Raw genomic sequence first — 64,257 nt, forward strand, 5'->3', positions numbered from 1 at the left:
CAGCTGCTTTTATGGGCTTAATGAACACTATCTTCAGGCCATATTTGGACCAGTTTGTTGTGGTGTTCATTGATGATATTTTGGTGTACTCAAAGAATACAGAGGAATACGATAAGCACTTAAGGATAGTATTGCAGACTTTGAGGGAGAAGCAGTTGTATGCCAAACTGTCGAAATGTGAGTTTTGGCTAAAGGAGATTTCATTTTTGGGGCATATTGTATCTGCAGAGGGTATCCAAGTGGATCCTAGCAAAGTAGAAGCCATTCTTAATTGGAAGCCACCTAGAAATGTCACGGAAGTTCGGAGTTTCCTTGGTTTAGCTGGGTATTATCGAAGGTTTGTGAAGGGATTCTCCATACTAGCATCTCCACTGACCAAGCTACTTAGGAAGGATGTAAAATTTCAGTGGGTGATCGATGCAGAAAGTTTTGATGAGTTAAAGAGGCATTTAACTGAAGCTCCAGTCTAAACCTTGCCCACTTTGGGTAAGGAGTATACCATATACAGTGATGCTTCTCATAACGGATTAGGCTGTGTGTTGATGCAAGATAGAAACGTCATTACCTATGCTTCACGCCAGCTTAAACCGCATGAGAGGAATTATCCTACACATGACTTGGAGCTAGCAGCCATTGTCTTTACCTTGAAGATCTGGAGACATTACTTGTATGGGGAGAGATGTTATATATACACAGATCATAAAAGTTTGAAGTACTTGGGCACACAAAAGGAGTTAAATTTGAGGCAAAGGAGATGGTTAGAGCTGATAAAAGATTATGATTGTTTGATAGACTATCAGCCTGGAAAAGCTAATGTTGTAGCTGATGCTTTAAGTCGCAAGACTATGGCTGGTTTGAGGGTTTCTCCTTTGTCCATGGTGCATGAATTAAGGGCATTGCATGCTAATTTAGAGATTAATGAAGATGGGCAGATGGTAGCTACTTGGCAAGTGAAGCCAATGCTGGCAGAACAAATTAAAGCAGTTGCACAGAAGGATGATAAGTATGTGAAGTTGATGGAAGAGGCTCGGGATGGCAAGAAACCAGAATTATCAGTAAATGATGAGAGCTTGTTGTTATATAAGGGCAAATTGTGCATTCCTGAGAATGTTGAACTGAGACAGACTATTTTAAAGGAAGCACATGATTCACCTTTTGCAATGCACCCTGGTGGAACCAAAATGTATAGAAGTGTGAAAGAGCATTATTGGTGGAGAGGAATGAAGAAAGCCATTGCAGAATATGTTGTCAAATGCCTAACTTGTGAGCAAGTAAAGGCAGAACACCAAGTGCCTGCAGGGTTGCTACAGCCATTGCCAATTCCCGAATGGAAATGGGAAAGAATCACTATGGATTTCGTGACAGGACTTCCACGTACACAAAAGAATCATGATGCAGTTTGGGTTATTGTTGATAGATTGACCAAGTCTGCACACTTTTTGCCAGTGAGAATGGATTACAACCTGGAAAGATTGGCCAAACTATACGTTGACGAAGTGGTGAGGTTGCATGGAGTGCCAATGTCTATTGTGTCTGATAGAGATCCTAGGTTCACTTTTAGATTCTGGGGTAGTCTCCAAAAAGCCCTAGGGACTAGATTGAACTTTAGTACAGCATTCCATCCACAGACAGACGGCCAGTCTGAAAGGATCATTCAGATTTTGGAGGATATGCTTCGGGCTTGTGTGATTGAGTTTGAAGGGAGTTGGGACACACACTTGCCTTTAATTGAATTTGCCTACAACAACAATTATCAGTCAAGCATCGGAATGCCTCCATACGAAGCCCTTTTACGGCAGGAAGGGTAGAACTCCTTTGTGTTGGGATGAAGTAGGCGAGAGGAAGTTGATTGGTCCAGAATTAGTGCAGCAGACAGAAGAAAAGGTTAAGCTCATTAGAGACAGACTCAAAGTTGCAACGGATAGACAGAAGTCCTACATTGACCTAAAGAGAAGAGATATTCGGTATAGTGTGGGTGACAAGGTGTTCCTGAAAGTTTCCCCATGGAAGAGGATCATGAGGTTTGGTAGAAAGGGGAAACTAAGTCCTCGCTTCATTGGGCCGTATGAGGTTCTGGAAAGAGTGGGTCCATTGGCATATAGACTTGCATTGCCTCCGGAGTTAGAAAAGATTCACAATGTCTTCCATGTCTCCATGCTCTCACATTTCGCCAATAGAGGAGATTGAGGTGAATCTAGACTTGACATATGATGAAGAGCCCATAAAGATCTTGGCACACGAGGTGAAGCAGCTGAGGAACAAACATATACCTCTAGTCAAAGTGCTGTGGAACCATCATTCAGGCCAAGAGGCTACATGAGGAGACAGCACCCACAGCTATTCAGATATTGAGACCAGGTAAATTTCGAGGACGAAATTTATTTTTAAGGAGGGGAGAATTGTAACACCCCGAACCTCCGAGTTATGAATAGTACCATTTTTGGTCCGTGACTAATACTATTCGAAGACACCTTGAGGACCAAAAATAAATAGAAATTAATTGAGATAGACACAATAAAAATTCTAGTGAACAAAAAAAAAACTAAGGACTCATCGGGTATTATAAAAAGAAGGATTATGACCCGATGATGGGCATTTTGATCAATTCACCTCAAGAGTTGACTTTTGACCAAAATGTCAATTAAATTAAATAAAATTAATGAATTGAATTATGGGGTAAAAATTGAAGAAAAATTCAAGTAAAAATATGTAAGGGAAAATTTAAGAAATGAAAACTTAAACTTTCATTTCCATTATGACAAAATTAAAATGAAAGACTTATGGGCTTTTGATAGTTAAATTTAATTATTTAATTAAAAGGAAAAATTAAGTAAAAAAAAAGGGAATAAAAATTTAAGTTTAATTATCCTTATGGCACAATTAAAATTTATAATTTTAATAAGCTAATTTTTAGGATAAATATATATATATATATATATATATAAGAAGACAAATGTCTTCTTCATTTCTTTTTTTTTTTATAAGAGGCCACCACCCTCTCCTCTCTCTTCCTCTCTCTCTCTTTTTCTCTTCTTCTTCCACTTCTTCCCCTCATTGATTTTCCCTCCCAAGTTTTAATTCCCTTAAATTCCCTTCATAAATTCCATAGCTCACTAAAAGAAAACATCAAAGAGATCTTTGATTGAGAGATTAAAAGTAAGGAGAACAAGAATTGGAAGAAAAGTGAAGTTGGAAAGAAATCAACAAGATGTAATTTTCTTTTCATGTTAGATTAGTTGTATAAGCTTGGAATGAAGTTAATTTATGATGAAATTTCATAAGAAAATGAAAGAAAACATATATGGAACCTAAACTAGGGTTTTGAACATTAGGGTTTAGAGACCAAAAATGAAATTTTACAAGTCCAATTGGTATGAGACCAATTGGGACTAAAAATAGGCACTAAATGACACAATTTTCATTTTGGAAGCATGCCCAAAAAGTGATCAAAACCTAGTGAACAAACTGACCAAACTTGAAAAACTGCAGTATGAACAGTACATATGAATAGTAATCGTGTTTGGGTCATAACTCAAGCTAGGCAGGTCAAAATGACCTGAAATTTGACCAGTAGTTAGATGAGATATAGACCTAAAACTTTCATGAAGAACACAAACCCAAATTATGCCATTAACCCAATCAAATTATTGAGCAAAGTTGAGTTACTGAATCTGTAAAACTGCAGAATTGCCATATGAGCAGTAAAGTTTCAATGGCTATAACTCTCTCTAGAAAACTCCGATTTAGGTGATTCTTGAACCGATGGAAATCTAAGACATAGTAGAATATTTCATATGAAGAATTTTAGGCCAAATTATGAACTTAACTCAATCAAATTGAGAAACGAAGTCGGATCACCGAATCTGCCAGAATCTGGACACCTAAAATTGACCAATTGAATAGTAAACTTTGCAAGGCTATAACTCTCTCTAAAAAACTCCGATTTAGGCGATTCTTGAACCAATGGAAACCTAAGACATAGTAGAATATTTCATATGAAGAATGTTAGGCTAAATTATGAACTTAACTCAATCAAATTGTGAAACGAAGTCGGGTCACCGAATCTACTAGAATCTGGGCACCTATAATTGACCAAATGAACAGTAAACTTTGCAAGGCTATAACTCTCTCTAGAAAACTCTGATTTAGGCGATTCTTAAACCGATGGAAACCTAAGACATAGTAGAACATTTTATATGAAGAAAATTAGACCAAATTATGGACTTAACTTAGTCAAATTGCTGAACGAAGTTGGATCGATAAATCTACCAGAACAAAATCTGTAGCATGAATAGTGACATGAACAGTAATGGTGTTTTGGGCATAACTTGAGCTACACAACTTCGAATTAGGCGATTCAAAAAGAAAAATAAAGTTAAGACCTAAATGAACAATTTTCATGAAGAACATCTCATCAAATTATGATCGAAACTAGGTAAAAATTGGGTTCAAAGATTGGGGCACCAAGCTGTCCCAAAACCAAAATATTCTTAAATTTTCAAAGCTAACTTGGGATGCATTAGACATGCATATAATGAGTCCTTGGCAGCAATTGAGATTGTTATTGAGGTATTCTATTTGTGTATTTTCAGTAGAAAAAGAAGTTGGAACGGACAAGGAGAAGTAGGTAACAATAAAGGAGAGCATTGAAGGTTTGTGCACAACTAACATTTTTCTTTGTTTTAGCTTCGTAAATTGATTTGAATAAGTTTATTTGAATGAGTTTGATTTGAAATGAGTTTATTTTGAATGAGGCATGTTTTTCTCTTGTGTTTGAGGAATTTGTGTGTTGCCACCCCTTTTATGGATTTTATGATGATTTGAATATGCTATTGTTTTGCAAACGTGATTATTGATTTAGAAACTCTTGAAAGTTGTTTTGAAACCACAGTTAGCATGACAGTCCCTTTCTGAACTCCCGAGTAATGCGGCTACTTGGGGTTTTATAATTGATATTGATTATGTCTCCCATTAATAATGGTTAGTGGGGTAAGACTACATGAGTACTCATTAGCTAGCTAGCCCTTCCCTCATTAATAACGGTTAGTGAGGTTGAGATTGCTTTGTCGTGGTGTACAACACGGCACTGATCGTGAAATTTTGTGTCATGGCCTAAACTGTGTGTTGATGTTGGCAACACTAATGCTTTGTGAATTGTGATTTATGAAGTGTGATTTCTCATTTGAAATTTTATTCCAATGAATGGCTCTTATGAACTTAGAACTATTGTGAAGTTTTCATGCTTAAGAAAAATGTGATTTATTATGCTTTGACAAATTATGTTTTACTTTAATTTTTAAAGTTATTAGTTGTGCACCACTGAGTGATATACTCAGCGATAGCTTCTTTATGCTGTCGCAGGTAAGGGAAAGGAGAAGGCTGCCTAGTGAGAGACTTGGAAGCAGCATTTTGGTATTGTTTATGGGTATATATTGTAGTCATACCCCTGTAATTTCCTTTTGATGTATTTTGTACCTATATGCATGGATGTACAGACATTGAGCAGTTTGTATTTAAAAACATTGCATTGTTATCACATTTTGAGTTTGTAATTATTTTGTATTTTACTTTGAGACTTATGAAAATGTAACTTTTGCAATATTTAGTCTATCATTATTTCCAATGAATGTTTGCATGGAATTTTAACTATTCTCATACAGTTTTCCACAAAAGAATTCATAAGATAAAAAGCTATGGTTTGTTTTAAAATCCTTTGTAGCATATCTAATGGGTTATCGGTAGGTGGAGTTCGGTAATTCATTAGGCATGCTACAGGAACATGTCATGCCTTACAAGGGATAAGGTGTGACATGTTTTAGATCCCTTAGGCAAATCCCACATCGGCAAAGCACGGAGTTGGTCTTGGGTTCAAAAAGTAATGATATATAAAATAGGGGAACTAATCACTTGAGGCGCCTTTTGGTAGAATGGCCTGGAGAGTTGGAAGAACTCCAGGGTTAAGCGTGCTCGCTTGAGAGAAATCCTAGGATGGGTGACCTCCTGGGAAGTTCTCCATTCCACCTATGGGACAAAACCGTGAGGCTTACGACCAAAGCGGACAATTCCTCTAGTGGTTGATTCCCGATCATTACAGTGGTCCTTAGAACTATTGCGAACACAGTGGAAAAGAGAAAATCACAAAAAAGAATGGTTAAGCAAGTCAAATAATTAGGTTAGGAATCCACAAGAAATATTGAATTATTTGCAAACCAGATTGAACCAGCGAGGGACAATTTAGTCAATTGACCCCTAGAGCTGACTCCTGACCTTACTGTCAAATAAAATTAGAGAAAAGAAAATTTCAGGATCAAGAATTAAATTAAAGAACTAAAGAAAAATAAATGAAAAAAAAAAAGAAAAAGTTGATAAAGTTTATTACATCATGCATGACATCATGCATGATGCAATAAACCTAATATTTACAAAATTGGAATTGGGGGATAATTACTAAGTTAAAAAACAAAATAATTAAAAAAGAAAATTTATCTTCTTCTTCCCTCACCCAAGCCATCCACCTCTCTCTTCCCTCTCTCCCTCACTTCACCTCCATTAAAGCTTGTTTTGAGCTTGAAGAAACCACAAATTCAACCATAGAAGTGTAACCCCCTTAGTTAAACCTTGTTAACCTCACTTGAGAAGAAGATTGATCAAGAAAAAAAGGAAGAAAAGAAGAGGAAAATTAAAGATTGAACATCAAAGTGAGGTTAGTTCTTTTAATTGAAATTTTAGTTTAATACATGTGTTCTTAGTTTAAGTAACCTAGAAATTAACTTGCAATCAAAACAAAACAATTATTGGGGGACCAAAGGGAAATTCGGCCAGCCTATGTGGGGGTATGATTTGCATGAGTTTGATTGAATTAAAGGTGGACATGAGCTTGAATGAGTTGAGTGATTATGTTTATATGCTTTGGTTTAGTAAAATGTAACAATTTGTGAGTTAGGGTTTTGGACCTAGGGTTTAGGAGATAAAATTTTGAGAATTGGTCAAATGATGTGTTTAACCTTACCTAAGTTGAAAAATGGTCATGTATGACCAATTGTGATGTGTAGGAAGTGTTAGAACCAATTGAAATTCGGATTGCATATGGTCATTCTGCAGGCAGCATAACCAAGGTCCCTTTCAGGGACCAAAACTAAAAATTTACGAACCCGATTGGTGTGAGGAAAATTGGGAATGAAACTAGACACAAAATGGCACATTTTTCATTCAGGAATCATGCCCAGAAAGTGACCATAGCATAGTAAACAAATTGGCCAAATCCGGAATTGGGCACACTGCCCTGTACAAAAATGATCAAATGAACAGTATTTGTTCATTTGGCCATAACTTGGGCTAGGCAGGTCTAAATGACCTAAAATTTTACCAGTAGAAAGCTGAGACATAGCCCTACAACTTTCATGAAGAACACAAACCTAGATTATTCCCTTAACCAAGTCATTTAGCCACCCAAATTTAGTGACCCAAAACTGCCAGAACCAAATTAGTGCCCAAAAAATCTGGGTTAGACCAATCCGGCCAGCCATGTTCAAATGGCTATAACTTGACCTACAAAACTTCAAATGGAGCGATTCAAAAAGGGAAATAAAGTTAAGACAATAAGGAACAACTTTTGTGAAGAAAATTTAGTCAAATTCTAACAGCAATATGACCAATAAAATAGTGAAAATAGGACACTAAAACTGAAAATTTGAAATTTTACCTAAAAGATTTAAATTTTGAGAAAAGAACCAAAACCAACAAATTAGGTAACCAAAATGTGGTATGTGGGTAAAATTAGAATTCCCATACCTATTAACCATTAGAAGGTCAACAAATTGACTTGAATAGTATCATGAACAGTAATCCCGAAATATAAATTTTAAAGAACGTCAAGTTTAGTATATTAAAACTAGGTATAAGTAGATTTAAATTTATTTTTGGAGTTGTGATAAATTGTGATATTGAAACACTGTGAAACTGTGTGTTTCAGTGGAAAAGAATACCGAGAAAGAACTTGAGACATCGAGTCAAGGCCAAGAGGCGACTCGTATAAGGTTTATGCACAACTAACTATTTTGTTACTTTTCACTTCTAAATTAATTTGAACAAGTTTCTTTTATGACTTATGATTTTGTTGTGTTGAGAATTTTAACTTATTGAATGAAATTGTATAATTTAAATATAATTTTTCTTATGCATTTAAGGATTTATTGCATGGTTTTGAGGATTGTAAATTTTAAGTTTGATGTGTTGCCAACCTTGAGCATGAATTTATGATGATTCAATATGTTAATGGTTTGTAAACACTTTGTAAATAGAAATTGTTTTTAATATGATTTGAAACCACAGTTGACATGGCAATATATGTTGTAAATTCTCATTAGCTTGTCTAATGAGATATCTCCTCCACTAGATGGGGTGAGTTCCTTCCTCTCTGGCTTGCCAGTTGGGGAAGAGTTTGAATGAGTACTCATATATACTAGCTAGTCTTTGTTCCTCCCTTTTAGCCTTGGTTATTGAGAGAGTTTGAAATGTCATGGTGTACAACACGGCATCTATTTAAATTTTGGGTCATGGGTTCAACTATGTAAATTGTTGGCAACGCCCTTTAAATTATGTATAGTTTGATAAATTGTGGTTGAAATAAATAATTTGTCAGTGATTCAAAATATTTTTGTATTGTTTTGAGATTTAAAAGAAATGTAGATAAATAATTACTATTTGATCAAAATGTTATTCAAATGACTAATTTGCATGAATGAAAATATTGATTTCTGAATGTTATGAATTTTGAAGAATTTAGAAATTTTAAATTTTTATTTGTTATGAATTGTCAAGCATAACTTGTATTAAGTTTCAAATTATTAGTTTGTGCACCACTGAGTTCACCACTCAGCGATAGCTTTGTATGCTGTCGCAGGTGAAAGAAAATATAAAGTAGCTGAACAAGATTACTGAAAGACATAGTGAGACTATCTTTGGGTATATTATAGGTATACCCTTGTACTTTAGATTTTGATGTAATTCTGTAATTATATGTATGAAATTTCCTTTGAGCAGTTGTACCAATTCTTTTGTAATATATTTTTGGATTGTAATCAAATACAAATTATTGTAAGGTTACCTTGAGATTTTATGTACTTATAAAGTTTTGTACTACTAAATTTTTAATGCTCTCATGAATGTAAATATTAATTTTATTATCTTAATGAGATATTTCAATGTTTGATTTAATTTAAACTGTGTATTGAGTTGCTTGTGCTGATTTGGGAAATGAAATTGATTAATGGAGTTGTGATTGAGAAATATATTGGGAGTGTTTTTATTTTCAGGTTTTGAAGAACTATTTTCTTAAAATACAGACGACACTCTGTCGAAATTTTTATAAAAATTGCGGAGATTTTAAATATCTAAAATTAGATTTATGTTTGGACTTTAAATAAAGTTTTTTTAAATATCTAAAAAAAAATTTTACCCGCCAATTTAAAAATGAACGAAAATTGTTTTAAAATCACTCATAGTATATTTAATGGGTTATCGGTATGCGTAGTACAGTAATTCATTAGGTGTACTACGGGACTATGTTACATCTTACGAGGAGTAGAGTGTGACATTAACCAGTGGAACTTGCTTATTCCTCAATTCTTTCACTTCACGAGCTAAAATTGCCACTGGTTCCTCTTCATAAATTAAATCTGGTTGCACTTCAATTGTCTCCCTAAGAATGACATGAGTTGGGTCTGATCTGTATCTCCTTAACATCAAAACATAGAAGACATTGTGTATCTTTGATAGTTCTAATGGTAAGGCTAGTCTATAAGCTATCGGACCCATGAGTTCAATTATTTCATATGGACTGATAAACCTAGGGCTTAACTTGCCCTTCTTGCCAAATCTCACAATCTTCTTCCACGGTGAGACCTTTAAGAAGACTTTATCACTAACTTCATACTCTATATCTTTTCTCTTTAAATCAGCATAAGATTCCTCCTTGTCCATTGCTGCTTTTAGTTTATCCTTTTATTAGTTTCACTTTATCCTCTATCTGTTTCATAAGTTTTGGTCCCACCAACCTCTTTTCACCCAATTCTGTCCAACATAGTAGAGTTCTACACTTCCTACGATATAAGGCTTTATAAGGTGCCATATGGATGCTAGACTGATAATTATTCTTGTAAGCAAATTCTATCAGTAGAAGGTGTTTATCCCAACTTCTTTCAAATTCAATAATACAGCTTCTCAACATATCCTCTAGCACCTGTATAACTCTTTCTAATCGTCCGTCTATCAGAGGATGAAAGGTTGTATTGAAGTGGATTCGAGTACCCAAGGCCTTATGCAAACTTTCCCAAAATCTTGATGTAAACCATGGGTCTTGATCTGATATGATGGACTCCATGTAATTTGACTATCTCACTGATGTATAATTCAACAAGTCGATCTAGTGAATAGTCTTGTCTAACTGGAAGAAAATGGGCTGACTTGGTTAATCTATCCACAATAACCCATATTGAATCATGCTTTCTCTATATAGGAGAGAGTCCTGTAACAAAGTCTATAGTAATCCTTTCCCTTTTCCACTCCAGTATAGAGATTGGCTATAGTAAATCAGATGGTACTTGATGTTCAGCGTTCACTTGCTGACATGTTAGGCATTTAGACACATACTCTACTATGTCTTTCTTCATACCAGGCCACCAGTAATATAGCTTTAGATCCAGGTACATCTTGTTACTGCCCGAATGCATAGCATAAGCAGTAGTGTGTGCTTCTCTAAGGATGCTTTACTTCAAATCACTTACATTCGGCACACAGAGTTTATCTTTGTAATACAAATAAGCATCTCTTATTACCCCATATTCACCTTCCTTCTCATCTGACAATTTACTAACTATTGCCATTAACTTCTCATCTATTTTCTGTGCATCTTGTACCTATTGAATTAGACTGGATTTAATCCTCAGTTCAGCCATAATCACACCATCAATTATCAACCTCAGATGAGCTTTCATTGCTTTTAAAACTGCCAATGACTTTCAACTAAGGGCATCAACTACTATTGGCTTTTCCTGGATGGTAATCTATGACGCAATCATAGTCTTTAAGCAATTCCATCCATCTTCTCTATATCAGGTTTAGTTCTTTTTATGAAAGTAGGTATTTCAAACTTTTATGATTTGCATAAATGTAGCATTTTTCTCCATATAAGTGTTGCCTCCATATTTTCAAAGCGAAAACGATGGCTGTTAGCTCCAGATCATGGGTAGGATAATTTCTTTCATGTGGTTTTCAATTGTCTGGAAGCATAAGCTATCACCATTTCTTCTTGCATCAACACACAGCCAAGTCCATTTAATGAGGCATCACTATAGATCACAAAATTCTTTCTCGATATAGGCTACATTAGCATAGGAGCTTCTGTAAGCATAGCCTTTAATTCATCAAAGCTAGCCTGACACTTATCTATCCATTCAAACTTAACACCTTTATGCAACAATTTGGTCATTGGATAAGCTATAATGGAAAACTCCTTCACAAATCTTCTATAGTATCCAGCCAATCCCAGAAAACTTCTAATCTCTATCACATTCTTAGGTGGCTTCCATTCCAAAATAGCTTTTATCTTTTTAGGATCTACCCTTATGCCCTCTGATTATACAATGTGGCCTAGGAAGGAAACTTCATTTAACCAAAAGTCACACTTGTTTAATTTGGCATACAACTGCTTGTCCCTTAGAATCTGTAATACAATTTTAAAGTGCTGAACATGTTCTTCTCCTGTCTTAGAATAGACCAGTATATCATCAATGAAAACAACTACAAGCTGGTCTAAGTAGGGTTTGAAAATTTGGTTCATTAAGTCTATGAAAGCAGCTGGGGTATTGGTTAGCCCAAATGGCATCACTAGAAATTCATAGTGGCCATACTTGGTTCTGAATGCTATCTTAGGAACATCAGGTTCCTTAACCTTCAACTGGTAATACCCGTATCTCAAATCAATTTTAGTGAAGAACCCAGCCCTTTTTAACTGATCAAACAAATCATTAATCTGGGGTAAAGGATATTTATTATTGATTGTCACCTTATTCAACTGCCTGTAGTCAATGCACAGCCTAAGGGTGCCATTTTTCTTTTTGACAAACAGTACTGGCGCTCCCCAAGGTGACACACTAGGGTGTGTAAACCCCTTGTCAAGTAAGTCTTGTAGCTACAATTTCAACTCTTTCAACTCAGAGGGAGCCATTCTATAGGGTGCTATTGATATTGGTGCAGTACCAGGGAGCACATCAATTGAGAATTCTACCTCCCTGTCTGGTGGTAGCCCAGGTAATTATTTAGGAAATACATCCTGAAATTCATTGACTATAGGAATATGCTGAATATTCAAACGTTCTTTTCTAGTATCTATAACATGTGCTAAAAATGCCTCACACCCCTTTCTAATTAGCTTCCTGGCTATAATAGCCGAGATCACATTTAACAGTAAATTTTGTCTCTCACCATATACAGCCACATCAGAATTATCAGAAGCTTTCAACACAACCCTTTTTAATTTGCAATCAACCATAGCCTGATGTTTAGCTAACCAATCCATACCTAAAATAATATCAAATTCATGGAAAGGCAATTCTATCAAGTCCCCAGGAAATTCCCTATCATGCACCCTAATTGGGCAGTCTCTAAACACCTTGTTTATAGTCACACTATGTCCTATAGGATTAGTTACCAATATATCATGTGACAATAATTCAGCAAGTAAACCCTTCTCACTTGGTGTAATGGTGCAAATATAAGAATGTGTAGATCTCAGATTAAACAATGCATACACATCAGCATCAAATAATAAAAATTTACCAACTATCACATCATGTAACACCCCTAAGTTCGGTAGTGCATTCTGCTATTCCGGTGACCAGTGCTGTCCGGACAGCTAGGATGCCTAGAACCACACTTCAATATGAATGAGGAGACATAAATAATGAAATACAAGAAAAGAAAATACAAGAAAAACAAAGGAAAAATCATAGCAAAGAAATGTAACCAAGTTAAGCGCGAAAAACCCTAGCGATGGGTGATCAGACTGGAAGCCACGGCGTGGACCGTTGACTAGCCCTGGACTACGGGGAACCCTGGAAAAAAATTTTTGGGACTTAAATAGACCCTTGTTGAAGAATAAATATCATTAGAAATATCAAAGAAAAATTAAATAATTAGTACAAAGAAAAGTGAGAAATCGAAAATGTACATAATCCCAGATATCAAAAATCGAATGCAACCCGAACAGGGCATTATGGTCATTTGACATCCCAAGTGTCTTTTGACCTAAATGTCCATTAAAAATAAATAACATTACACTTAGAAAATAAAATGAAAAATTAGTTTAGTGGTACCTAATGTAAATAGCCAAAAGTGGAGTGAAAATTGTGTAATTAGCACTTAAATCTTATTAAATCATTTTTCTTAAGTAAGTGGGGCACTATGGGATTAAAATATATGCTAAGTGGGCAGATTGCTTCATCAAACTTCATCTTCTCCAAGGTTCCTCAACATTGCCGAATTGAAGAAGTGAAGAAACCACCATGGCCATTTTCATTCAAGCTTGATCCACCCCTCCATTCCACCTCCAATCACTTAGATTTCTTCATCAAAAATTGTCTACACATCATAAGGAAGAACTTGATACCAATTTTAAGAAGTTTAATCAAGGTTTGGCAAGTTTCAACCATAAGGTAAGTTAGTATTTTTGAAGATAGCTTTGTTAAGTTTTGTGTGCATGTTATGGGTGTTGGATTTGTGAAGAAAATTTTTGAGTTTGAAGAGTTATTGTTGTTTTCATTTTGGACAGCCATGGAGTCACGTTTTTGATGAGATATTTGTGCATATAATTGATGAGAAATGGTGTTGATCATGATGATTTAATAACCTAGTGAATTACTTCATGTTTATATGGTGATTTTGGCACTTGGATGAGAATTGATGAATTGTAGGGCAATGTGGTGTTGAAGAAGGTTTTCGCAGCTTGGGAACCCTTGAATAATTGTATGTATTGATGGAAGTGTTGGCAGAATGTTGACATAGAAGAATTGATGAATGTATATGTAAATTAGTAGTGGAGATTATATGTAATGATTAAGTGTATTTATGTACATATATTGCTAAATTTGGACTTTGTGGTTTAGGGTTGTATTTGATGTATTGAGAATGTTTGTATTCTGTCCAAATTGACCATAGTAAGAAGTGATAAATGAATATGGAATGGTATAAAATCAGAATTAGGTATGGGGATTTAAAGTAGAGCAAGTTAAATGTGTGTTTGAATTGGGGTTTGAAAGACATATAGAGGGCAGTGTGCAAATAGACCTATAACTTTAAATGTGTAACCTCAATTGGTATGAGACCAATTGGAGGTGAAACTAGGCACAAAATGTGCCAACTTTCATTGAGAAAACATACCAAAATTCTGCTTGCAAGGTGACCTAAGAAAATGACCAATTCGGATTAGGTGCAATTAGGACCTGAAAAATGACCAATTGGGCAGCAGTGAGTGTTTAGGCCATAACTCACTCAAAACAGGTCCAATTGACCTGAAATTTTAACCATGAATAGTTAAGACCCATACCTACAAGTCTTATGAAGACACCAAAACCCAGAAATGACCAGAAGCAAGTCAAAAAGCTTGCACAAGTTCGGGTCCAAAAACTGGCCGAACCAAAGTTGACCAAATTGAACTAAAAATGACCTAATTTGATACCATTTGACCAGCAATAGTATAATGACCATAACTTGGTCTACTTAACTCGGATTGACCTAAAATTTTGCACCGCGGTCCATAAGACATAGATCTACAAGTTTGTAGTTTTGATCGAAACTCGAAAACCGAGGGAACTAGGTCGTCCGGCTAGGTCAAACTAGTATTCCAATCAGAAGTTGCATTAAAATGCACTAAAAAAGGAAACGAGTTTGGCAAAACGTACCAAACCTAAAATCCTATTGAGTGTGACATATTAATGACACTAAAACCTAATTTACCTAGAAAACATCGAGGGTCGGTATATTAGGTGATTAAGAAAATAAAGGTATTCAGTGAATTATTTATCGAACACTATCGTTAGAGGCAAATTAATTTAGCACTGAAACACTTCAAATTGTGTTTCTCAGTTAACAAGGACTCAGCAAAAGGGAAAGAAATACTGAGTCAAGACCAGGAGACAAATATCAGAGGTTTGTGCACAACAACTATTTCTCTTGAATTTTTCAATTGAAATAAATATTGACTATTTGTATATTATTGTTTTAAATTGTGGAAATGTGTTTGATGAACACTTATTGATTGAAAAACATGGTGAATGGTTTGAAACTGTGAAAAATTGTTTGAATGATATTGATGGATACTTATTGATTGAAAAGCACTGGAAATGGTTTTTGTGGAAATTGAAGTGAATTACGAATTGTGTTGCCATTTTGTGAATGAAATTATAACTTTGGAAATTTATTGGATTCTTACGGATCATTTGAATAAAATGTTTGGAATTGTTTTGACTCACAATTGGCATGACACTGATACTATGTTCCTCCTCCATTAATGGGGTGAGTGTGATTATTCCTCCCTCTTTGACTTATCAGTCTAGGGTGAGTGTGATTATGTTCCTCCCTCCTTGACTTACCAGTCTGAGGTGAGTGTGGATGAGTTCTCATTATATAGCTAGCTTCCTCCCTCATTGATTTCGATTATTGGGGTGAGTATGTCTTGTCGTGGTGTACAACACGGCATGTACGGAAAAATTGTGTCATGGCTTAAATTGTGATATTAATTGGCAATACTGCATTCTTCAATTATTTGATCGAATTGTGATATTAATTGGCAACACTGTATTATTCAGTTATTTGATCGAATTGTATTATTGATTTGCAAAACGATATTATTCAGTTATTTGATCGAATTGTGTTATTGATTTGCAAAACGATATTATTCAGTTATTTGATCGAATTGTGTTATTGATTTGCAAAACGATATTATTCAGTTATTTGATCAAATTGTGATATTGATCAGCAACACTGTGTTATTCAGTAATTTGATCAAATTGTGTATGAATTGGCAATACGGTATTCTTAAACTATTTGACTAAATTGTGTTATTATGAATTTTGATAATTTGTGAATGGGAGTTTAAATTCCTTATGACATTCATTGTCTTGAATTTAACTATGGTTTTACGTATCCACTATTTATATGGTTTATGAGTTGTGATTTAAAGTTGTATTTGGTTAATGTTGTGCACCATCGAGACATTGTCTCAAATGATAGCTTTTATTGTCACGCAGTAGACAGACATAGGGCGACAAACTAGGCCGCTAGTACCTCCAAATGAGATTTTTCGGGTATAACGAGTATACCGCTTTTTGCATTTTGTACTGTAATGTATGACCACTGTATGTACATATTGTTTTGGTTTGAGCAGTTGTAAATTCAAATTGTACCTTGAAGTTGTAAATTAATTATGAGTTATTTGACTTGTGAAAATTGTATTATATTTCCTTATCTCAGACTTTGAAAAATTTCTATGGAATTGAGTTGATAAATGGTTGTGTCGAGAAATGTATTGGAGTTGAGATTTGGAAAATTATTGAAGTGCTTTTTACAGGTTTTCTGAAGAACTGTTTTGTCCAAAATACAGATGGCACTCTGCCAAAATTTTTACAGAAATTCCAAATAAACCAAATGAGTTAATTGTTTCACTTCAGTTCACCAAAGTCTTTAACACCTGTAAATAGTGCTCACCACTGTAAAATAAGTAAGAAAAGTTTTTAAAATCCCTTGTAGTGTATTTAATGGGTTATCAGTAGACGAAGTTGGTAATTCATTAGGTATACTACGGGATCATGTTATGCCTTACAGAGGGGTAGGGTGTGACATGTTTTAGTGGTATCAGAGCAAAGTTTTTAAATTCTGTTTTCACATGTTATTTGAATATTCTTTCTTCGTAGTACAACTGCTCAATATCATTGTTTGATACATACAGTACATTACATTATAAATATGCACTAACGGGAGGAAATCTCCTTGTGTTACTTGTTTAGGAGATCTAAGATCCTCGCATTGACCATGGAAGAGGGTGATCGTTCAGTCGATCAATCTATTGAGGCTGAGGTGCAAGGGGATGCCCCAGCCCTACATAATGTCGATGGTTCAAAGAAGACCCCTACAAGATCTGCAGCTCTCGCTCACCGCTCACAGATGGTCGCAATGTTCCAACCAATGGATGGTAACGCGCCTACTCAAGTCCCAATACGGACACCAGTGGTACAACCACAGTCTCCTACGAGGCAGTATGACAAATTGATGAAATATGGGGCTACAGAGTTTAAGGGGACAGCAGATCCCCTAGAGGCTGAACAGTGGTTAGAGAGGATGGATAGGGTATTCAAGAAACTACATTGCACAGAGGAGCTCAGATTTGAATACTCAGTATCTTTGTTACAGGGGGATGCTTATGACTGGTGGAAAACCATTCCCATGATGCAGTAGAACCCTGGTGCTAACATGGAATGACTTCCTCGTGGAATTCAGGCGAAATATGTCCACGATGCTTATGTAGACCGAAGTCGCAAGAGTTCCTAAGTCCAAACAGGGAGCGGTCGGTGGCTGAATATGAAAGGAATTTTCGCCTAAGCCATTATGCAAGAAGTCTACTTTCTACCAGAGGGGAGAGATGTAAGAGGTTTGAAACCGGCTTGAAGCCTAGTATCAGTTACAAGTGGTGGATTCAAACATAACAACTTCTCTGAACTTATTTCTCAAGCACTAGAATTAGAAAGAATTGAATCAAGCGGCTCTTGAGAAAAGAAATCGGAGAAGGCAGAAAAAGAGGAAAGTCGGAGAAACGAGTTCTAGTGGTCTTACTGGAAAGAGGAAAAACTTTGGGGGATACAACAGAGATAGTAAGAAGTCCGGTAGAAATAGATCTTTTGGACAGAAACCACCTCGATCCGATCAGCAAACTCAACAGAAACCCAGAAATGCGCTGTCAGATCGACTTTGTGAAACTTGTGGTAAACCACATAGTGGGCTATGTTATAAAGCCGTAGGAGCATGCTTTAAGCGTGGAGAGACGGTCATTTTGCTAGGGATTGTGTAAATCCAGGTCATTCTGGATCATTTACTACACCAAAGGGATCAACCCAAGTTTCTACCCCAAAGAGTTCACCATCAGTTAGTAGAGGTAGAGGTAGAGGTAGGGGTAGTATACCTAGAAGTCGAGATCGTGAATCACCTGAGCAGGTGATGCTCCGGTGGAGTATACGCTATCTACAGAGAGAAGAGGTGAGACTTTTAACATTATTCTTTGGTACTTTCTCAATTAGCAACTAAGATATATATATATGTATTGTTTGACACAGGTTTGCATACTTTTATGTTAGTGTTAGAACTACATGTTCTGTTGTTATTCCTTTACAGGGGAATAAATTTTGATGCATTAGTGATTAGTCCTTAAGATAAGGATTGTGATAATAAGTGAAATTAGTTTTGAAAGAGTTTATCGGCGAAAAGTATTTTCTAACACACCATAAATTATAAAGCTAATTGGCGAGCCTACTTAATGTAAGGCAAGAGGACGTAAAAGTAAGATGCAGTAATGGAATTGCTCTTGATAAGGGCAAGGAGGTTACTGTTAGAAATTGCTAATGGATATTGTAATCAGAATAAGATTCGAATATCAGTGAATTCAAAAAGGATAAAAGATAGGAAAATTTGATCTATTGGGATGTATCGTAGTAACTATGCAATGTTCTTGATGTTTATATTGTAAGCTGCAGATTATAGTACTGACTTGAGATTATTGTGTAGAGCTACGTACTACCCGATAGTATACCTAGCTAAGAATAGTTGCCAACGACATCTGTTTTGGTATAGTTATGCCATGACAGAATTTAATTGTTAGAAATAAGTTTGAAAATCCTACTTAGGGATCTAAAACTCAAAAGTTAAAATATCGAAAGGTTATAGTTCAGTACAAAAGGAAGTAAGTTATAGAATATTGACAGATAAAAAGAGTTATGAAAGTAGAGAATTGAACAGTTGATTCATGTGTAACAAAGAAATATTACAAATGTGAGGAAGACTATGGACTAGAATGGTCAGAGGACCAATGACTGATGAATGATTCTAACATGACCTCAAGGGTCATTCAAGGAGCAACGTGAACCGAAATATTAGACAACACAATAGTAAGAGGAGATTAGTTTTATACAAACAAATTAAACGTTGTATGAGATTGTTAAAAGTCTTATACAAATTTGAGGAAAAGAAGATTATACAATCGTATAGAAAGGAGAGAATAAACGTATGACTATTGTAAGATGGCCATTGAGTAAAATTTCGTGGACGAAATTTATTTTAAGGGGGGGAGAATTGTAACACCCCTAAGTTCGGTAGTGCATTCTTCTATTCCGGTGACCAGTGCTGTCCGGACAGCTAGGATGCCTAGAACCACACTTCAATATGAATGAGGAGACATAAATAATGAAATACAAGAAAAGAAAATACAAGAAAAACAAAGGAAAAATCATAGCAAAGAAATGTAACCAAGTTAAGCGAGCCGAAAACCCTAGCGATGGGTGACCGCACCGGGAAGCCACGGCGTGGACCGTTGACTAGCCCTGGACTACGGGGAACCCTGGAAAAAATTTTTTGGGACTTAAATAGACCCTTGTTGAAGAATAAATATCATTAGAAATATCAAAGAAAAATTAAATAATTAGTACAAAGAAAAGTGAGAAATCGAAAAACAGACATAATCCGGTATTACCGAAAAATCGGGAATGCAACCCGAACAGGGGCATTATGGTCATTTGACATCCCGAAGTGTCTTTTGACCTAAATGTCCATTAAAAATAAATAACATTACACTTAGAAAATAAAATGAAAAATTAGTTTAGTGGTACCTAATGTAAATAGCCAAAAGTGGAGTGAAAATTGTGTAATTAGCACTTAAATCTTATTAAATCATTTTTCTTAAGTAAGTGGGGCACTATGGGATTAAAATATATGCTAAGTGGGCAGATTGCTTCATCAAACTTCATCTTCTCCAAGGTTCCTCAACATTGCCGAATTGAAGAAGTGAAGAAACCACCATGGCCATTTTCATTCAAGCTTGATCCACCCCTCCATTCCACCTCTAATCACTTAGATTTCTTCATCAAAAATTGTCTACACATCATAAGGAAGAACTTGATACCAATTTTAAGAAGTTTAATCAAGGTTTGGCAAGTTTCAACCATAAGGTAAGTTAGTATTTTTGAAGATAGCTTTGTTAAGTTTTGTGTGCATGTTATGGGTGTTGGATTTGTGAAGAAAATTTTTGAGTTTGAAGAGTTATTGTTGTTTTCATTTTGGACAGCCATGGAGTCACGTTTTTGATGAGATATTTGTGCATATAATTGATGAGAAATGGTGTTGATCATGATGATTTAATAACCTAGTGAATTACTTCATGTTTATATGGTGATTTTGGCACTTGGATGAGAATTGATGAATTGTAGGGCAATGTGGTGTTGAAGAAGGTTTTCGCAGCTTGGGAACCCTTGAATAATTGTATGTATTGATGGAAGTGTTGGCAGAATGTTGACATAGAAGAATTGATGAATGTATATGTAAATTAGTAGTGGAGATTATATGTAATGATTAAGTGTATTTATGTATATATATTGCTAAATTTGGACTTTGTGGTTTAGGGTTGTATTTGATGTATTGAGAATGTTTGTATTCTGTCCAAATTGACCATAGTAAGAAGTGATAAATGAATATGGAATGGTATAAAATCAGAATTAGGTATGGGGATTTAAAGTAGAGCAAGTTAAATGTGTGTTTGAATTGGGGTTTGAAAGACATATAGAGGGCAGTGTGCAAATAGACCTATAACTTTAAATGTGTAACCTCAATTGGTATGAGACCAATTGGAGGTGAAACTAGGCACAAAATGTGCCAACTTTCATTGAGAAAACATACCAAAATTCTGCTTGCAAGGTGACTTAAGAAAATGACCAATTCGGATTAGGTGCAATTAGGACCTGAAAAATGACCAATTGGGCAGCAGTGAGTGTTTAGGCCATAACTCACTCAAAACAGGTCCAATTGACCTGAAATTTTAACCATGAATAGTTAAGACCCATACCTACAAGTCTTATGAAGACACCAAAACCCAGAAATGACCAGAAGCAAGTCAAAAAGCTTGCACAAGTTCGGGTCCAAAAACTGGCCGAACCAAAGTTGACCAAATTGAACTAAAAATGACCTAATTTGATACCATTTGACCAGCAATGGTATAATGACCATAACTTGGTCTACTTAACTCGGATTGACCTAAAATTTTGCACCGCGGTCCATAAGACATAGATCTACAAGTTTGTAGTTTTGATCGAAACTCGAAAACCGAGGGAACTAGGTCGTCCGGCTAGGTCAAACTAGTATTCCGGAATCCAGTAAGTTGCATTAAAATGCACTAAAAAAGGAAACGAGTTTGGCAAAACGTACCAAACCTAAAATCCTATCGAGTGTGACATATTAATGACACTAAAACCTAATTTACCTAGAAAACATCGAGGGTCAGTATATTAGGTGATTAAGAAAATAAAGGTATTCAGTGAATTATTTATCGAACACTATCGTTAGAGGCAAATTAATTTAGCACTGAAACACTTCAAATTGTGTTTCTCAGTTAACAAGGACTCAGAAAAGGAAAGAAATCGAGTCAAGACCAGGAGACAAATATCAGAGGTTTGTGCACAACAACTATTTCTCTTGAATTTTTCAATTGAAATAAATATTGACTATTTGTATATTATTGTTTTAAATTGTGGAAATGTGTTTGATGAACACTTATTGATTGAAAAACATGGTGAATGGTTTGAAACTGTGAAAAATTGTTTGAATGATATTGATGGATACTTATTGATTGAAAAGCACTGGAAATGGTTTTTGTGGAAATTGAAGTGAATTACGAATTGTGTTGCCATTTTGTGAATGAAATTATAACTTTGGAAATTTATTGGATTCTTACGGATCATTTGAATAAAATGTTTGGAATTGTTTTGACTCACAATTGGCATGACACTGATACTATGTTCCTCCTCCATTAATGGGGTGAGTGTGATTATTCCTCCCTCTTTGACTTATCAGTCTGGGGTGAGTATGATTATGTTCCTCCCTCCTTGACTTACCAGTCTGAGGTGAGTGTGGATGAGTTCTCATTATATAGCTAGCTTCCTCCCTCATTGATTTCGATTATTGGGGTGAGTATGTCTTGTCGTGGTGTACAACACGGCATGTACGGAAAAATTGTGTCATGGCTTAAATTGTGATATTAATTGGCAACACTGTATTCTTCAATTATTTGATCGAATTGTGATATTAATTGGCAACACTGTATTATTCAGTTATTTGATCGAATTGTATTATTGATTTGCAAAACGATATTATTCAGTTATTTGATCGAATTGTGTTATTGATTTGCAAAACGATATTATTCAGTTATTTGATCGAATTGTGTTATTGATTTGCAAAACGATATTATTCAGTTATTTGATCAAATTGTGATATTGATCAGCAACACTGTGTTATTCAGTAATTTGATCAAATTGTGTATGAATTGACAATACGGTATTCTTAAACTATTTGACTAAATTGTGTTATTATGAATTTTGATAATTTGTGAATGGGAGTTTAAATTCCTTATGACATTCATTGTCTTGAATTTAACTATGGTTTTACGTATCCACTATTTATATGGTTTATGAGTTGTGATTTAAAGTTGTATTTGGTTAATGTTGTGCACCACTGAGACATTGTCTCAGCGATAGCTTTATTATTGTCGCAGTAGAGCATGACAGATAGGGCAGTAAACTAGGCTGTTAGTACCTCCAGCGAGAGATTTTTCGGGTATAACGAGTATACCGCTTTTTGCATTTTGTACTGTAATGTATGACCACTGTATGTACATATTGTTTTGGTTTGAGCAGTTGTAAATTCAAATTGTACCTTGAAGTTGTAAATTAATTATGAGTTATTTGACTTGTGAAAATTGTATTATATTTCCTTATCTCAGACTTTGAAAAATTTCTATGGAATTGAGTTGATAAATGGTTGTGTCGAGAAATGTATTGGAGTTGAGATTTGGAAAATTATTGAAGTGCTTTTTACAGGTTTTCTGAAGAACTGTTTTGTCCAAAATACAGATGGCACTCTGCCAAAATTTTTACAGAAATTCCAAATAAACCAAATGAGTTAATTGTTTCACTTGATTCACCAAAGTCTTTAACACTGTAAATAGTGCTCACCATCAGTAAAATAAGTAAGAAAAGTTTTTAAAATCCCTTGTAGTGTATTTAATGGGTTATCAGTAGACGAAGTTGGTAATTCATTAGGTATACTATGGGATCATGTTATGCCTTACAGAGGGGTAGGGTGTGACACATCAGGAGCATCTTGATCCTCTCTAGCTTTCATTGCATATGCTCTGGCTAAGGCTCTATTTTCTTGGGTCTGTTAACTGTCGCTAATACCCCTCTTTGACTAGTCCCAGCTGGTTCTACTCTGCTTGGCTTCCTGCCTCTCTGACTACCAGGTGTGGATGCGTGTGTCTGATTCCATGGTGCATTAGTACCCTTCAACTGAGGACAATCCTTCTTGAAATGATCAGTGGCCCCACATTTGAAACAGGCCCCCGTCATTTTCCTATAAGTGCCTGGGTAAGAACAGCCACAATGCTCACACTATACTAATGTTGGTCTCCTGAAGGAAGCAGCTAGTGAACTAGCAGTGGAATCCTATTGTTATGGGCCACGCTTAATTGGGGTCCCCTGCCTAGTACTGTGAGCTACTGTTTGACTCTGAGGTCCCCTCATCTTCTTATTACTTGAGGAGATGTTGCTAGGTTGTCCCCTCTTTTGATCTTTATTCTTTTTGCTTTATACCAATCTAGAGAAGTCGTCTATCTGCATCCCAGTGAGCAAGAGTCTGAGATAATCATTCAAGCCATCCTCAAACCTCCTACATCTGATCTCCTTAGTGGCAACTATCTCTCTAGCATATCTACTGAGTCTGATAATTTCTCTCTCATACTCAGTGACTGATAATTGTCCTGCCTCAACTGAATAAGCTCCCTCCTCTTATTTTCCAAATACTATCGATTAATGTATTTCTTTCTGAATTCAGTCAAGAAAAGATCCCAGGTAATGTCCCATGGAGGCTGCGCCTTCTCTGCATGATCAATCACTGTCAACCACCACTGGTATGCCTCTTCTTGTAACAGAGATACTGCACACTCTAAACTCTGATCTGGTGTGTAGTGGAGCTGATGTAGAACCCTTTCTGTCCTTTCTAACTAGAATTCAGCAGTGGAGGGATCATTATCCTTCTTGCCATAGAAATCTACTATCCCATACTTCCTGAGTTTATCTAGATGACTTCTCTGTGGAGCCTGTGGTATAGCCCCTATCATGTGTCTGAAGAAGTTGGTCATTTATTGAAATAAAGCATTTTGGCCTTAATTAGATGGGCCAGTCGAGGCTTGTGGAGGAACATTTTATGGGTTTCTATTGCCTATACTGATGGGGCTGTTACTTTCTGCAGCCTCATCTGTGGCTCATTGTGAGGCAGGATCATACCTAATCCCTACAATAAACAAGAGAGTAGATCTGCATCAGATTCGCACAAATCCTATTTATTATACCCTATGTGACTTATTAACATTTCCTTTATCTAGTTCCAGAATTATCTAAACCTAGGCTCTAATACCAAAAATTGTAACAACCCCCGATCCAGTAGCATAACAGCTGAACCAGGAGTGTTACCTCTAATTTCACAACCTATGATAAGGATTATATTTTAATTTCATATGAACTTTTCACACTTATCACATAAAAATTGTACCTTAATGTGATTCAAGCAAAATACAAACTTTATATAACATGTCATTTACTTAGATACATCCTTATCATCAAATATTTATTTATACAACCTATACAACTTATATTAGTTATACAACTTATACAAAAGAATCATTTACAAGTGAAGAAAGCCAACCCTAATTAAATTCTTGACAAAATACTGCTCCTCTGATACAGACTTTAAGGATCTACTCTCTATGAACCCTCGGCTTCAGTATCTGCATGAGGTAAAAACCCATCGTGTTAAGCACATAGCTTAGTGGTACATGTCTAGCTTAAGACGATTAATTAATAGTCATCTGTAACTACACATACTATAAGCATTTAACAACTAATTAAAATAATTTCAAGCAACAATTCATAATAATTTTTATAAAGATAAATAAAACATTTCATTGTTAACTCTTTAATTGAATTTCACTAATCTTGCTCGTGAAATGTGCATATGGTAACAAGTTATCTATTAACAAAAGTTCAATCCAGTTTATAAACACAAGAGCAACTCATTTGACTTGAAAGCTTGTCATTTTATTATTTCTATTTAATGGACCAATTCCTCCCTGGTATAACTTTCCTTATTTCGGATATTGGAATTTTAATGTGACACCTTCTTTCAGATGTCGTCTTATATTTTCTCTTTTCCACTACAATACCTTCTTATGAATGTTGTCTTTCGTGTCCTTTTCACTATAGCAATACCTTCTTTCAGGTGTTGTCTTACGTGCCTTTTTAGAATCAATACGTGTATTGCGACACCGTCTTTCAGATGCCATCTTTACATGCTCATAGATATAGATTTATTTCAGTTTTCAGATCTGCTAGCTTATCCCCCTATTTGGCATGCCAAAGTATCTAATTTCTATCTTCAATCTAGGTAGAATCTTGGGCCTCAATAGTCTTATAACATGATATTAGGCAATTCAAACATTCTTACATCCATAAAGGTTTGACACTCATCATATTCACATTATTTGTCATTATCATATACTTGTTTACATATTCATAATAAGGAAGGATTGACATTCATCATTTTAACACCAATTGGCATCATCATATAATCAATTTCAGATTCAAAATAAGGACATAACCATTTTCACATTGCATTTTTAATCAATCATGTTAATTTCCCATAAGGCAAATTCCCAAACTCATTTTGCAATCATAATTAGACCTAGAGAAAGACATTTTTAAGACTAGTTCCCTTCATAAAAAAAATGTCAATTTATGTCTTAAATTTCATTAAAATTAATTTGATCCAATTTAGACTTGTAAAAATTCATTTATACCCCTTTATGTGCAAACTATTCAAGGAGGCAAATTACCATTTCAGGGTAACACCTATTTGGTATCCTGTTTTCTATCAACTCCTTGGGTACTCTAAAGACAGAATTAGCTCTTATGGTCTCCATACAATTTATAGCTTAGGGTCTTAACTTTCATTTAAATAAGGAATCACCCCATTCCAAGGTCTAGAACTCAAGTTACGCTCCAATTTCTACATATTGTCTAGTTTTTACATAACCAGTTCTGGTTACAACCAAAATTCATAGTTCCTATTCATAAGCTAATTTAACCATTCTAAAGACAGATTCAATTAAAGTAGTCTTCATAAAATATCTTCCTACATTTTTAAGTTTTCAATAATTCAAGAATCACTTAATTTGGAGGCCTACACCATGAGTTATAGCTAAATTACCAACTATTGTTCCTAGATGCATTTTCTTGGAAATTTCAGGTTTCTAGATTTTCAATTTAAGATTGCACTCAATATTCAAGTACTTTACACCCAAAATTTGTATAAGGTCTCTGAAGTAAAATTTTAGGCCTATGTCTTAAGTTTTCAAAGCATCTTGTAGCACCTCAATTAGAGATGTACGAAGGGAGATATGCTCTGTTTACTATATGAAGGTTATAGGGCTGAATTGCTAAATTCCAAGAAATTCCAGATTTGCAATACCAATTTACACTAAAATTTCAGCCACTTTACCCCTAAAATTATGTCCAGGTCAAAACATAGAAATTGTAGGAGAAAATTTTGGTTCAAATTGCATCTCAATTGGAGCTCAATAAGTCAACTTATAACCAAATTAGTACAGACTGCTCACTAGATTCACTAATCCTGGCAGTCACCATACAATGATTCATAAAGTAATAATTTTTATAACAAGCTTAGACAAGCACTTACCTCAACTTGGTTCTAGCCAATTACTTCCAATTGCAACCACTTTTCATTAAAAATTCCAAGTCTAATTCAGTGTATGGTTCTTGGTCAGCTACACCAACAATTCTGCATCACCCTTGGTTTGCCTTCAGCTCACGTAATCTTTCACTTTCCTTCATCGTTTCCACCAAAATTCCCATCAATCCTCAACTCAAATTCAATAGGTACATGACTTAAGAAGAGATTAGTATTCTTAACTTGAATTTGAAGTTCAATCTAGCTATTTTCCCCTTTGAAATTTCAGATTCCTCCCACTTGAATTTAGCTGACCATCTTGAATTCTTTCTTCACTTTCACTTTGATTTCATGGCTTGTTCTTCAATTCCTTCAATTCCATCACAAAATAGCATCTTAGATTCATGAATTAGGGTTTATATGGGAGCTTGGATGAAAGAAAAATGGAGAAAAGGGAGAGAGGTGGTTCGACTGGTATAAGGAAGAAGATGACCACACTTTCATCTTAAGTGCTTTTAGATTTTTATCTCATTTGCCATGTGTCACTTCGCCATTTTTCTCATTTTCACTCACTTAATTGGTGATTAATTAATTTAATTAATCACACTTAATGACCTTAATTAAACTCAAGTAGATGCTAAGTTTGAAATTTTCAAAATTTCCCCCAAACTTCATTAACTTTGTAACAAAGTCCATAGGTGTCTTTTACAAACTTTTAACTTAACCTCTCATTTAATCTAATTTATATATCATATTCAATATTTGAATTTTTTACTAAAATATAATGAATATGGTCTGTAAATTTGAGACATTACATCTTCTAAGTGGACCTTAAGCATTTAATAGTTCTTAGGGTCGGTAGTTTTTAGTTCAAACTCAAAAATCGAATCAAACTGAACCAAACCGATTTAGTTCAATCGATTCAATTTTTTGGTCTAATTGATGCAATTCGATTATTCATTTTATTAGTTTTGGTTTTCGATTTGGTTTGGATTTTTTCATTAGAAACAAAAAAAAATTGAATCGACCTAAATCACAAAACTACGTAGTTTTGGATACCTATATATACTATAATTTCCTTCCTAACCCTATTTTCTTTCCCCTCAAAAACAGTTTTTTCCTCACCCTACTCTTTGCTTTCTTTGAATTATTGACAACACCCAACCACCTTGCATGTGGTTTCAATTACTTCTTCCAATCTGTAATTTCTTCTTCTTTGATTCAGTTTAATCTCACTCTGAATCGAAGACATTGGATGGATTCTTTATTCAATTCACTTTGCATGTGGGTTCATCTCCCTTCATTATGCTTCGATTGATGCTGGCCACACTAAGGCACTGGGATTACTTGGCTAGGTCTTGGACTTTTGAGTATGCAACTGATATTTTCAGAGAATCTAAGAGTCAAAATTGATATTGCTTGTATGGATAATTGCTGGAGTGTGCAGCTGCAATTATTAAATTCTTATATTTATATTGCTTGTTTTGATTCTATTTCATATTGCTGTAATTCCACAATATCCAAGCCTCATTTGTCATTCTTTATGGAAATATTTCATCTTGCTTGTATGGATTTTTATGCATTTGAATGATATTCAATTCATAGATGTATAATGGGAATTATTTTTTTTTTATGTATTACAGCATATTGATGTTGAATATTTGATGATTTCGATTTATTTAAATAAAACCAAACAGAACCAATATTTTATCAGTTTGATTTGGTTCGGTTATTCCTCCATCATCAATTTGGTTTGGTCTTAATTTTTAGGTGATTTACTTTTTTAGTTTTTCTTATTCAGTTCAATTCCGAACTGAGCTGACTAAATGCTCTCCTTTAACAATTCTCCTTGGCCCCAACATGAGAGGTACGTCCTAATCTCGCCGATTCTGATAGTACTACTTGTCTTTGATGGCGCAAATTACAGAAAGAGAACTTACTCCATTGAACCAATAACTTGATGCAAGAAGCAATTTTTGAAGACCAAAATATATCCACGAACTAGAAGTCGAATCTGCCTAAGCATTTTTTGCTACCTCCCCACAACCAGCATCTTGAGTCCACATAAATTCAAATCTAAATCTATTTACATGCCTTCCCATGTAATAAATGAGTTAGCACTGCCCATGGAAAGGCCTCATGCTAATATGTTGGAACAAGTGCTCTATCAAATTTTTCCTCAACAAAATCTGAACCCTAACGATCATTTGCCATGTATAAGGATAACCCACAAATCCAAGATCTACTAACCCAATTCCATATTAACTCCTGAAACATTTTTAAATAATGTTTACGTCTCAAGGCACTATCTGGTTTCTCCTAATGAGATAATATTTCATTAAAATCCCTTAATACAACCCAAAGAAGAGTTAAAGCCCCCTGTAATTGCCTTAACAATCACCAAGAAAGATGCTAAGTTCCACTCTAACCAACCATCAAAATCAGTAAATTTCTAACTGTCAACTTTTCCATCCCAACTAACCTCAAAATCTAGATGGTGAATCGAATAAGAAAGTAAACGCAATTGCATCTTGTTATCCCACATACAAGCCAAACCAGCTCCTCCATTATTACTACAAGCGACATAAATATTTTTAAAACCCAACACATGCTTGATAAAAGACAACCTCTTCTCCCCCACTCACTTTCTTTACTTTACTTTATTTTTATTTATCATATTCTTATCATATTCTTTCTTTTCTATAAAATTTTCGCCTTCTTTGTACAATCATCTGACGAAGACCCACCTTTACACTTACATTGGTTACAACCAAACCCCAAAAAACAATAGGAGCAAAACGGGTAAAGAGGCGTTAAGTTCTAAACTCCTTTTTTAATGATCTAATCTTATTGGAAAACAAAAAAATGTGATCAAGTCCCAATATAGTATAAAAAAATCGAATATTCTACCAAATTCATTTGTTTAGGATTTGTTTTTTTTTTCAGCAAAAATCCTTAAAACAAAATTATTCATTCCCTCTCTAATAGAAGTGGGATCCTTATTTTTATTTGATCTTTATTTTTTTAATACCCCCTTTCTTTGGTAATGAAATGCATAGAATATATTAAAACTTCAATGCGCAATTTGAATGAGATAGATTGTTTAAAATTAAAATTTTGAATTGAGATTACACAAAATTGGAACAAAAAAAAAAAAAAAATATATAAATAAGAACAATAAAAGAATAATAAAAGAATAATAATAATTAAGGATCCCCTTGGGAATGAAATTGTGCTATTTGCCCCCCTTTCGCAGAAAAGGGAGAGATGAATTGATGTATTTTTTTATTAGATTATTGGATTTGGATCCGTCGGGACTGACGGGGCTCGAACCCGCAGCTTCCGCCTTGACAGTGCGGTGCTCTGACTCCATAAGAAAAAGGATATTGGAAGCAATCGCATCTATAAATTAAATATCCAAACAAACTTTCTTGGCAATCCTTCCTCTTCCATGATCATCAACCACCATACCATCTAAAACTTCACTACTATATTTCCCAAAAGATGGGAAAACAACCTCACTTTCAACCTACCTAGATGTCCTTGGCATCTAATTCCTTGTGATCATCTTTAACCAGACCCCAGTTTCTCAAAACAGTATTCAACACCTCATTTACCATTAACAGTACCACCATCAGTTAATACAAGCTCAGGCCTTGGATTATTCTTGTGCAAAGACAATCAACTAATTGCTTCTAGTCAATAGGTACTATCACAATTAATTATTTTTTATTTAAGTTTATAAAAAAAAGTTTTATTAATATTTTTATGATGTTACATTTAAAATTATATTTTATTGAATTTATTGTGTTTATAAGCATAATCAAAATAATTTAAAATTTTAAAAATTTTATTTTATTTTTCTTAAAATTTTGTATACAAAAATATCGTTGACATCGTGATTAACCAATTTGGTATGATCAGCTCTTTTTTTTTTTTAATTGGGTTAAAACGGCAGTGGAAAGAAGCGACAGAGTTGAATTAAGTTAGTATTTTATTTTATTTCTCTTTCTGGGAAAACTCTCTCTCTCTCTCTCTCTCTCTCTCTCTCTCTCTATATGTGCGCTATATCTTCTCTTTCGTTTACATGGGTTTTGGACCGTTAATGCCCTAATCAAATCTCTATCCAAAATTTATCCTTGATTTTCTTTCTGGGTCAGAATTTTCCCTCGGAATCAATATTTGATACTTCCCTTTTCTTTTCATCTGGGTATATCTAAGATTTCGAAATGGGCAAAAATCAAGCCTACAAAGCTATGCAGAGAGCGAGACTTGGCTCGAGCTCTGCTGGGCCCGAAGAGATCGAAGATGGCATGGTTTGTACCCTTTCATACTATTTCCTATCACTCAATTCTGCAAATTTCCATGTTTCAATTTTAATCCTGTGCGATAGTTTTTCTCTTTTGTGTCAAATTTATGTTCTTTGCATTTTTTTGGTTGCTTGTGCTCAGTGTTTGTCGAATTAGTTGTGCCAATGGGTAGCTGGAAATCAATCACGCTGTCTGGGATTGAATTTGGATCATGTTTTAATATATTTAGTTAATAGGTCTTTATTTTGTAATTTTATTTACAAATTTTCCCCAAAATTTTTTAGCTGCAATCAGTAACATAGTCCCATAAAGTTGGAATCATTTCACAGTTAAAAAGCTGAGGTTTTTTTATGCTTAGCTAGCTCATTTGGTTCTTTTTCTTCATGGGTATTGATTGGTTTTTAGTTGAAATGGTTATTGGGTATTGATTGGTGTTTAGTTGAAATGGTTAAAGGCACAATAGTTGGCTCTTTGAAACTTAATTTGTACTGTTGATGCTACAGGATAAGTGGGGTCTTCCATTTGATATTATTCTGAATTTTGATACAGTGCTTGTGGAAGTAAAACCTTTTCTACAATATGATGAGTTTATAGCATGCACCATTGGGTATATTTATAGGTATAAAAGCTGCTTCCTCATGTACATATGCCCAGAGCATCCTAAATCTCATGGGCATCTTTTGAGGTGATTATTAGCCTTAAGAGCTTTTAAATGCTGGAAAACTGTGTGGCACCACCAAGGAGGATCTGTCTATATCACCATACACCACGTTTCTGAGGATAGTTGGAAGGAAATTTATTTTAGAATTAGTTGATTTGACACTTTCGGTTTTATGTTCTGTCTCTTGCTCTTTATCCAAGAATAAATTTTCATGCAATTTTATCATTTTGGATGATTCTTCTTTTTCTTTTATTCCCCTATTTTTTGGGTTTTTGTTCTTTTGGAACATTTCTGATGAGGACAATCGCAGGTGGATGGTTCTTTTCATTCACCAGAGTGGCATGCTGCTCGTTTGGCCAGCCTTAAAACTTCTCACACAGTTACCTGGGAAGAGTTCAAGAGAAAGCAAAAGGTAAGCTGTTGTTATATTATTATTATTAATTTATTCTGTGTGGCTTCCTGTTACGCAACCTTCTATTGTTTGCATACCATGTTTCATTCGAAAAATAATTCTGTGTATGTGCTTCTATGCAATCACAAGTGGGGAGTTTTAGTTCTTGGTTGGATTCTGAATTCTTTGTTATTGCATTAAAAAGAGAGGGGTAGGAGGATTTGGCACTCATCTAGAAAATTTTATTGATGGAAGCTGATTATAACATTTTTTTTTTTCAAATGACATTCTCTAAACACTAATTTAATTGAAGAAAAATGAGGACAATGTTAAATTTCATGAATAGTCTTATTTTATATTCTTAAAATTGTTTGATCTAACTTTATTCAAGAAGTGAAAGGAATCAAAATTGATGAAGATGTCATGAAAAATGATAAAATTAAAAGACCATGATGATTGGCACAATAAATCATCTAATGACACAATAATATATATTCTTTAGGAGAAAATAATTATTAATGTGTGTGACTGGCTAAATGTTTTTATGTGTATGCTAGTAAATGAAGGCACATAGCTTTACTCTTGCATCAGTAGCAGCAAATTTTTCAGAGAAGGAATTTAGAAGTTTTGTTGCTCAATTACAATGAATGCTTTAGTGACTTTACCATCCCATTTCAGTTAGAAACAGAATGGGGACCTGAAAAAACATTTGTGCATATTTTTCTTTCTGTTAACTGGGGCAAATTTAGTTTTGGAAATTAGAAATCCCCATCTGCTGTTACCTTATCTAGTTCTCTTGCCATTTGATAGAAAGAAAGTGCTGTGCTATCTGAAGTTCAACCAATACCTGGCAATTCTTCATTTCATTAGTTATGAAATCTCCTATAGAAAAGAAAAATAATTAAGAGAATAAATTATGAAAATATTTATCAGCACTGACTCCAATCCTAATTGCAGATTGTTGAGATAGTAGCAAATTGCAACATTACTCAAGGACCTAAGTTTAAATATTTTAAGGATGACAGGTATGGGAGTTTGTTATTCTGATTTTCCAGTTGTTGTCAGGGCGGACCTAAACCATTCTGCAGCATTCAGGAATTAAATTAAATAAAACTACAAAAGGTTATTATGAGGTTAGTTTGGAATAGGGAAAATTACAGTTGAGGGTTTTATATATCCAAGAATGAGTATTTAGTCTGATTTTATATGGATAAACACTGAAGTTCATATATTGCAACTACCCTAAGATTCTAGTGGAGAGGCTTTTGTATCTTAGCAAAATTTCAAATTATCTAAAATGATGCACTTACCTTATTACTTAAAAACAAGCATAACTAAGTTCTTTGAAACTGGAGTAGAAAACAAGAATTATATTTAATATTTTGTCAGGTTCCAATAATTATTTAACAATATAAGCATGATTACATATTGGCATTTAGTTTATGGGTTGGCAACTGTGAGGCAAATTGGAGAGAATTTAATCGCTTGAACTCTTTGATGTGTGATTATGATACAAACCTGCCTAACTCCACCTCAAAAGCTAGCTCACAATAGGAGGTTTGCAAACCCATATCTATAACACTCAAGACCTACCTGCAAAGCCGATGTAGGACGCATCATTCCCGACCTCTTTGGATTGAACGTTCTGGTGAAGTAACCGGGGCCATGACTCTTTCACCCGACCTCTCTCAAAGAACGTCAAGGAACCTTTGTACATGGTCCACCGACTCGTGTAGAGTGAGGCTCCAATACTAAATGATATGAATCTGCATAACTCCACCTCAAAAGCTAGCTCATAAGGGGAGGTTTGCAAATCCATATATGTAACTCCCAAGACCTCCCATGCAGAACCGATGTGAGATACATCATGAAAATTGATAGGAATCTGTCTAACTCTATCTTAAAAGCTAGCTTATAAGGATAGGTTTGCAAACCCATATATATAACACCCAAGACCTCTCTGCAGAATCGATGTGGGACGCATTATTCCTGATCCCTTTAGAATGAACGTCCTCGTGAAGCAACGAGGGTCATGACTCATTCACCCCGATCTCTCTGAAGAATGTCAGGGAATTTTTGTACATGGCCCTAGTCCATCAACCCATGTAGAGTGAGACTCGGATACCAAATGATATGAATTTGCCTAAGTCCACCTCAAAAGCTAGCTCACAAAAGTAGATTTGCAAACTAATAAATATTACATCCAAGACCTCCTTGTAGAATCAATGAGGAACGCATCAAATTAGTTAGCAGGTGTCTTTGTGTGCCTTACTGTGGGATGTAGGGAAATCATATTAATCTTACAGAGGTAGTTTTTAATTTAGTTTACCCTTTTAGTAATAAGAGGACTGTGGCAGTTTGTAACATAAAAAATCTAAGAGACACCAAGAAGATCCAGTGGCACCTTGCATAGCTGAGTGTATATGCAGCCAATATGTGGTATGCATGTTTTGTTATTTGGTAGCCTGGGTTAATATGTCAAGTAGAAAGTTGGGTATAACAACAGCATTTGGTCAATGCAAACACAACATAATTAATTATTAATTATTTGTGTAAAAAAGTCCCAACACCAACATAGCCCATTTAGTAGATGAATAGTATAGGATGGTATGCTTAATCTGTTTAAAGTATTAAGTTGTTTACTGTGACCATTTAATAAAGAAGGCCCTTCTGCATTACTTCTCTGAAGATAGTTTTTGCAGGATGAAATGTAGTGGTCTTACTACTATGGTTCTTGTTATAATGCATTACTTTCACATTGTCCCTTCATTTGCTATGTCAGGAGGATGAAATGAAAAGGGGGGAATTGGAAGCTGATACAGATAGAATGATGCGAGAGTACAGAGCTCAACTTGATGCTGAAAGGGCACGAAAACTTGCTCATGGAAGGAACCACTCTAGCAAGTCTAATCATAAAAGGGGTACGTGTAAAAGACCTTGATAAATGAAAAATGTTATTCTACTATGTGAACAAATACTACCATCTATCTTCACCCTTCTGAATGAGATATGTCCTTGCAGATAGAAAGGACAAAGATTTAAAGAAACGCAGTAGCAGGAAGAGAAAGGTGCATGAATTTCTAATAGTTTTACTAATTTAGCGTTTTTTTTTTTCCCTAGAATAATGCATTTTATATTTGACTGAAATTTATGATGCTGAACTTGGTACTTCTTTATATCTTTTTATTGATAATTAAATGTAGTTTACTCATTCTTTAGGCTAGGTTCCCTACTCCCCATTGAAATTACGTGTGTGTAATCTGCTGATCAGAAACTAATGCCTTATGGTAATTGGTCTGCCTTGTGCCTATGATATGTGAGAAATAATTCTCATTTGCAAAGAAAAATTGCTTGTTTTTATAATAATTGCTTCAAGAATTTATCAGCACTTGCCGCCTGAAGAAGACAAAATATGGCACATCCTCATATTTCAATTTGGGGAGTATACCTGTGGGTTAATGTACTTCACAATACGAATTTAAGAAGCTCCTTTTAGATCAGTAGTTTCCTGACATCAATTTCAAACATACATGAAATCTTGCGTCAGGTTTGAGGTGAGTGGAGCTTTGCTGTGGATGACATTTAACCGACTGAATCTTTGGATTGCATCATGTTTTTAGCATTTTTTTTTCTCCCCGTCTTGTGTTTTTTTAAGAGTAATGCCCTTTGAATTGGAAAATCAAATTCAAATTCTATAGTTAATGTTTTATTATTTTTAGTTGTTGATGTAAAGCTGAGATTGGGTAATAAAATGGTAGGTCAGCATCCATTTGATGGAATAATAAATTGAACATTTTGGCCCTGCCAAGTGCTCTACTTTTTGAAGTATTGATGAACCACTACGGGGTGAGGGTTAGAGACCTAGGTGAATGATTGGTGGTTCCTTTTTATTTTTTATTTTTATATTCTTACACTTAGCTGGATCGTGTATATTCATTCCTAGATTGTTGTGCACATAAACTATTATTGATTCTCAAACCTTTGTTTTAAAATTGGTGCTTTAAGATCCCATATAACATACTCGGGACCCCTGGGTTATACTTCATGAACAAAATGAGACTTGAATGAATAAGTTAAGCTCAATGGTGCAATTAAAGTTTGTTCCGAAGATGGGCATCAAAATTGAAATGGTGATATTACTAGGTATGTGACTTGGGCACTAGTGTGCAGTCATTCAGATTCTTTATTTCAAGCAGAGCCTTCTTTTTTATTTCAACTTCCTTACTATGAATGTTGTTTTGAAAGCATTTAAACTTGAAGCTTATTTAACATTGGCTTTACAGCATTCAAGGCAGAGATCATCAGATTCTAGCTCATCAAGTTCATCTTCGGATTCTTCGAGTAGTGATGATGAGGAGAGAGAATCAAGAAGATCAAAGTCCAGGTCAAAGAGAACAAAGAAGGAAAAGAGGCATAGGTCAAGATCCAAGCACTCCAACAGTAACGATGAAGAGGCGGATGGTCCTGTGCCACTTTCTAGGTTCTTTGGGAGCATCAAGAGCTAATGCCATGTTGAAGATGGTTTTACATACTTCAAACAGATGTCTTCCTTGAACAAGAAATCTGTCTTCTTTCTCATTTTTTTCCCCTTGTGATTTGCTCAAGTCCAATTATTTCTTTTTAAATTGCTAAGCTTGTAATAATATTAGTTTACTTCATATTCTTCCTCCTAGAAATTCATTCCATTGTCAGTTCCTTTTGGAGTATTATGCTGCCTTTGGTTGGGAAGGAAAGAGAAGATAGCACAAAACTAGACAAAAGGATTTCCCTTTTTGTGTGTGATTGGTGTAATGCAGGACATAGTAGCCCTGTTTTGTAATATTTGGATAAAAGAGGACGTGAAGAAATGACGATAATTTCATTCTCTCTGCATGACAACAGTGGACAATGGGTATTTCTTAATAGCATAATGATTCATTCTGAATGTGTGTGTGTGTGTGTGTGTGTGTGTGTGTCTCATTCTGAATGGAGTTTGACGGAGATGCCACTTCAGTTGAAAAGGCATGAAATGAGGTGTAAGTTATGGAAATTCTTTATTGGGAGCTAGAGAAGAAAGGAGTTAAATCTCAAATGTATAAGAGCCACCCTTTCGGAGCCAGGATTTACTGTATCTACAGCTGATTTGTAGGCCCTATGTTGTCTAGGTTTGGGTACCTGCGAGACTTTAGGTTCCTTCGATTGCTTTCCCGGGTTATAGTTTAAACCATTGGAGTGTCTCGTCACCCAGTCGGCGATAAAGCTTGGCGCATGCATATGCTGCGATGTTACGGTAGCTAGGTGGCTGTAGCCTTGTCTGACTTTGCATAGGGTTCCTAGGTTGGTTGGAGTGGTTGGGCACAGGATGTGCTTGGTTTTGTTCTTATACCAGGCCTTGTTTGGGCCTCTTGATCGTTTGTTTATTTGTTTTCTGGATCCTTTATTTGTAAGTTTGGCTTTAAGGACATGTAATGCAAGAGATGCTTTGCTGTTCAGAAAAAGAAAGAGGGAGTGTAAGAATGGTGGGAGGGGATATTGATGAGTTCCTCATAACAATGGATTTACATAATGGATTGATTATAAGTTCATACCTATTTGCTTTAATTATGGATGAGCAGCCAAACATATTTAAGATAATATCCCTCATTAAAACTAGTGAAAAAAATTAATCATAAGCTAGAGGACTATTGAGAGTAAGGGTTTTAGGCTAAATAAAAGTAAGCAGAAATATAAGTATTGCAAGTTCTTTAGAAATTATATAGTGGAGGTTTGATTAAATAGAATTTTAGTGTCAAAATTAGGGATGTACAAACAGTTGGTTCGGTTACGAACCAATAAAATTAAAAATTAAAAATCAAAAATTTTAAAAATCGAATCAAACTGATTATTAAGAGAAAACTGAACTGAACCTAACCTAACCGATAAATTTCAGTTCGGTTCGGTTTTAAACCGATTAAATTGAATTTTGTAAAATTTCATATTTTTAACATTAAATCTCAATAACAAAAACATTACAAAAAACTTAGAAATCAAAACTCAAAAATCTTAGGGCTTCCTTTATATATATATATATATATATATATATATATATTAGTAATTTAGGTTCAGTTCGATTTTTTTATTTTTTATAAAAATAACAGAATCGAACCGATTAACCGAAATTATTAAAATTTATAAACTGAACCGAACTGATTGAATTTTAAAATCAAATAGATTGAACTGAATTGATTCGGTTCGATTTAATTTTTTATTTAAATCGAAATTTGCTCTCCCTTAATCAAAATGTAATCAATTCAAGTATTTAGATTTTGTCATCCAAAAAAACAACGTAACAAATGAGAATGTAACTCACACGATAAAAATAAGATTGATGAAATGAAGGAGTGCTCTGAATATATATTATATGACTAAGATTCTGAAAAAATGAAAGGTGAGTAATTATGATAATATAAAAAGACAAAAATAATTATATCTTGTATCCAACGTGTAAAGGCCCATTGATAATTACGGAAGCCTTTTCCTTTTACTCGTTTTCCTTTTCCTCCGCGCTTCGGGCATATCTCATTTGCCGATCCTACGGCTTCTACTTTTGTTAGGCAGGAGAGCTCCTCTTATGGCCTGATAGTGGGTCTACTCTCCCCACTATCGGGTGGGTGTGCATAGCTTTTATTTTGAGTTAATTTGCGACAGATTGGGCTTCTACAAGAGAGTTTCTTTAGATTTGCATTTTCTTTAGTTATGGGTTTCTTCTTGTGTTTTTCTGTGCATGCAGAGCTTATGAACCATGGATTAGAGGCATGAGGGGCTCTGTGTTGATTGAAGCCAAGAGCCTCTCAGGACTGACTAGTATTTATGTACGAGGCTTAGGCTTTTTTTGCCTACAATGAATTCCTATCTTTTGATGATAATATAAACCACAAAAAACTGGCTATTATTGAGCATTTATTCAATTCAATCCAATCCAAATAGAACGAGTTATAATCAATATTTGCGAGACACAAAACATGACGCAGAAATTGATCTATGCATAAAGGATCTGCTTTCTAAAAATTTTATTAAAATGGAATAGTTGAACATCCCACCACGAAGTCCTCCCGCTGGTCCAATTAAGAAACCAAAGAAGCCTTTTTACCTTGCAGGTAGCAGGTTAGTTATTAATATAATCAACTCTAATGACATGCTGCCGTTAGCTAATGTAGGATTACACCAACCTAGATTGTGGGATCCTAATTAGCCACTTTCTTACTTTCACACACTTGCATGAATGAGACAAGAGACACAGAAAGAGATTCAACGAGGAGCACGAGAATAAGCAAGCTAATGATTTAAATACCATTTCAATTTCCCTTGTTCAGAAGTTCAGCCCATAATTCAATATTTCAATTCAAGAACCACCCAGTTTTGGTGGAGCATATGTACATGAAGAAATAGATCACTGAAAAACATGCAACAGAAACCACACTGATTACATCCACAATGAATTGATATCATTAGTGATTTATGTCATTGATGCTGATACTCAGGGTTAAATGCAAGAGCCTCCCTATAAATCAGCTCCTTCATCAGTTCTTCAGTCATCGCATGCCGCTCAAAATCAAAGCTGAAGGGAGTCATGCAGACTGGCTCATCACTGATATCATGAAGTGAGTTTAGGTAGGGATGAGCTAGCGCATCTTCAACTGTAACCAAATAAAATGAAGAAATATCAAGTTATGAACTAGATCAAATAAAAATCTGAGTCAACAAATTCATACAATCCAAAAGAAATCATTATGCAGAATAACTAAATAGAGATAGAGCATTACTCGTATCAAAATAATTAGAGGTGTAAATAAGGTAAATTACTCTGAACTACTCAAGAACTTGCAATATATTCCAATTTCATTTGACAAGGCTTCCTTCAACCATTGACAAAAGACGGTAGTAATATTCTTTTGCTAGACCACAATTTAAAATCTCATACAATGCTCAATATTAGGTGCAACAATTTGAAGAGGATCAATCCCAAATGTAAAATATGCTCCTATGCAAGCGGCCTACATGTAATGAGCAATCCTTGCTTAACCAATGCACTAATACCTTAAAATCTGTGAGAACATACCGTTTGCATGCTTCAAGAAACCAAAAAAGAAAAGGAAGGCAGGTTTTATTTTCCTTTTCTTCAAAAAAAAATGTATATTTAATGCAAAAATCTACTTGGGTCCAAAGTCCTATTGTACCCCCATTTACATGGCCCCATATTACAATCCACTCAAGTCATAGGCACCATGTGAGCTACACATCACTGGAAGATGAAAGGAAAAAGACCAAAGAAAAAAAAGAAGACATCAGTTGGTACTTGGTTGGAACTCATTATTTGGAGAAGATACTGTACACTAAAAGCCCATGCTCCTTGAGAAACCCACTGATAAGAATATCCAATATTTGATGGAGCCCATCAATGGCAGTACAGTGCAATGTTATTAGGCTAAAACGGTTATAATTTGATAGGGTTATTCTTGTATTTCAAGTTTCTCCTATTCGTACTCGTAAAAGAAAACACTAATATTTAATAGACACATATAACTTTATCCTTCATAGTGAAAAATCACAGGCGGTTCCGTGGGCTAGGCAAACCGCCAAACCAGGTAAAAATTATTCTCTTTTTCTTCTCCCTCTCTGCATTTTTATTCTAATCTGTGTAGCATTCATGGTTTTTTCAACAATCATTACTTATGGTGTCTGTGAGATACAATGTTATCAAAGGCGACAGAGGCACCAGAGTGAGACGCCACCCTAACGCCTCGCCTGAAACTGAGGTGAGAGGCACTGAGGCCACTAAGGCAATGCCTCTTTGAAGGAACGACCATATTTTTTTTCTTTTCTAATTGTATTTTACCCAAATATAGCCCTAACTAGCTGGCTCTTTCACACAAGAAAAAGAAAAATACTCCCTCACAAATCACAACATCAGCTCCTCTCTCTCTCCCTCTCTCTCTCTCTCTCTCTCTCCTCTCCTTCTTCTCCTCTTCTCCTCTATTATCTTCTTCTCTAAAAGACAATAGTATGTATCCTTTCGCAATTTCTTTTTTTTTTTTTGAACTTTTTTACTTTTTTCCTTCTTTTTTTCTCCTCCATCTTCTCTCTTCTTGAATTCCGATGTATCAGACTATGGATATTCAGTATTAGTTGTTTACTTTTATATGGGTATTGTGAATTTGTTCTCTAAAACATGGGAAATTTTCTTTCATATGTATAATTTGTTGTTTAATTTATATGGGTATTGTTAATTTGTTAATTTGTAAACTTTCACTTTTTATTCTTGTTAATTAGTTGTCATTTAGTTATTTAATTTATATGGTATTGCTAATTTGTATACTTTTACTTTTTATTCTTATTAATTTATTGTTACTTTTTTTTTTATTCTTGTTAATTAGTTGTTAATTCATGCTCCCCTTATCCATTTGTATTGTTTTGTTGCTAACTAATTTTTGTTGCCTTTTAATTTTCTTGCTAGATCATAGATGAGTGATAAGGGTAATACAACTGGATCTTATGCTGGTAGAAGATCGAATCCAAGATGGGCATATGTAATTCAAGTTAGTGAAAATAATACCAGTAATCTTTAATGCATCTACTGTATGAGAGTTTATAAATGGTCATATGTAATTCAACTTAGTGAAAATAATATCAATGATCTTTAATGCATCTATTGTATGAGAGTTTATAAAGAGGGAGTTAATAGAATCAAGCAATACCTTGCTGAAGGTTACAAAAATGTGATTCGATGTCCAAAATGCAGTCAAATTCAAGAATTCATTAGTTAAAAAAAAAAAAGTTATGAATACGGAAAGACTACCTAAATTTGATAATGTTGAAATACTGGGAATTGATGAAAATGGGGAAGAGGAAGAGGTGCAAGAAATTGGTAGTGAAAAACGAAGGGAAACAATTCATGGTAGTTGCACTAGTACTATTGCTTCAAAAAAATCAAAAGTTACACAATTACAAAGCAATAGAGGGCTTACTGATACTTATTTTTCTCCTAAACCGGCCATTATGAGAAAAAGTGTGAAGTAAACTACTACTGATGAAAACAGTCAAGCTCAAAAGGAGCTAAGAGAGCGTGCTTATGTTGCCATAGCACAATGAATGTATGACGTAGTAATAGCTTTTAATGTTTTGAATTATAAAAGCTTTGGGAAAATGATTCGAGCCATTGGAAATTGTGAGAGGGAAATGAAACCTCCAGGTTATCATGAGGTTAAAGTTCGATTACTTAACAAGGAAATACAAACCACAAATGTTTTTCGTAAGTCTCATAAAGAAGAATGGGAGAATTATGGATGTTGATTGATGTATGATGGATGGACGGATAGAAAAGGAAGAACCTTGATTAATTTCTTGGTTAATAGCCCAATGGGAAGTGTATCTATTAAATCAGTTGATGTAAGTGATGAACCAAAGACAATGGTATTGTTGACTAGTCTGATTGAGAAAAAATTAATGAAAATTGATCCTGAAAAAGTAGTTCAAGTGGTTACAGATAATACATCAAATAATGTTGCAGTAGAGAGAATGTTAGAAGCAAATTTTCCCCATCTACACTGAACTCCTTGTGCAAGCCATTATATAGATTTGATGTTGGAATATATTTTTAAGAATCGGGTTTTCAAATAAACATTCTGCAAAACTATTGAGCTTACTAATTTCATTTATGACTCCTCAGGAGTTCTAAATATATTGTGGAAATTTACTAATGGAGTAGAATTGCTAAGACCAGGGCAAACTAGATTTATTACTGCTTTCATTATATTGGAAAAGATTCATCTTCAAAAGACCAACATTAGAAAAATGTTTACTTTAAAAATCTGGACAACAAGTAAATGGGCTAAAGAGGTGAAAGGCAAAAAGTGTGAAAGAACAATTTTGAGTCCTACTTTCTAGAATCATGTTGTATATGCTCTTAAAGTTTCTGGTCCTTTTGTTCGTGTGCTTCGACTGGTTGATAATTTAAAAAAAAAAAAGCCATGGGATATATTTGTGAAGCAATGAATAGGGCTAAAGAAACCATTGACAACTCACTCAACGACAACGAAGAGAAATTTTGATATTATTGATGCGAGATGGTCAATTTAATTGCATTGTCCTTTGCATGCTGTTGAATATTTCTTAAATCCTGAATTTTTTGATCCAAACAAGATGAGAGTTAAGCATGATGAAGAGGTGAATTCAGGCTTGCTTTCATACATGCATAAAATGAAACAAAATTCAGCAAAAATTGACATAATTCTTGATGAAATTGAGAAGTACAAAGCAGCTACGAGGACTTTTGGTTATCCTACCAAATCTCCAAGTCATTAATTTAAATTCTTATTAATTTTTTCTCTTGCTCATTTATTAAATTATATTATGAATTTGACAATCATTGGTTCTATATTTTAATAGCTGCTTAGCGAAAAACGTATGGTTCTTCAACTCTAAACTTACAAACTTTTGCTGTAAAGATTTTGAATCTCACATGCAGTGCAAGTGACTGTGAGGGAAATTGGAATGCATTTAAGCATGTAAGTTAAAAAAAAAAAAACATATATATATATATATATATATATATATATATATATAATGTAATACTTTGTTATTTATTTTCAACCTTTTGAATTTGAAATTTAATTTATTTGTTACTGTAAATCAATAACAGCTTTATAGTAAGCAAAGAAATCGGCTATTTTAAGAACACTTGGACAATTTGGTTTGCATAAAGTACAATAGAGCATTGCTACCCTGACACACTTTTGGAGACGCTTATTGATTAGGTAAATATTAATGAAAGTAATAAGTGGTTGCTAGATGAATTAGAAAAAAGGCGACGGGCAGGATGATGACGACGATACTCACTCTTGGTTTCATAGATGATGTGTTAACCTTGGGTGATGTTGATAGGAAAGCTAGAGTTTCTAAATCTTGTTATAAATCGAGATTGGTTGCAAGATCAACACATGTTGAAACTCCATCATTTTGAGCATCTTGTTCAATGAGAAGCACATCCTCTTCACGAGCTGATGATGATAAAAAGGAGGAAAAATTTGTAATAGTTGCTATTGAAAATGAAGATTATTTTGATAACCTTGGTGATGACTAATGAGTAGTTTTAGTTGCAAGTTTTTATGTATTTGTTGCGTTTAGATTGTTATGACTTATGACTTATTTCTATTTATTAAAGTTGGAACTTCTAGAATTTACATATTCTATTATTATGACTTAGTTTTAGTTGCTTAGGCTATGAATAATGATTTTCAATTTTACAGCCTTACATTTACCTTATATATACTTAAGCTGGAAATGTAGGTACGCACTATCTCTCTCTTCTATTAACATCTCTTATTATTATTTGCGTTGTTAGCTTGTTGCTTATGCTATGAATTTCAATTTTACAGCCACACTTTTATTTTATACTTGAGCTGGAAATGCAAGTATGCACTCTTTTCAATTTATCTTATATTACATATAGACAAAGTACAAATAATGTGTTTTTTTTTTCTTTTTAATATGCTTTTTCACTTATCAAACTAGTTTAAAGTATGAATTTTTATGTTATATCTATATATATATATGATTTAGGCAATTTAGACTATGGCACCTTGCTTTAAAAAGGTCATTGCCTCACCTCTCACCTCTCGCCTAAAGCCATAGGCCTTAGTGCCGCTTTTTGCCTTGATAACACTGGTGAGATAAATAGTTGTAAATATAAAACATAAATTACCCAAGGGTATAGATAAATGAAGGGTTGTGTTTTCCATAATCTGAACCATTATGATGGAGATCAAATTGAGTTCAAATAGACTTTTAGCCAAATGTATCTAGAGGCCCATATACTTATCTTAAATGTGCATCTGAACCCTTTCTAATTTATTTCGTTCAATTGAATGAAAATCCTTCCTTTTTTTTTTTTTTTTTACCAATTAAGCCTTCTTGAAAATAAGAAATAATCTATAAAATGCAGATAAGATTAAAATTAATTTTATTTTATTCTCTTTAAATAATTTTTTTTAATAAATCCTTTAAATTTTAACTAATTTATAAACATAAAATTAAAAAAAAAAAAAAAATCTTTCACCAACTTGAACCCTTGCCACTACCCACCTACCATTAGAAAATAAAATCTAAAGTATTAACACAAGTCAAGGTGCTGAATCAATTTGGATCAAAAGAAAAATAAATTTCACCCAATTAAAGTGTGGGACTGAATTTTTCTAAATCATTGCCTATGCCAAGCTCAAGGTCCAATTTTGAAAGGCTAGAGAACGAATGGTGGTGGAAGCCAAGATCTTTGGTGTTGATCTATCAGCCAGCTATATTAATGAAGATGTGAACGGATAGGTGCCAAAATTTAAATGTGCCAACCAAGGTTGCGGATATAGTTGGAAGTGATGGTGTGCACAAAAGGGATGGTAAGCTTATGGAGGAAGAGAAGTTGGTGGTCAAAAATGGTGATAAGGTATGTTTCTTCTGAATTGGTGCAGCCCCCAAAGAGTGATTTTGTAGAGTTCCACCTGATTTGGACCAAGAAGTCTCTTTCTTTATAAAGAAATCAGAGAAACGGAAACCAATCTGACCAATAAAGGTTTCTGTTTCTCCACCAAACTTTGTGCCCCTACAACACTTTTTTTTTTTTTGTTGTTGGGGGGGGGGGGGGGGGCGAGGGGAGGGGGGAGGGGAGCGCGGGGCTGCACAGCCATGTTTGGCTGCTAAGGACTCCATATTCATAGAAGTATGAACTATGAATAATGATTTATCTGAGTGAAGAATTTAGTTCCATTAGCAAATTAAACCATTAACTGTAATATTTATTTTTGCACATTAGTTAAAATTTCAAGAACTTATTAAATGGAAATTTATTTAAAAAGAATAAAATATTATTAATTTTCACCTTGTCAGCATTTTATAGATTATGTTTTTTATTTGAAGAGCTCAATTGATCAAAAAACAAAAGCTTGAACCTAATTATACAAAAAAGCAAACATTATACACATCAACCAACCCCACCCCACCCCCAAAACCAAAAAAAAAAAAAGACAAAATATGCACTTATGACTGTATTTTTAAAGTGAATTAACTAGTCCTTCACTTTAATCCGCACATTAAATTTCAACTCCTCACCTTTTAACTTTTTAGGGATGTAAAAGTTGTTTTATTTGAAAACTCAAGGACTAAAATATCGTTGAAAATAATGTCTTTGAGATGAAAGTATATGATAATTTAGTGGAAGGACCAAAATATAATGAAATTAAAAAGTTAAGGACCATATATTTCACTTTTAAAAACACAAGAGGATAAATGTGTATTTTGTCTAACCTCAGGGGAATTATAGTAATTTATCCTAAACAAATAAATCATGATGGGCACAATAGCACATTTAATATAAGCACAAGAACCACCAATTGCATTTGGAGCAGGCCCTTTTTTTATACCTATAATTTTAGCTATTCAATGGAATTAATATTATTTAAGGATTGTATTTTAAAATTAGTCTACATGACTCTATATATGAGCCTATGCATTTTGAATGCAGAGTAGGTTTTTAGTTGATTTTTGATAGTATGGCCAATCAAACAATCAATATATAATCACAGTGGAAGCATCAAATTATCTCATTTAAAAATGACGTAGAAAACTTATGCCAAGCCAAAAGAATATAAAAGAATAATGCAGCAGAAGTAACTCCACTTATGTTGCCAAGAATAGAACATTAGGGGACACAGAATCACCTGTAATCCTCAGTCTGGGATCAAATGTTAACATCTTTTCGACAAGATCAATAGCTGCAGGGTGGACATTTGGAAACTTCTCGTTGAAAGATTGACGATGATAAGGAGGAAGTTGTCGAATGTATTTCTTTGCATTTTCATTCAAAAACCCCAACTCAGCCTCTGATGGAGTCCCAATTAGCTGCAAGGTTTACAATGATTGGTCATATACACAAATATATTTTCAAATTGCAAAACTTGTTTGTATTGTATGACATGAGACATGGATATGATAGATTTCACATTCATATTCCAGTTGACATGAAATGCTAACTTATCATTGTACACATTTGACAAAGTTTAGCAGAGAGATAACGCTACTTAAGAACTAAAGAAAATATAACCAATGGCTCCATGAAGATATCCCATTCAAGAAAAGCAAAAACCAATCACATGCTTTTAAGTAACAACAACAAAACTAATCACTTGCACTGTGAAATCTTATTTCAAATTGACAAAAAAAAAAAAAAAAAAAAAAAAAGAAGCCCCTGTCTATTCAAGAAAGAGGATCCGTTTAAGAATTATCAACTAAAATTTTGCCCTGATCCTAAATAATTTCAACCAAATAACAAGGTATACATACAAAATTTAATAATTAAATTACCTCCATGAGCAAACGCAGTTGATGCACATGATCTCTACCAGGAAATAGAGGCTTCCGATCCATCAACTCCATGAAAATACAACCCACTGACCATACATCAATAGCTGCAGTGTAATCTGAAGAGTTCAACAATAGTTCTGGTGCACGGTACCATCTTGTAACGACATATTCTGTCATGAAATCAGATTCTGAGGTAACACGAGCTAGACCAAAGTCACATATCTTCAGATCACAATTTGCATTCAGAAGGAGATTGCTTGGTTTTAAATCTCTGTGCAGAACATTTGCAGAATGTATATATTTCAATCCTCGGAGAATTTGATACAGGAAATACTGCACACAGCATAGAAGAATTAGCTTGGCTCTGAAATTCTTAGATACACTAAATAGAAGATGAATAACATTAATAAGTAATAACAAGAGCCAAAGAATGTATACTGAACTAAGAACCAGAATTTGTTTCCATTGGACTTGCCAAAATCATGTTGACTGACAAACTAATCCAGCAAGAAATGTGCCAACCAGTCCAATTCTCAGAAATGGAAGGCTTGGATAATTATATGGCATTGGTACTGTTATGGATACATATTTAAGGGGCAAGACTTGATCCACAAGAGAATCCAGTCAATGGAAATAAGAATGGCAATAAATAAATTAGCATCAAAAGTGGATTCAGCAGTAGCAACTAATTAGCAGAAATAAATATCCTAATTAAGATATTACTCTAATTGTCATTATCTAATATTATGACCTTAAATGTTGATTTCCAATAATAGAGAATTCCATATGAAATCACATAATAATCTCTTTACAAGGAGATCAGATTATGAATAAAATATCAAGTAAAATTATCTCAATTGTTCTATGAGGTTTGAGACTCTCTCTTAACGAATATTGAGGTTTTGGGCTCCCTCCGACGAGTCCTACTTTTCTGTGATCATAGGTCCATCAAGAGGGAGAAACCACAAAAAGGGAAAGGCTGCAGGTTCTAAAGAAGATTTCGTAGTTCATCGCCCCGTGACTCGATCCTTGACTCGTGAATATAACAAATTGGTATTAGAGCCAAACATGGGGGATTCCAATTAACTGCAAGCCCTTATCCGTGAGACGTTAGAACAGAATGCAATAAGAGTTGCCCAGGTAGAGGCGTAGGTTCAAGATTTAACTCGGCAACTAAAAGAATTCATGTCAGTCATGGGCGGAACCAATGGAAAGGGAATGGAAACTAGAATAAGTAGCAATTCCTCACATCTGAATGCTGCCACAGGGCTGGAAGAAAGAACAGACCCTCAATAGACTGGAGACGTGGTGTCGAGGTATGCCAAGTTGGACTTTCCAACTTCTGATGGTTTAGATGATCCCCTCATCTGGCTCCATCGTTGTGAGCTATTTTTTCTTAATCAGAAGACGCTAGAAATAGATAAGGTGAACGTTGCAGCATTCCATATGATGAGAGAGGCACAACTCTAGTTCTACATATTAGAACAAGAACACCGAGTCCCGACTATCGTAGAACGTGTTCAAAGAATATTGCAATTTGAGATTCGGGCCTCCACTCAGTAGCAATACCTTAGGTGATTTGACTAATATGAAATAGACAGGGACGGTGGAAGAATGCCATCGTCAATTCCAGAGCCTCCTAGCTCGTGCAACAACAGTTCGAGCAGATCAGCAAGTTAATTTGTTTACTATAGGCCTGACTGATTCAATCCAAATCGATGTAGAGATGCAAAATCCGCCAAGATTGGTGGCAACTATGAACCTAGCAAAAGCCTTTGAAAGAAAACAATAACTGGAAGAAAATTGGATAAATTCATGGTCTGATACAAGAACAATACCAACTTCATCAATTCTGCCTATAACCAAGGCTACTAGCACATTACAAAATTCTAGTTTAGGAAGTGTTTCGTCTCCCTTTATTAAAAGATTGAGTCATTCAGAGATGGCTGAACGAAGAGCAAAGGGGTTGTGATGAACCATATTCCTCTAGGCATCAATGTAAGAAATTGTTTTGGTTAGAGATGGATGATTCAGAGGAAGTAACAAGGCAAAGGGACTATAGGTTATTCATAGTCTTATCCTATTGTTGAGCTTGAGGACAAGCTCTTTATCCAAGAAGGGAGTGATGTTATGGAAACATATTTGTGGGCAAGACTTGATTCACAAGAGAATCCAATCACAGGTGATAAGAATGGCAATAAATAAATTAGCATCAAAAGTGGATTCAGCAGCAGCAACTAATTAGCAGAAATAAATATCCTAATTAAGATATTACTCTAATTGTCATTATCTTGTATTATGACCTTAAATGTTGATTTCCAATAATAGAGAATTCCATATGAGATCATATAATAATCTCTTTATAAAGAGATCAGATTATGAATAAAATATCAAGCAAAATTATCTCAATTGTTCTGTGAGGTTTGAGACTCTCTCTTAATGAGTCTTGAGGTTTTGGGCTCCCTCCAATGAGCCCTACTTTTTTGTCACCATAAGTCCATCAAGAAGGAGAAACCGCAAAAAGGGAAAGGCTACAGGTTCTGAAGAAGACTTCGTAGTTCATCGCTCCATGACTCGATCCTTGACTGGTGAATATAACAGGTACCCACGCAAACTACAAAAGCCCCTGATGCTTATAAGGTCTTGATCATGAAGGATGATAAAGTTTGATTGCTTAACAATAGACATCATTGTCTTGTACTTGAGCGCTAAATATGTTTGAAACAAAAGAAAAGATCCAAATGGAAAGTGATCAGGCAATCTCCAAATTTATGCACTATGATACAATATTACTTATAACAAGCGCCTATTCATGTTCTTTTTTTTTTTTTTTGGTAAAGAAAGCTTTTAGAAGATAAATCAAGGTTTAAACTAAAAATAAAATTGAAGTAAAAAATATTTGATTAGGACCTTAAATTGGAATTACCTAGGGCTCACTTGATGATCTCTTATTTCAAGCCTTAAGGAAACGCCTTCCTGAGTCTCAATTAAAAGATTCTAAACATGTACAGTTCATGCCAAAACTCTACCTAAGTGCAACGCATTGTAATACAAGAGTCTGACTCATCTCTTCCTATATATATATATATATAGGCCAGGCAATCTCAGAGAATTTGAATTAGTTTCAAGAAAAGAAGCCTCAAATTACAATGTGGCCTCTGTATCATAATTCCTAGTATCTGTTCTGAATCCTTTGAGATTCCTACTGAAAAGAGTGTTGATGTTGCTTTATTACTGATGGCTCAAGGAACATTTAAAGTTGTCTAGACCTCTCAAAACATTGGTCATCTCTAAGATCAATTAATCATGCACATGCATTTTAGAATAATAACTGCAATTATAACTATAGAAATATTTATCGGAATACAAAAGAAAAGAGGAGTGACGCAACTTGAAAGAAAAGATATCATGAGGCTAGCGGTGAAAGGTAATCATAATTCAAAAGGCAAGCGAAAAAAAAGATGCAGCTTCCAAATGATTGATAATTGCAGCACTAGAACGAGCCACATTAAGACCAGGAGCAGAAATCAAATTGCAAACAACTAAGATAGTCAATAATTTTTTTGGTTTGCTTTGCAATCATTACTCATTTCTTACACTTGGGATTTTTCCTCTTGACCTCTTCATGAATTGCTTGTTCATTAATGAAAACTTTGATCTTATCTTTTATCTTTTTCAGCAGTCAAAGCATATGATACTTGAAAAAATTTAATTAGAGATATGAAAGTTATACTCTAAAAATGCCCAAACAAAAATGCCTACCTGGCAGTGCTCTTCTGATAGTGCTTGATTGGAACGAATGATTTGATGGAGATCAGTGTCCATTAGCTCATAAGCAATGTAAACATCATTAAATGATTCCCTCTGGGGTGGAGGAATTATATCCCTGATTGCAACAACCTGAAAGACAAATGCCTATGGTGTAAAATGAAAAAAAACTTCAACAGAGACATCACGTTGGCTTGTTTCTCCCCAGTCAATTTCCTTGAATAAAGATGGTTGTGTCACGGTGAAAGTGAAGATCATATGCTAAGGATTTAAAATTATATAAAACTGTCCATATAATCTCTGTTTTACATGGCAAGAAGTCATTGCTCTTACATCAGATTTTTTTTTCTTCTACGTCTCTGATCATTGATCAAAGGAATGCTCATCAACTTTGAACAGAATCCCAGCACTAACTTCAGTTTATAGCAACCATGTTAGGAGAACCCATTCATGTATTTCAATAGGTAATGATTAGAGACAATTTTCCACAAAACCTTTAACTAACAGCCAGTTGCGGGGGTTTGGAACCCCCCCCAAACACTGCCCCCGCCGCCCCCCCTGCCCCAACCCAAAACAAAACCAAAAATTTTAACTAATCACTTGCCTGTCAAATGTTTTAAAATTTCTTTTCTATACACATGTATTTTACCCCTTTTATGAATAGAAATTCCATACTAGCCTACCAAAACTTTAAAGTATTTTATAATGACCTCAAAGTTTTTAAATTCTCATTTTTATATATGCATTTCTTGCCCAATTTATAAATTTTCTCCATCTTCAGCCCCTTAGAATTTAATAATAATTTCATACATACCTTATACTTTCTAAATTTTCCCTTTTATATAGGCAACTTTTACATTATTTATTAATATTTTCTACCTTAGTCTCAAAAAGACTAAGAAAATTTTTATAATTAAATGTCTGCATATTTGGCATTTACATATTTTTTTATAAAAAATTTTCTACCCAAATTTCATGAGTAAAAGTTAAAAAAAAAAAAAAAAAAAAAGAACCATATTTATTCTTTAGATACAATTATCCACTAAAAGATTTTAAAAAAAAAAAATTAAAAGTATAAATATTAAATTGCCAAAAATTATTTGAGCGGTTTAAATGAAAATGAAGTTTTTAATTGCTTAATTTCATAAAGGTCTTAAAACTTAGTCAAAATTTAATAAAATTTTTAACACAATTTAGTCATTATTTTTTGTAGTGTTCAACCCCCTAAGTTTAAATATTCAGTCTACTGCTAACAGCTCCAACAGATGAGAGGCATTTCCTCTTATCCATGTAATGTGAGTTCATGACAACAAATTTATTTGCTCAAAGAAGAAAAGATCCAAATCTGGTAACGGTGGACAAATTCAAGAACAACATCATAGTCAAGCAAATTCAAGAGCTATGAGAAGCAAGAAGGAACTAGAGAAATAGAATTCATTTTGGATTTACAAGTCATAGAAAAGGTTTTAGAAGTATTGCTGGAATTTTAATCATACTTAAGAGATTTTATTTTAATTTGCCATTAGTGAAAATAAGAACATAAATCAGAGAAATAGATTAGGAGCATTGAGGTGGGAATTCCATGGAACAGGAATTCTAAAGTTTAAAGTTCAATGACAATTGCTTATGCGGCCATAAATAACTACTGATGTAAAACTAAGGCTTTATGGACAGCAACATGAAATTTAAAGCCATATTAAAGAATTCCAGTTATATTAAAGAATAGGAAATGAGAAAATTAATTAATTGTATTATTTTGCCATATCATAACAATAGGCTCTGCTGAAATGTCCTACGTAAAGTTGTGATAGTATCAAACAGGAAACTGCTCCTGAATTGGCTTCAGGTTCTTAAATATAGGTTGTGACAATAAATCATTTTTCCCATTTCTCAACCCAGGAAGTAATAATTTCTTATCAAGCTGCATAACATTGTTCTTAAATTGATTAGATGCAACTTGTCAAAAAATGTTTTGACACTAAGACTCATGAAAAAACTACCGCTCAAAAAACCAGAAGGCTTATGCATGTAACAAAGGATTCCACAAGTCATGACAATAAGATTGTCCTATATGGGCCTATGCAAGCTATTTCTCAATGGATGGAAAGATCTGCTTTTCTCAAATACAGGTTCTCAATTTTCACCTCAAACCAAAAAAAAAATTAAAGAAAGAAAAAAGAAACAAAATAATTTCAAAAGCAATTGAAATTTCAATGCCAAACTCCTAGAAAACAACGTCCAGTTCTTGCTTTTTTGGCTGTAAACCAATAAAATATATGAAAAGCCATGTGAAAGCAGAAACCCTACCCTGACACATAAATAGAATCCAAAATGATGTCCAAATTAATTTAAGTGCTTTGACTCTTCTCTGTGTGATCACAACCCTATTTGCATATTTCTCTCAGTAAAACAGGAGGAGGTGTTCAAAGCCAATCAAAAGAAAAAGGAAAAAAAAAAAAAAAAGAAAAAGAGTAAATGGTGCATGTGTTTCATACTGAATATGCATTACTCATTGGAGATTTAATATCTACAAATGTGAAATTAGAATGATTTTATTTTCCCCTTGGCTATATCTACTTCGTATAAAGAAACACAATTCAATGGCATATCCAAGGTCAAAGCCCAATGTGTTACAAAACTAATACAATAAAAACTAATTAATTGCAAATGCAAAAGGTCCAAACTCAGAAATTTTTATATTCCAACAATCACTATCACACACATTTTTCCTACTAGGAAGACTGCTTGTTTCCTACTAGGGAGGCTCCTAGTTCGTTTTTAGATGACTTCCATTTTAACCATACGATTATTATCCAAAACTAGAAAATTAGTCACTTGAAAGCAACCCAATCATAGTCATCTGTAAACTTTACTAAATTGGTTACCAAAATGAAAGAAAAATTAAAAAAAAAAAAAGAAGAAAAGAAAAGAAAAAAAAGAAAGAAAGAAAGAAAGCATTGTTCAATCCAATCAAAACCTCCAAATCAACGTAAAATCAGTAATTAATTACTCACTGACGTTTTCATGATCCATATGACGAAGCAACTTGATCTCACGGAGAGTCCTTTTGGCATCGATTTTATTATCAAAAGCATTCGCTATCTTCTTTATCGCCACATGCTCACCGGTTTCCGAGTTCAGTGCCGAGCTAAAGAAAAACAAGAAAACGATAACACAGTTTAATCACCAACAATCCCAAAGTTACTTCAAGAAAACAGTATAACAGTAAGAAAGATAAAGAGTACCAAACGATGCCGTATGCGCCCTTGCCGATGGGCATGATAGGAGGCTTGTACTTAGCAGTGACCTCGAATATATTACCGAATATGTTGTACTGCATGAATCTCCCACCGTGGCTGAGAGTGGCTGGAATATTTTCGATTCCACCGGTAAGGGAGACCTGCTGCTGCTGTTGTTGGGGGTTAGAAGGTGGTGGTGGTGGTGGTGCGGCAGCTGCAGCGGCGGCCGCATCCTCCATCTCAGTGTCCGCCGGCTGGCCCGGTCCGCCCCCGTCCATTTCTGAAATTTGTTGCAAGAGTGTCGTAAGAGAGCGGCGGTTGAGGTTGGTTTTGGGGTCAACAGATCTGAAGGTGTGGGCGTGGTGTGTGTGTGCACGCAGTGCCCTTTTTGGTTGTCGTAGTTTTGTTTTTGGTTTGGTTTTTGCTTTTTGTGCTCTCGAATTCTATGAAAAGGTTAAAGTTGAAAGTCAGTCACAAGCGAACACGTGACATGAGACACTCAGAGCGTTTCTTTTAAGAATTTATGTTCTTATTATTACTCGAGTCTTTTAGCCAAATAAATCTAAAATTTTAAATTATTAATTATATTCAAAATTCATAATTTTAAATGATTTGATGAAAAATTTTTATTCAAAATTTAAAAATTAATTTTGTTACACGTCATAACACCTTTTCGTTTATTTAATTTCTCTCTCTCCTTGGCTCTCTCCCCTCTCCCTCATTCTGTCTCTCTCCTGTCTATATCTCTCTATCCTATGCAATCAAACTAACTTAATGTAAAATCTCTACTCTCTCTTTTGTATCTACTCTTTCTCTTTTGTACAGAGAGAGAAAAATAAATTAAATTAAAAAATTAAAAAATATAACATGACACACCATATGATAGCAATAAAATTGTAAAAATCAAAATTTCTGAAATAAATAATCAAAATTATTAAGTCAATAGACCTATATATATATATATATATATATATATATATTATTGGCAGTGAAATAATTTGAGATTAGAGTTTATTTGTCATTACGATTAACAAAAATATGTATTTAAATATATTTGGTAAAAGATTTATTTTGATCTTTATAGTGTAAGTCAATATTCATGAAAGATTTTAAAATATTTTAGAGTCTAAATAAGTCTTTCAGATTTTAAAAATAATTAATAAGTCATTCAAATTTTAAAAAATATCAAATAAGTATTTCAAATTTTAAAAATAAATCAAATAACTCATTTAATTATTTTAGAAAAAAATAAATCTTTTAACTTTTAAAAATAAATAAAAAAAATTAAAATATAATTTATCTCTAATATAAATTATAAACACCATATTTTGTCCAGTTATTTTAATAAAAAATAATAATAATCAAATTTTGTTTCTTTCTATATGTCAATTCAATTGTTAATTTTAAAATAAATTTTAATTCTAATTATCAAATTTAATCGGTCTTTAATTTTAACTTTCACTTTGAGCATAATCAAATTTTAATTTGAATTTTATTTTAATTTTCCTTTTCATCTCTGACTCTTAATTAGATTTTTTTTTATTTTAATTTCATTTTTAATTTTTAATTTAAAAAAATCCTTTTGTATCAATTTTAATCTTGACCATTAATTTTATATAGATTTAATTTCATCCATTAGATTTAAAATTTTATTTTAGAAAAATTGATGAAAAAAAGTAAAATTGTTGCTCTTATTCTCTACCCTTGATTCTCTTTTTAACTTTACTTTTTAGCCATTAGATTTAGGAGAATAAAACAAATTTGGTATCTTTTAATCCTAACATTTAATTTTTCTTAGGATTTTTTTTTACCATTAGATTAAAATTAGTTAAAGTGATTCTGTACAATTTAATTTAGGCTATCTTTTTTTTGTTTTTTTGTAAGAACAAATTTAGACATTTGGATCAAAAAGTAAAAATGACAAAATTGGTATAAGTGATCTTAGCCATTCATTTTCTTAGGGTTTAATTTTAGATCCTTTAATTAGTTAAAGTATTTTATACCTTTTAATTTAGGCCCTTTGTTTTTGTAAGAATAAACTAAACTCTTAGATCAGCAAGTAACAAAACAAAATAGTCCTAACTTATTCCTAGCTATTAAATATTTAGGGAATTAATTTTAGACCATTAGATGTAGAGTTTGTTAAAGAGAAACAGAACAAAATTAGTACTCTTCAATCTTGACCTTTGATTTTTTTTGAAAGGATAAATTCTCAACTTTTGGATCTAGTAGGTGGTGAAAGAAATAAAAATAAAATTTAGTACTACTGGATCTTAGCCTTTAATTTTTATCTCCTTGTATCAAAAGAAACAAAAACAAAATGGTTCTAATCTAATCCAAGCTTTTTTTTTATCTCTTTAATTTTTGCCCATTAGATATTTAGAGTTTAAAAAATAATATAAAAACAAAATTTTGTCCTTTTTAATCCCAATCTTTCTTTTTCTCTCTTTTAATCTCAACTCTTCATTTTAGGGTTCTAATTTCCCTATAAATACCATGTTATTTCTAGTTGTGGGAGGGAAGAGAATTTTAGGGAGAATGGTTTAGAGAGTAGAATAAATAAAAAAGAAAAAAAAATTATAAAAACACATCCATTCTGTTCCAAAAGATGAACCCTCTCTTCTCTCTACACAGACCCATCCTTAATGTCGCATTCCTCCTCATGCCAAATTTGAGTTCACCTTGCTCAATCCCTGCAATTTTCAACTCATCTTGAATCCCTCTTGTAACACCCCAAAATTTTAAATTTTATTATTTTATGAGAATTATTGATATTTTAATTTTATTTAAATTTTAAGAAATTATTTGAGATTTTTTCGGATTTTAAAAATCGAGTTTGATTTTCCGAAAATATAAACTTTGATGATTTTTAAAAATTTATTTAAAGACCACGTGGCAAAACTAAAAATATATTTGGAGTCTACGAGTTTTCTCAAATTTTTTCGAATTTTTGGACCTCGTCATTCCGAGGCGTAAAAATTCAAAATTTTGTATTTCGAATCGAACCGGCCGAATCGAACTGGACCGATCGAATCGGACCGGCTCCCTCTCCTTCTTCTTTTTCTCCCGCGCACGTCTCCTTCTCCTTCTCTCTTTCTCCCATTTTCTCTCCCCACCTCCCCGCCACCACCTCACCCACTCCGCGCCCACACGGGCCGCCACCCCAAACGGCCGAAAAACGCGCGCGAACGCTCCTCTCTTGCGGGCGCGACCGTTCGACTTGCCGGCCAAAATTCGGCCAATCCGGCCACCAATCGGACCGGGTCTTGTGTCTAAATTCATCTACTCGTCGAGAGCTTTCCATAGACACCAAGAACACCGAAATCAATCGAGCGGTTTGTCCAATTTTTGCCCGGGAAATTTTAGCCCATTTTGACTTTCGGGCTAGATTTCTCGCAAACCGTGAACCCCACAAGAAAACCGAGAGTACCAGAGCGCTCCACTCGTCGAGAGCTTCGCGGGGATATAAATTTCAAAATTTTTCGACACCGTTTTTTGGTGGATCCCACGGAACTTCGTAGTGTTTTTCGAGCATTAAATGAGCTTAGAAAATTTTGAAAAAATTTATGTACTAACCCCCGTGTTGTGGGCTTCGTGTAGGTATCCTCAATTCACAGAAATTCGACAGTTGTCCGGTGAATTTCCCGAACATGCACTGGGAAAAGTCTCCGAACTGGATCGAGGTTTTGGCTACCCCCCCATTGTCAGACGTCCCGAGCGTGTCCCTGGAGTCAGAATCGGCAAAGGTAAACCCGAACCTTGCTTTTTCATAATTTTCTAGTGCTTAAATAGGATTAAAAATCTATAAAATATTTGTTGTAGCTTAGAAAATTATGATTCCTTTTGCAATAGCCTAGTAATATTGCTAAGGACCACGGGGCAAAGTTTTAGAATTTTTAGAGCTTGTTTGGGTAGTTTTTGCAAAAATGATCAATTATAAAGACTAAATTGAAATTTTACATATTGTGATGGATGATTGATTTGATGGGCCCAGGAGGGGCTGTGTGATGAGATTGAGTTGTGGATATATGGGTTGTGAATATAGAAGTGTGTTTTTGACCCTTTTGCAGGTTGGGTAGGTCCTAGGTATAGGGGAGACTCTGCCGGATTTTCGGCACGACTTAGGATGTATTTGGTCTTTTCTTGATTTGTATTGAGTCAATTGTATTAAATAATTGTAATGTAATTGTCAGGTGAGCCGGGACAGCCTTCTTCCTCCTCCCAGCCACCACAGTGACCGTTGTCAAGTCTGTGAGTAAAATATTAATTTTAATTGTAATTTCGATATTATTATATGTTCAAGCATGCCCATGCATCACTTATATGTATATATCTATGTAGTTAAAATTTAGGCACGATTTATGTTGCATTCATAACTGTTAAAGTGCCATGGATGTTGTTGTGGTAATTTGGAGCAGTGTGCGTGCGTTAGCGTGCGTGTGATGTGGTGTGGACTATGGATAGGACGGGTAGACACGGCTTGAGATCTTCGCTAGGACCCGGTCCTTCGGGGTAGTCACGGCTTGAGTTCTTCCCTGGGACCCTGATTTAGTTTATTAAGCGAAAGTCCGGCTTGAGTTCTTCGCTGGCACCAGGTTGGATTTAAGAGAGTCAGATAGGGATCACTCCATATATTATGATTGATATTATTGGGTGTGTGAGTGCTCCAAATTACCTTTTTGCTGTTATGATGTGAATTTGTTGCTGATGTTGCATTTCACTTTACAGGTTGCATTAGTTTTAGATAGTTATAGAGATTATGGTTAAAATTGATATTTTACTCTCTAAGTCGAACGCTCATTCCTGTTTAATATTTTTCCGGGCCACAGGAGGATATTTTTTGAGGTTAACCTGCTTTCTCCCTTGCAGGTCATTTATTCATGTTGGTGTAATTCTATAAATTTCTAGAATTTTCGCATGTGTTAAAAATGTTTATTTGATTTGGGTCTGTAATATAAATTGTTATTTTGGACCTATAAACTTAATATTTCATGCATGTTTGACGGACTGGATGAGGAAGCTGAGCTCCCATATATTTTTATGATGATATGGGTATGTGGAGGGTGAGCTGAGCTCCCCAATTGATTATTTATTGTGTTTACAGGTCAGGTGAGTCAAAAACTTCCCGTTGAAAGGTCCATTTTATGGCTGGACTCTATCCGGTTGATTTCTTGAAATTGGGCCCAAATGGGCTTTAGAGTTGGGTTAATGAATAGTTAGGCTTACTACGGGCCTCGGGGGCTTTAGGCTGGCCTAGGTCCTAGTGCCGGTCCGGCCCATAAGTTGGGTCGTGACACCTCTTTTATCGCGTATTTGAACAGAACCCGAAATCTAGATGTGCGTTTGAACCTCCCATGCACACACGTAATGCTTCACTTTCTCGCCCAACATCGGGCCGATCTAGCTACTAATTGAATCGAGTCTTGTCCCAAACACCTTCTACTCTTCAAAAGCATTTCATAGACACTAAGATCATAAATTTATCTAGTAGATTATCCAATTTTTGCCCAAGAAATTTTAACCTATTTCAATTTTCGGGCTAAATTTCTCTCAAACCAAGAACCCCATGAAAATTCTGAGAGTATCGGCGTGCTCTACTGGATGAGAGCTTTGCAACCATACAAATTTCAAAATTTTTTGACACCAAAATTTTAATGGGTCCCTCAAACTTTGCAATATTTTTCCGAGCTCCAAATGAGCTTATTTAATTTTGTAATAATTTTATTCTAACCCCTGGTATTGTGGGCTTTGCATAGCTACTTTCATTTCACGGAAATTCGACCGTTGCTCAGGTCTATAATTTTTGGCCGGATAGACAGGCTATCGGAACAACTTAGGAATCGGGTCAAAATTATAGTCTACCCCACCATTTTCAGATGCCCTGAACATGTTCCAAGCATCAAAATTTGCATAGGTAAATCCAAACCCTAAGTTTCTTTAAGTACCTAGTGCCAAATTTAGAATAAACATCTATAAAATATTCATGGGTAGCTAAAAAATTATAAATCCTTTTGCATTAGCTTCATAATATTGTTAAGGACCACAGGGAACAAATTTAAAAATTTTAGAGCTTATTTGAATGATTTATGATAAAATGATAGTTGTAGGGATTAAAATATAATTTTTCAAAATTATGAGTATTGACTGTTTTAGAGGGCCCAAGAGGTACCATATGATGATGATGAGATGTGGATGTGGGATTTGTGTATTAGAAGTATTATCTAGATCATTTTGCAAATTGGATAGGTCCTAGGTATAAGAGAAACTCTGTCGGATTTTCTGCAAAACTTAGGATTTATCCATTGACTCTTTTAAGTTTTGTTTTAACTAAATATTGATAAAATTTTTGATACAATGTTTAGGTGAGTTGGGTCAACTTTTCTCCTCCATCTAGCCGCCATAGTGATCAACAGTTAATTAGTGAGTAGATGTTGATTTTATTTATAATTTCAATGTTATTATATTCAAAGCATGTTCATGCATCACTTATACATATATGTATGTAGTAAATATTAGGCACGCTTTATATTACATTTGTTCTTGATGATATTGCTGTGGTTATTGTTTTATGGCGATCTAGAGCTATGTGTGTGAATGGGTGTGTATGTGGTATGTATATGGATAAGGGTAGGACGGGTAGAAGCGGATGGAGCTTGACTTGCTGGGACCCGATCTTTATTATGGATAAGTCGGGGTAAGCATGGCTTTGAGTTGATCTTGTTGGCCCTTCCATTTTGATATTAAGAGAAAGTCTAGCTTTGAGTTGATCTCTCTGGCAGAGGTTGAAACTAAGAGAGTTGTATAAGGAATCAGCCCCCATATATATGTATATGTGTGAGTATGGATGTGACACACGGGTGTGCAAGTGCTCCAGATTGCTTTTAATGTGATTATGACTTGACCTGTTTGAATTGTGTGAAGGTGTTGCATTCATTTTTAGGGATGCACTAGACCTAAGTAGTTATAGAAATTATATGTAAAACCAATATCTTACTCTATGAGTTGAACACACACTTCTGTTCACCCTATTTTTCTAGGATACAGGAATAATTTTCTTTGTCATTACCCTGCTTTCTTCCTCGCAGGTCCATTAGTTGCTATTTCCGTATTCTGTGTGATTTAATTTGAAATCTAGACCTTCGTATATATTAGAAATATTTTATTTGGTATGGGACTGTAAAAGAATATTTATTTTGGAATTGTAAACTTATTAATCTAGGTATGTGTGAATGTGTGGATGAATGTTCACCTTGAGTGAGGGAACTGAGCTCCCATTTGATTTATATTGCTATGGTGGGAATGGTGAGAGTGAGCTGAGCTCCCCGAATTCATACATTTTGTGATTACAGGTCAAGTGAGCTGAAAACTCTTCGTTGGATGGTCCACATTATGGTTGGATTCTGTCCAGTTGGTTTCTTGAAATGGGCTTGTATATGGGCTTTAAAGTTGGGCTAATGAATAGTTAGGCTTACTACGGGCTTTAGGAGCCTTATGCTAACCCAAGTTCTAGTGTCGGTCTGGCTCATGGGATCAGGTCATGATAAAAATTTCCTAGCAACTGCAAAATTCTTACAACATAAATCCAATCAAGGTTGAATTTGCCTCTAATATAAATCCAGCTAAGGCTGTGCACAAAGATATAGTGCACAGGGTTCTCATTAGCAATCTTGTATATCTGATTTGTAACATCCTAGTAAGTATTTATTATATCTTAGAATAAATTGACAGGTTATTATTTGCTAAATGATTCAAGAAGCTTCTTTATGAGTTCTTCATCTTCATTATAGTTTTTATAAAGATGTTTATTGAACCAATCAGTAAAAATAACTTATTAATTTGCCCTAGAATGCAGCAAATATCTATCGAAATATTGCAAATTAGGTACATAGGATTACTAATGAAGACCCTGTGCGCTAAAAGATCTCCATACACAGCCTTGGCTAGATTTATATTAGAGGCAAATTATAGTTCAATCTTTTTAGATCTATTTTTAAAAGTTTAAGAACTTAATCGCCCTCGAGGGCTTATGTGATTTATTTTTAAAAATTTGAAAAACTTATTTTATCTTTTTTAAAAGTTGAAGTGTTTAACACTTTAAGAACTTATGTGACTATTTGGAATAACTTTAAGGGCTAAAATTGACTTTTTACCTTAAAAATTTAAACTATTATTTGCCTCGAATATAAATCTAGTCAAGGTTATGCATAAAGATCTTCTAATGCATAAAGTCCTTATATACTTAAATTATATAAGTATTTTAAGATGCATTTCATGAGCATTTAGTTAGTTAATTGCATGATTTCTTATTAGTTTCATTATTTTTTAGGATTTTAAGTTACTCTGGCTTAATTCCATGATTTCTATGTTTTATTAGTTGAATTTACGCAATTCCAAGGCGTAGAATACATTTGAACAAGTTATATAGTCAAAAGGAGCAGATTTTGCACTATGAAGATTTACACAGGCCGTGCACTAAGTGCCCTAGCCTGTGTAATAGTTTGCTAGAAATATTGTTGAGAAGAGCAAGTACATGGGCCATGTAAAGGTCCTTAGCCCATGTAACTTTTTGCCATCCAAAGAATTGCAAGCCTCAAAAGCTCAAGAAACTTACATGGCCTACCCCGTGTAATGAAGCACAGGCCATGTAAAATGTTCTAGCTTAGACTCTAATTCGACTCCGACTCTATTTCGCTCGACCCAGACAAACTTCTAAGACATTTAGGACTTTGAATTAAAGGTTTTTTATGCCATATGTAAATACAAGAAGTTAGGAACAAACCAAGGATCACATTCTTTACATTCTAACCTAGTTTTTCAATAATTTGGAGAGATTTGCACAAGATTCTAAGGAGAGATTTACAGCTAAAGTTCCACAAGTTCAAAGCTACAAAGTCTTCTACCTAGATTTCTTTGTTCCATTTCTTTAGATGTTTAATTTTTGTTATTTTGTTTTTATATTGATTGTTAAACTCACCATGAGTGAGTAGTTTTCTTAATTCTAGGATTAAGGATGTAACACTTTCAATTCTATTATGGATTTATATTGATTTTATTTAATAAATTTGGAATCTTCTTCTTTGTTTTAATTTCTTGTGATCTTAATGCATGCTTTGTGTAGAGCTCCACTGAATTATGATTCTATACATTAATTGAAGGACTAAAAGGTAAATATTAATATTATAAAATCAAGATATTGAACTTAGAGTTTTTGACTTAGAGATAGATTGAAATTCTATATAGAGTACATAATTAATCAAAGAGTTTAAAGGATCTTAATTGAGATTTATCACCACGAAAGTAGAGTTCAGATTAATTAGAATACATCTTAAAAGCTTTAAGAGATGACTTAAGATATTCTAAGATTAATTTCCTTCAAAGCAAAAAAATATCCAATTTATTAAATATATGAGATTAAATCTG

The 64,257-nt window shown here is 34.3% G+C and overlaps 2 protein-coding genes across 2 annotated transcripts; one reads left to right on the plus strand and one right to left on the minus strand.

Annotated features, from left to right (window-relative positions):
* The first annotated feature begins 31,074 nt into the window (after positions 1 to 31,074).
* On the plus strand, positions 31,075 to 37,336 carry LOC110645021 (uncharacterized). Its single transcript, XM_021798015.2, has 5 exons — positions 31,075 to 31,418; positions 32,384 to 32,485; positions 35,247 to 35,385; positions 35,486 to 35,532; positions 36,748 to 37,336. Exons 1-5 carry the CDS (start codon positions 31,332 to 31,334, stop codon positions 36,967 to 36,969), a joined length of 597 nt encoding a protein of 198 aa, XP_021653707.1. The 5' UTR covers positions 31,075 to 31,331; the 3' UTR covers positions 36,970 to 37,336.
* A 2,413-nt stretch (positions 37,337 to 39,749) lies between these two features.
* On the minus strand, positions 39,750 to 55,282 carry LOC110645019 (mitogen-activated protein kinase homolog MMK1). Its single transcript, XM_021798013.2, has 6 exons — positions 54,844 to 55,282; positions 54,617 to 54,746; positions 51,593 to 51,730; positions 47,831 to 48,163; positions 47,188 to 47,368; positions 39,750 to 40,119 (listed from the first exon to the last, which is right to left on the minus strand). Exons 1-6 carry the CDS (start codon positions 55,113 to 55,115, stop codon positions 39,944 to 39,946), a joined length of 1,230 nt encoding a protein of 409 aa, XP_021653705.2. The 5' UTR covers positions 55,116 to 55,282; the 3' UTR covers positions 39,750 to 39,943.
* Positions 55,283 to 64,257: the final 8,975 nt, after the last annotated feature.

Source organism: Hevea brasiliensis, chromosome 9, assembly GCF_030052815.1.
Source record: "Hevea brasiliensis isolate MT/VB/25A 57/8 chromosome 9, ASM3005281v1, whole genome shotgun sequence".
NCBI lineage: Eukaryota > Viridiplantae > Streptophyta > Magnoliopsida > Malpighiales > Euphorbiaceae > Hevea > Hevea brasiliensis.

Bases quoted from the DNA above. Each gene is read 5' to 3' on its own strand.
- LOC110645019 (XM_021798013.2), bottom strand. From the start codon at position 55,115: ATGGACGGGGGCGGACCGGGCCAGCCGGCGGACACTGAGATGGAGGAT. The intron at 54,747-54,843 runs GTACTCTTTATC...GTTTTTCTTTAG, and splicing joins GGCGCATACGGCATCGTTTG to CTCGGCACTGAACTCGGAAA. The intron at 48,164-51,592 runs GTAGGCATTTTT...TGCTGTGTGCAG, and splicing joins TATCAGAAGAGCACTGCCAG to TATTTCCTGTATCAAATTCT.
- LOC110645021 (XM_021798015.2), top strand. From the start codon at position 31,332: ATGGGCAAAAATCAAGCCTACAAAGCTATGCAGAGAGCGAGACTTGGC. The intron at 31,419-32,383 runs GTTTGTACCCTT...GGACAATCGCAG, and splicing joins AAGAGATCGAAGATGGCATG to GTGGATGGTTCTTTTCATTC. The intron at 35,386-35,485 runs GTACGTGTAAAA...ATGTCCTTGCAG, and splicing joins CAAGTCTAATCATAAAAGGG to ATAGAAAGGACAAAGATTTA.